This window comes from Malania oleifera, chromosome 10, assembly GCF_029873635.1.
Source record: "Malania oleifera isolate guangnan ecotype guangnan chromosome 10, ASM2987363v1, whole genome shotgun sequence".
Taxonomy (NCBI): domain Eukaryota; kingdom Viridiplantae; phylum Streptophyta; class Magnoliopsida; order Santalales; family Ximeniaceae; genus Malania; species Malania oleifera.
In genome coordinates this window covers 78,166,207-78,238,295 of record NC_080426.1, presented here as the reverse complement: position 1 = coordinate 78,238,295, position 72,089 = coordinate 78,166,207, and the positions used below count along the sequence as shown (strand labels likewise).

The 72,089-nt window shown below is 37.3% G+C and overlaps 2 protein-coding genes across 2 annotated transcripts; one reads left to right on the top strand and one right to left on the bottom strand.

Annotated features, from left to right (window-relative positions):
• Positions 1 to 18,201: 18,201 nt before the first annotated feature.
• LOC131166412 (proteasome subunit beta type-1) lies at positions 18,202 to 43,023 on the top strand. Its single transcript, XM_058124938.1, has 7 exons — positions 18,202 to 18,480; positions 18,570 to 18,677; positions 19,878 to 19,959; positions 41,845 to 41,974; positions 42,058 to 42,200; positions 42,287 to 42,373; positions 42,614 to 43,023. The coding sequence occupies exons 1-7, from the start codon at positions 18,434 to 18,436 to the stop codon at positions 42,686 to 42,688; spliced, it is 672 nt and encodes a 223-aa protein (XP_057980921.1). The 5' UTR covers positions 18,202 to 18,433; the 3' UTR covers positions 42,689 to 43,023.
• On the bottom strand, positions 42,847 to 44,903 carry LOC131166410 (uncharacterized). The gene is made up of 7 exons (XM_058124937.1): positions 44,641 to 44,903; positions 44,485 to 44,541; positions 44,244 to 44,369; positions 43,886 to 43,964; positions 43,657 to 43,749; positions 43,359 to 43,472; positions 42,847 to 43,276 (listed from the first exon to the last, which is right to left on the bottom strand). The coding sequence occupies exons 1-7, from the start codon at positions 44,790 to 44,792 to the stop codon at positions 43,223 to 43,225; spliced, it is 675 nt and encodes a 224-aa protein (XP_057980920.1). The 5' UTR covers positions 44,793 to 44,903; the 3' UTR covers positions 42,847 to 43,222.
• Positions 44,904 to 72,089: the final 27,186 nt, after the last annotated feature.

Below are 72,089 nucleotides of genomic sequence, written 5' to 3'. Positions count from 1 at the left end.
GCTAACACGTCAGGCACTGCTCCAAAAACTGTGCAATATCCTTTCTCATACCACTCCACTAGAAGGACTCGCGCAAATCCCGATACATCTTCGTACTACCCAGATGTACCGTATAAAAATAACGATGCGCTTCCTCTAGAATCATCCTTCTGATCTCATCATCGTTTAGAACACACATCCTAGTCCCAAACCTCAACGCACCTTTGTCGGAGATGTTAAAATGCGAGCCAATCCCTGCTGCACTTTTTCCACAATCTCAGCTAACTCCGCATCACTAGCTTGCACGACTTTAATATGCTCAAACAAGGTCGGCTAGATCACCAAGCTAGCAATGAAAGCCTGATGATCACCAGACACTAACTCCACTCCAAGGCTTTCCAGATTCGGTCTAATATGACGCTGAGCTACAACTGCAGATACTGCTGCACGTTCTACTTCTGACTCAATGCATCAGCTACCATATTAGCCTTCCCCGGGTGATAACTAATCGTGCAATCATAGTCCTTGATCAACTCTAGCCACCGCCTCTGCCTAATATTCAACTCCTTCTGCATGAAAAAGTACCTGAGGCTTTTATGGTCAGTGAAAATCTCACACTGAACATCGTACAGGTAGTGTCGCCAAATCTTTAGGGTATAAACTACAGCACTCAATTCCAGATCATGCGTAGGGTAATTCTTCTTATATTCCTTCAGTTGCCGAGATGCATACGCTACTACCTTACCCTGCTGTATAAGCACACATCCCAAACCCTTCATAGACACGTCGCTATAAATTACAAACCCACCATCCCCTAAATGAATGGTCAAAACTGGAGTAGTAACCAGTCGGTGCTTCAACTCCTGAAAGCATTGCTCACAGTCATTGGTCCACTCAAACTAGAATCCCTTCCTGGTCAATCGAGTCAGAGGTCCAGACAGTTTAGAGAACCCCTCCACGAACCGATGATAGTAACCCGCAAATCCCAGAAAACTCCAAACCTCCTGCACACTCTTCGGTCTCGCCCAGTCGACTACAACTTCAATCTTGCTAGGATTAACTGAGCTACCGCCCTTAAACACCACATGGCCTAAGAACATGACCTAATTCAACCAAAATTCACACTTCTTTAGCTTGGCATACAACTTCCTTTCTCGTAGAACTTGTAGCACCAATGTCAGATAATTCTCATGCTCTTCTGAACTCCTCGAGTATATCAGAATGTGATCGATGAACACCACTACGAACTAATTCAAATACTCATAAAACACCCTATTCATCAGATCCATGAACACTACCGGCGCATTGGTCAACCTAAATGGCATAACCAAGAACTCATAGTGGCCATATCTGGTTTAGAAAGCAGTCTTCGCTACATCGTCAAACCTAACCCTCACCTGATGATACCTTGACCGTAGGTTGATTTTCGAAAAAACATGCGTTCCCTATTGCTGGTCAAAGAGATCATCTATACGAGGCAAAGGGTAACAGTTCTTCACCGTCACTTTGTTGATCTCACGGTGGCCAATGCATATACGCATCGACCCGTCCTTCTTCTTCACAAATACTAGAGCTCCCCAGGGCGAAAAACTCAGTCAAATAAAACCCTGGTCCATTAGTTCCTGCAACTGCTCCTTCAACTCTCGAAGTTTTGTTGGAGCCATTCGGTACAGAGCTTTATAGAATGGTGCCTTGCCGGGCAGCAACTCTAACGCAAACTCCACCTCACAATCCGAAGGTAAACCAGGTAAATCATCAGGAAACACATCCGGAAACTCGTTGACCACTCGAATATCCTCGAACCTCAACTCATCCTGTGGCGGTTCCTTCACACAAGCTAGGTACCCCTGACACTCGTCCAAAAGTAGCCTCCTCGCCTGTAACGTTGATAGAACCTGTGGCATCGAACGCACACACGATCCTATGAACTCGTACTCCTGCTCCCCAAGAGGTCTGAACACTACTACCTTCCTACGACAATCAATCACTACAAAACTAGAGAATAACCAATCCATCCCCAGTATGATGTCAAAACCATACATGTCGTATACTACACGGTTCGCTGGTAGCAGCCTCCCCTAAATCTCTACTGGGCAGTTCCCCAACAACTTACTACAAATCGTTACACTCCCAGTCGGCGTAGTCACAGATAACATTTCATTCATCAAACTAGTTTCAGCCCCACACAACTTCACAAAACTAGAAGATATGAATGGTGGTTCACCCCCGAATCAAATAAAACAACAGCTCTATTCGAAAGCAATAACATGGTACCTGTCACGACGTTCCCAGCGTGTTCCGCATCTGCTGGAGTCAGTGAATATACCCTCGCTGGAGCCGTGGTTGCCTGGTAGGTCCCCCGAGGCATCTAATTACTCCCATAATTCTGGCTCTATGCAGGCGTATCTTTCCTCGATGCCTAACAACTCCGTGACATGTGGCCCGACTTGCCACAGTTGTAGTAGTTACCCTAGAATGGCTAACACTCGCCATCGTGCCATTTATGGCACTTGGCGCACGGTGTGGAGGATGGATCCCACTGATAGCTCTGTCGCTCGGTGCTCTACCGATAACCAGAGCTATAGTTCTTTTTCTTCTTCCATTGTCCCTGCCAAGGACCATTCTGAGAACCAGAAGATACCGACCTCTTCCTCAAATCCTGCACCACCTCATCTCCCCGAAGGTCAGTCTAAACTATGGTGGCTTTATCCACCAAAATAGAGAACTCATGGATCTGCAGCATCCCCACAAGATGGTGGATGTCTTTCCTCAGACCCCTCTCGAACCTTTGAGCCTTCTCGTGTTCATTCGGAACCAAATATGATGCAAATCAAGATAACTCGATAATTCTAGCGACATACTTCTACACTGTCAAAGCTCCCTGCATCAGACCCGAGAACTCATCGGCCTTCGCATCCCGAGTGTAGAATGGAAAGTATCTCTCAAAAAATACCTCTTTAAAGTGGCCCCATGTCATACCAGATGGACCAACTCTTAGCCTCTCAAGCAGACTCACTGCCGTCCACCATCGCCCTGCCTCTCCAGTTAGTTGGAAGGTAGCATACAAGACCTTTTGCTTTTCAGTGCAGTGGAGGACTTCCAAAATCCTCTCGATCTTCTCGACCCAATCCTCTACCACTATCGGATCAGGTCAGCTCGTAAATGTCGGAGGGTGCATGTGTGTGAACCTCTCGATGGTACACCCCGCATCAGTAGGAGTGCTCTTGTGTCTCCTAACACTCCGCCCAATCTCTTAGATCACTTGTCTCGCCAAACCACGAGACACAGAAGGAGACTCATCGCTTGCCATCTCCACAGAGCCACTCTCCAAGTTATTATCCTTAGGTTCCATTCTAAAAACAGAATAAGAATCCGTTAGAATTCCTATATCATACACAGTTAACATATTCATAGACCTAATCATGTCAACTATTACTCTCACAAGTCTAAGCCTGCCCCATCACACCGACACGAATCCATCAATGGTTTGCCCTGCCTTTACTGGAATCATCATTGTAGGAAAAATATGAAATACTAGCAACAAATCCCAGTCTAGAAACAGAACAACCCCCGACCAACACTACCCATTTCCTATATCCTATACTATGGTATGTACACACAGCTAAGCCTTACCAAGTCTACAAGACCTAGTAACCTGGTTAGCTCTGATACCAAGTTGTCACACCTCGAACCCACAATATAGTAACCTAACCTGTCTTTGTATCAATTCAAACATACATGATATAAAGCAATAAGAGGGTCTGACCTCATGGGGTACATGGATGCCCTATACACATACACATATACATCCCTACTCATTAGTTACGCAGCGGAAAATACTTCATCTATCTATATAACATACCATACCAGAGTCTATACAAAGTTAGGATACACGAGCCCATACAATACTAAGGTATAAAATAATATAAATACCATCCATAATCTGGGTGTCTACAAAAACCATCACGAAAACCCGGTTACAAAATCTCGTACCTAATCAGGTACTAAAAGCAGTTAATGACACCCCCTGATGGACCTAAAAATATTGTACGTACATTCGGGGTGAGACACCTCTCAGTAAGGAAGAAAGCAGGTTATATCAGGGTGTGGCATACCAGTGTTCTTTTACGCAAAACATAACACTATACAATACGATACTATTCGAAAACATTTCCATACAGTTCCTATATTTTCACAAATGCATTCCAGTACATACGATACCAAAACATACGGTCAGTGTTGTCACACTAATACGCAACTATGCTATGAAACCCAAAGCTTCAAGCGATTACATTGCCAATACGATATAGCCCACAACAGTACGCAACTACCCCATGAATCTAAAGTTCCACAGCAATTACATTGCCAACACGCAACTACTCCATGAAACCTGAACTTCATAGTGATTACATTGCCAATACCATGTAGCTCACACCCCTCGATGACCAGCTAGGATACGTAGTGATATTTCACACCCTCAGATATAGAGCCAGACACTCTCGCCCACGATTTTCACACCGGTACATGGCGCAACGTACGGTAATTAGCTGTCACATAGCTGTTTCGGCGTACAGTAATAAGCCACCACTAGCCGATTTCATAAAATCTGGAATCATTTTGGAGCTCATACTCCTATACATATTAGCGTACGGTAATATGCCGCCACATAAGTGTTTTACAACATACCTGGAACAATTACATACAACCATACATACCACACTTATTTGGTTTACAGCAAATCATATCATTTTCCATTTCAAGTATACAGTTTATGCAAATATGGATAACAGCCATCTCGATAATACAATTTAAACAAAATGAACGATTTTCCAAACAAAGTAGAGATTATACGCGAAATCCCCAAATTTTCTTGAAAACTGTAACCCAAAAATCCCGTATTTTTACCCGATAGATTTCCCCAAATAAGTTACCAAAACATACATACGATTGTAGCCTACAAGCTTATCGATCCTGATTTCGAAAATAAACTAACATAAACTGAATCCCCTTACCTTAACCCGAATTCCAACAACAAACTCTATAGTCCCCAAAACTACGAACCGAGACTCTGAAACCTACAAACCACAGTACAATACATGCTTACAATCCGTATTATTGTGCATATTCTGAAATAGAAACGAAAATTGAGCCTTACCTCGATTTTTGCCCGAAACCCAAAAATCCTGAAATGAGATTTCGATCCACTATTCACAAAGAGAATCTTGCTTTGATCTCTGCAGTAACGTCAAATTTACGAATCAGACGATAAACGACGAAGAAATCAAGAGAGAGAGAGAGAGCTTCGATTTCTAGAGAGAGAGGGAGAGATTTTTAAACAAACTTAGCTAGGAAGCAACCCTTTTGGATATTTATAAGCTCTTGACTCATGTGGATTCGTCGACGAGACGGTGGCCTCGTCAACGAGCTGGATAATTCTAATTTTTCCGAACCTCTCGGCATTCTCTTGTCGACAAGCCTCTGAATTTCGTCGACGAGAATAGAAGAGACTTTGTTGACGAACCCTGGCCTCATCGACGAACTCTGTTCAATTTACCATTTTACCCTTCTTTTACATAATTAATCCATATATCACGGTTCGGGTTCTTACATCTACTCTCTGTGCTTATTGCTCTCTCTTTTTTTCTCCCCTGATTTCTCTCTAATGCTCTATTACCCCCTTTGCAGGTTTCTGTGAGACTCCCTATTTATGGGAAGTATTGGCAGTGTTTTTGGCACTCAAATGCCTTCAATAGAAAAAACAATTAGTTCCTTTATTCTCGGGTAGGGAATATTTGGCCATTCTGCAATTCTCTACGCACATGTTTTTATTTTGCATTTTTTTTTAATTTCATTTAATAACCAACTTGTTGATTTTCCCTTATTTTTCTTTTAGGTGAAAAAGGGATTTTGAAGATGTTTTGGAATATGCTGGGAGCTGCCTTTGAGGATATTGCTTGTATTTTATTTCCCGTTGTATTTCTTTGTCGTTCCTATATTTTTTTTTTTTTGTATTTCTTGTATGTATTTCTCTATATTTTACTTTGTATTTCCAGCATGTATTTCTCTGTAAATTGCTTTGTATTTTCCTGTATTTGCTGTAACAACCCCAAAAAAAATTATATGCATGGAAATGTAAAAAAAAAAATAATAAATTAAATTAAATTAAATTCAAATTCAAAATTTAAAAGTTAAATTAATTAATTTTAAATTTAAATAATAATTATTATTAATTAAATAATATAATAAGATATAATGTTATATATATATATATATATATATATATATATATATATTATGTTGCTGTTACTTCTTCAGGGAATTGTCTGAGAAATAGAGAGGCGTCTCTCTCTCATCTCTCTCCTCACGTCTCTCCTCGCCACTCTCATCTCCTTCGTTCTCTCTCCCTTTCTCCTCATTTTCTCGACTAATATTCAGCCGATCAAAAAATCGAAGATACCGTTGTTCCTATCTTCGCCACCGATATTTCTACCGGAACAGATTTGTCGTGGGAGCAACGTAGGCACCACTCTGGGGAAAGGTATACTCCCTCTCTTTTCTCAATTTCTCCTTGAATCTTCAGCTAAATCAACGATCGGGCACCACCATGGGGTCCTAGTCTCAATCGTCGTCATTTTGGCCAAAGCAAATTTATATCTGGGGGTCATAGGCACCACTCCAAAGCGAGTGTGAGATTTAGGGAATTAAGGAGATTGGTTGTTTTAGGAGGTTTAATTGTTATTTGAAATTTATGGGCTTAGGAAATGTTAAAATAATATTTTATTTAGGGTTGATTTGATTAAATTTGGATTATTGAATCAAGGTTCGGGTGAGCACCGCAGGCATTGTTTTGGGGTCCCTGTTGGCGTAGTTTCAGGAAATTAGGTAAGGGGATTAAGTTAAGTCAGTAATTTTATGGAAATTGAATCAATTTAATTGTTATGTTTATATATATATATATCCTTGGCTAATTGTGTGTGTGGGTGTAAGATAAGAATGATTTCATAAATGTGTTTATCTACTTAATGAACTGGTTATTTTCTGTACACTAAATGCATGCTGGTCACACACTAACATTAACTTAGTCTTTTCCTTACTGAGCTGTGCCTCACCCCTACTTTACAAACTATCTTTTTAGGAAATTTCGGGAAACGTTCTTAGCAGGTTAGAGGGGTTGAGACGATGATATAGTCTTTTGTATGTGGTGAGTGTAGTTTGAATTGGTTTTTGTATAAGTATAGTACATTGGTTTGTATTAAGGATTTTGAAACCATTTGTATATAAAGGTAGTATAGAACTCTGGTAATGGATTTTTGGAGATTGTATCTTTTATTTTCGCTGCATTTTATACGAAGAGTTTGGTATCAGGTACACAAACATCACTAAAGTAGCATCCCAGGCCCCATGTGGTGGGTCGGGGTGTTACAGGTGGTATCAGAGCCCAGGTTTGCTAGGTTTTGCTGACTTTGATGGTTGATAATTACTAGAGTATAGGTTGAGATAGGATAAGGATGAGAGTGGGTAGATTAGATTGAGTTTTTGTCTGGAAGCTTAGAGGCAGAGTTCCTTTGACGGTTTTCTATGTTTTTCCTGGAATGACGATTTCAGGGAAACCATGGTAAATCCATCGAACATTTTGTTTCTGGGTTGAGAGACTGGAGCTCAGAAATTTAGGTTAGGACATTAGGGGGGTCGAGTACGTGTGTGGAGTCAGCATTATGTTGGAAACTGATATCTTGTCGGTTTTGTGACAGAACTAGGGGAATGAATCTTTAAATTGAGAATTCATATGTATTAGTAGTTTCTTCATTTCATAATTGCTTTAATTATTATAAATGAGGAGTTTATAAGTCAATTTCTGTCCTATCTTCGGGATGGATTCTAGGGGAAATGACATCGTAGCTGGAGGGGGTAATCACGTGGATACTTCCAGTGAGGATGATGTCGATGCTTTGGCAATGCTACGAAGTATAGTGTGGCAAGTTAGGAAGGAGAACCAAAGGGACTCTAGAGACCAGGATCAGCCACTGGTTGGTCGGGGCTGCACTTTTCAGCAGTTTACCTAGACAAATCTATCGATTTTTGTAGGAGGAGCAAACTCGGTCGCAGCTGAAGATCGGGTTCAAGAAATAGAGAAACTACTAGGTGTGCTGGAGTGCACAGGGGAACTGAAGGTGCGGTTTGCCACCTTTAAATTGGTAGGGAAAGCAAAGAAGTGGTGAAGATCAGCAAAGATGATTGAGGAACAACGTCTAGGGCATACATATATTACCTAGAGCTGTTTTAGGGAGGTCTTCTTCGATAGATACTTCCCTACTGCCACCCGAGAGGCGAAGGCTCAGGAGTTCCTGCATTTGACCTAGGGACCCATAACTGTACAATAGTATGCATCCAGGTTTGTGGAGCTATCCCGTTTCGCTCCTTATATGGTCCCAGATGAGTCGAGGAAAGCTTAGATGTTCAAGAGAGGTCTGAGGCAGGGAATACGTGCATAGGTGGTGAAGTTGTTGACTTAGAGTTTCTCTGAACTGGTGGACAGGGTCATGGAAGTTGAGGCCAGTATTCAAAAGGAGGAGAGAGCCGCAAACTAGAATAAGAGGCTCTTGCCTCAGGGGTTTCAGACCAGCACTAGTCAAGGCTCATGGAGGCGACTTGGTAATTTCTCGGGATGGCGATAGGATACGGGATCTTAAGCCCGTCAGGGGAGTTTGCAGTGTCCTATCTATTCCAAATGCCATTAGAGGCATTAGGACAAGTGTAGGGAAGGACTAGTTGTCTACTATCGGTGCGGTGGGGCTGGACGTATGGCGCAAGACTGCTGTGCGACATTGAACTATCCACCTCCACGACATTAGTACCGATGAGGTAATCAAACACCATGAGGGGGTCACCAGAAGGGGAGTTGAGATTAGAGGATATCTCGGTAGTGAGGGATTTTCCTGATATATTCCCCGAGGATTTATTAGGACCACCTCCTAATCGTGAGGTAGATGTTACTATTGATCTAGTTCCAGGGACAACACTGATTTCCAAAGCGTCGTACGAAATGGTACCGACAAAATTAAAAGAGTTAAAGGAACAATTACAAGAATTATTAGATAAAGGTTTATTAGGCCCAACGTGTAACCCTGAGAAGCGCCGATATTGTTTGTGAAAAAGAAAGATGGGTCGATGAAAATGTGCATCGACTACATATTTTCCTATTTCCATAAGTTGGTCAAAATAGTGGGGGCAATTTAATCCTAAAATTAAGATGCCCATACGAATTTAAGATACTAAGTGGGCAACCATTGGACTCGTATGTTTTGTGGAAATTCTTTATTCCCTAGGGAATGATGTTATCACCATAACCTGGAAACAAACATGAGAATAAGATTTCATGGGCATCACATTGCCAAGTATTCCAAAGGATCCTGTAAACCAAATAACACCTAACAGAATCATCTTTAGCAACTTACCTAGAAGAAAAATCATATTCATGCTTGGAATTTTAGGAAACTGCTATCCAAAAGGAAAACCATACATGCTAGGAGCTAGAGCTTTATCTTTTTGCTCTATCCTATGCAAATCCTACTTGGCAATGGGACACTAATTTAATCGCTTAAGCATCAGCTCAGTTGGGATTTAATTCGTATACAGCTTAATGTGAAATCTTCTATGGTGATCTGTAGTTGATTATAGCTTTTGAAGCCATCTTCAAAATCTAGTCCTTCTACCGTTAGTAACTCTCTAGTACAAATAAATGCCACCCTTTCCTTCCTGGTTCATTTCACATAAGATTCATGCTGCCAGACAATGTTCGATCATTGATCATAGCTGATTAAACAACTTCATTAGTATTGTATTCTGTACCAAAAACCAAGACGTGTGTTTATTGCATATTTGTCCAGTCGCTGGAGTAAGATCAGGGTTGGCTTGAGTCAGTATACCAAGATTTAGACTTGCCATAATTACAATCCCTATTTTTCATTGAGGATATCTTCCAACTATATTTTGATATTCAACGTCTGCCAACATAGACTAGAAGTGGAATCTTAAAACTGTTGGAAACAAGAAAAATTTAAAAACCAATTTGGTAGGAAAACGATACTTTACCCTGATTTAAAAGTGTAAGCCTATACATTGGTTTGGCATTGAAAAGAAATTGGGTGATTAGAATTCCGGAGAATATTCAAGAATTCATATAATCTTTACTTAAATGAATTACAAAGTTATGATGAGAGTTTGAAGTGCCTTTTATACATTTGATCAGGGAGGCTAATGATTACACATCCTAGTTTGAGATGTCTTAGCAGGTATGATCCTTGATGAGTATGAGTCATCATTGCAAGTTCTCTGTTTAAAATGAGGCTAACTATTGGTGGTTATCTATTGATCATACACCTAGTTGATTGTTTCCGAAAGGAAGTAGTACTCGGAGATTCAAATGGAGTGAGGGTTTCCTTCAAACTAACAAGCTTTTATATTTGACATCTGGAGTGCTTGTGAAAGGATAGAATTTGGGCATATGTCTAGCGTTTGTAGCAACAATGAAAGAAATATACGAGTTAACGAATCCCAAACTTTTTTTTACCCATAGGTGATGAATTTTTAGATATTCTTTCTGGATGATTTATCATGGTTACCTCCTAGAAGAGATTGAATTTAATATTGATTGGGTACTAGAAATGGAGCTTATGTCAATGGTTTCATATAGAATGACTTTAACTGAATTAAGGCAACCTAGGGTGTAACTGGAAGAGTTTCTCGACAAGGAATTTATTCAACCTAGTATATCATCATAGGTTGCACCTGTGTTATTCACTAAGAAACATAATAGGATCTCTAGGTTATGCATTAATCATTGGAAGTTGAATCACATGACATTAAGAATTGGTATCAACTTCCAAGGGTTGGTGGATTATTTGATTAACTGGTAAATCTTAAAATTTTTGAAGAATGATTTGCAATTAAATTACCACTAATTAAGATTTGGAAATTACACATCTCAAAGATAGAATTGAGTACACAATAAGATCGCTATAAGTTTTTGGTGTTACCAATTGAAGTTACCGATGCACCTTGCATTTTCATAGATATAATGAATCAAGTTATTCAACCGTACTTGGATCAACTATATAGGGAAATACATATTTGTAACACCTCAACCCCCCACGTGGGTCCTGTGGTGCTACTTTAGTGACGTCTGTATACCCGATATGAAACTCATTGTATAATATGTAGCGGAAATAAAAGATACAATCTCCAAAAATCCATTACTAGAGTTCTATACTACCTTTATATACAAAAGGTTCCAAAATCCTTAATACAAACAAACGTACTATACTTATACAAAAACCAATTCAAATTACACTCACCACATACAAAAAACTATACCACCATCTTAGCCCCTCTAGCCTGCTAAGAACGTTTCCTGAAATTTCCTAAAAAGAAAGTTTGTAAAGTAGGGGTGAGGCACAGCTCAGTAAGGGAAAGACTACGTTAATGTCAGTGTGTGGCCAACATGCATTTAGTGTACAGAAAATAACTAGTTCATTAAGTAGATAAACACATTTATGAAATCATTCTTATCTTACACTCACACACACAATTAGCCAAGGATAGAGAAGATTACCCGCCCATACAAGTAGTTTCCGTTTGCTCTAGTACCATTACTGCTACCAGGGCACTCACCTTTCTCAGTAAGCCCTCAAAGTTATCTTATTAATCAACCGTATTCACATAAATTAACAGATATGCATATAAGACACTTCCTATGACAAATACGTCATTTACTTCCCCCATGGCACGGATTGTGCGGCTCGAAGGTTGGACTATTGTCCTGGGGGATCCACCCAGACAATAGTCATCTATACCCTCCGCTTACATACTCTACGGGTCTATGCACCTCCAACTGCTGGTCCGATTGCCCTCATCCAGGGGGGTACATTCACGTTATGTAGGCAAATCGGACAAGACCACCCTACACCTCTAAGCACAGGTGTGGGTGCACATAGCCACATAACAAATCCCTAGCAACGGTACCGTGCTGACAGTACACTAATCCCTAGGCTTCCTAAAGTATATCATGCAATTTAGATAATAGAAATCACTATTTAAGACATCAATTCACATATATTCCCTGTTATTCCAAAAACCCGGCCCCCTGCCACAAATACAATCTGACTCATACCCATCTAAACAAAACCCTGGCCCTCGGCCGTCATATCAAATCCTTGCATTATTCATAAGCATTTCCAGTATTTCACAAAAAATTTTAGTATTTCACAAACAGTTCAATATTTCAAAATCCCAAATCCAGATATACGATAATCCATACCAATTAAATCATCTGCCACACGATTTCCACATTTTAACATAACTATATAAACAAACAAGCTTTCCACCGTTCATTTTATTCAAAAATACCGTACCCTATATCCTAGGTTTGTAGAATCCATTTCAAACGGTTGGTTTTCAAAATAAACTTTAAATTCTTAAATAAATAAATATATGTATGTATATATATAAACATAACAATTAAATTGATTCAATTTTCATAAAATTACTGACTTAACTTAATCCTCGTACCTGATTTCCTGAAACTACGCCAGCAGGGATCCCAAAACGATGCCTGTGGCACTCACCCGAACTCTGATTCAATAATCCTAATTTAATCAAATCAATCCTAAATAAAATATTATTTTAACATTTCCTAAGCCCATAAATTTAAAATAACAATTAAACCTCCTAAAACAACCAATCTCCTTAATTCCCTAAATCTCACACTCGCTTTGGAGTGGTGCCTAAGACCCCCAAATTGAAAATTTGCTTTGGCCAAAATGACGACGATCAAGACTAGGACCCTATGGTGGTGCCCGATTGTTGATTTAGCTGAAGATTCAAGGAGAAATTGAGAAAAGAGAGGGAGTATACCTTTCCTCAGGAGTGGTGCCTACGTCGCTCCCACGACAAATTTGCTCTGGTAGAAATGTCGGTGGTGAAGATAGGAACCCAACGGTATCTTCAGTTTTTCGATCGACCGAATATTGGTCGAGAAAATGTGGAGAGAGGGAGAGAGAATGAAGGAGACGAGAGTGGCGAGGAGAGACGTGAGGAGAGAGACAAGAGAGAGACGCCTATCTATTTCTCAAACTATTCCCATAGGTGATGAATTTTTAGATATTCTTTTTGGATGATTTATCAGGGTTACCTCCAAGAAGAGATTGAATTTAATATTGATTTGGTACTAGAAATGGAGCCTATGTCAACAACTTCGTATAGAATGACGTTAACTGAACTAAGGCAACCTAGGGTGTAACTGGAAGAATTTCTTGACAAGGAATTTGTTTGACCTAGTATATCATCATAGGTTGCACCTGTGTTATTCACTAAGAAACATAATAAGATATTGAGGTTATGCATTAATCATTGGAAGTTGAATCACATTACATTAAGAATTGGTATCGACTTACAGGGGTTGGTGGATTATTTGATTAATTGGTAAATCCTAAAATTTTTGAAGAGTGATTTGCAATTAAATTACCACTAATTAAGATTCGGGAATTACACATCCCAAAGATAGAATTGAGTATGCAGTAAGATCGCTATAAGTTTCTGGTGTTACCAATTGGGGTTACCGATGCACCTTGCATTTTCATAGATATAATGAATCAAGTTATTCGACCATACTTTGATCAATTCATTATAACTTTTATGGATGATTTTTGGGATATTCAAAGACTCAAGAAGAGCATAAACAACATTTGTGGTTAATTTTACAAACATTATGAGAGCATTAGTTATATACTAAACAGGGAATGTGGGTTCTGGACAACAAATACGAAATTTTTGAGTCGTGTCATAAACAAATGATAAATATCTATTGATTCTTTTAAAATTATATCGATGTTAGATCTTGGAAGACCGGAGATGAAAATTGAAGTTGTTGAGTGATGGTGCTGAAGTAAGGCGTACTAGGACAGAGTGTATAATCTATCAATTTATGTTAGTTACCAGTTCTAATAGAATTATTTACAAGATTAACTCCAAACTTGTTAGGCTAATGATGGATTTTACTTGGAGTTGTATTCAACAAATTTCGATGATGAAATTTTTGTAAGGAGGGGAGAATGTAACGACTCTAAAAAAAAAATTATATGCATGGAAATGTAAAAAATAAAATAAAAATTAAATTTAAATTTAAATTTAAAATTTAAAAGTTAAATTAATTAATTTTGAATGTTCAATAATAATAATTATTAATTAAATAATAGAATAAGATATAATGTTATATATATATATATATATATATATATATATTATATGTTACTTTTACTTCCTCAGGGAATTGTCTGAGAGACAGAAAGGCGTCTCGCTCCTCACGTCTCTCCTCGCCACTCTCGTCTCCTTTGTTCTCTCTCCCTCTCTCCTCATTTTCTCGACCAATATTCGGCTGATTGAAAAACTGAAGATACCGTTGGGTTCCTATCTTCGCCACCGACATTTCTACCGGAACGAATTTTTCGTGGGAGTGACGTAGGCACCACTCTTGGGGAAAGGTATACTCCCTCTCTTTTCTCAATTTCTCCTTGAATCTTCAGCTAAATCGACGATCGGGCACCACCATGGGGTCCTAATTTCGATCGTCGTCATTTTGGCTGAAGCAAATTTTCAATTTGAGGGTCTTAGGCATCACTCCAAAGCAAGTGTGAGATTTAGGGAATTAAGGAGATTGGTTGTTTTAGGAGGTTTAATTGTTATTTGAAATTTATGGGCTTAGGAAATGTTAAAATAAATTTTTATTTAGGATTAATTTGATTAAATTAGAATTATCGAATCAGGGTTCGAGTGAGTGCCGCAGACATCGTTTTGGGATCCCTGCTGGCGTAGTTTCAAGAAATCAGGTAAGAGGATTAAGTTAAGTTAGTAATTTTATGGAAATTAAATCAATTTAATTGTTATATATATATATATATATATATATACATACATACATATATTTATTTATTTAAGAATTTAAAAGTTATTTTGAAAATCAACCGTTCGAAATGGATTCTACAAACCTAGGATATATGATATGATATTTTTGAATAAAATGAACGATGGAAAGCTTGTTTGTTTATATGGTTATATTAAAATGTGGAAATCGTGTGGCAGATGATTTAATTGGTATGAATTATCGTATATTTGGATTTGGGATTTTGAAATATTGAATTGTTTGTGAAATACTAAATTTTTTTGTGAAATACTGGAAATGCTTGTGAATAATGTAGGGATTTGGTATGACGGCCGAGGGTCGGGGTTTTGTTTAAATGGCTATGAGTCGGATTGTATTTGTGGCAAGGGGCCAAATATTTGGAATAACAGGGAATATATGTGAATTGATGTCTTAAATGGTGATTTCTATTATCTAAATTGCATGATATGCTTTAGGAAACCTAGGGATCAGTGTATTGTGAGCGCGGTACCGTTGCTAGAGATTTGTTATGTGGCCATGTGCGCCCACATCTGTGCTCAGAGGTGTAGGATGGCCTTGTCCGATTTGCCTACGTGAGGTGAATGTACCCCCTTGGGTGAGGGCAATTGGACCAGCAGTTGGAAGTGCATAGACCCACAGAGTATGTTAGCAGATGGTACAAATGACTATTGTCTAGGTGGATCCGCCAGGACAATAGTCCAGCCTTCGACCCGCAGAACCCGTGCCATGGGGGAAGTAAATGGTGTGTTTGTCACAGGAAGTGTCTTATATGTATATCTGTTAATTTATGTGAATACGGTTAATTAATAAGATAACTTTGATGGCTTATTGAGAAAGATGAGTGCCCTGGTAGCAGTAATGGTATTAGAGCAAAGAGAAACTACTTGTATGGGCGAGTAATCTTCTCTATCCTTGGCTAATTGTGTGTGTGAGTGTAAGATAAGAATGATTTCATAAATGTGTTTATCTACTTAATAAACTGGTTATTTTCTGTACGCTAAATGTTTGCTGGTCACACACTGACATTAACTTAGTCTTTCCCTTACTGAGCTGTGCCTACCCCTACTTTACAAACTATCTTTTCAGGAAATTTCGGGAAACGTGCTTAGCAGGCTAGAGGGGCTGAGACGGTGGTATAGTTTTTTGTATGTGGTGAGTGTAGTTTGAATTGGTTTTTGTATAAGTATAGTACGTTGGTTTGTATTAAGGATTTTGGAACCTTTTGTATATAAAGGTAATATAGAACTCTGGTAATGGATTTTTGGGGATTGTATCTTTTATTTCCGCTGCATTTTATACGATGAGTTTGGTATCAGGTACATAGACGTCACTAAACTAGCACCCCGGGCCCCACGTGGCGGGTCGAGGTGTTACAAATCTCTATTTCCCTATATTTGTTCATTTTTTCATTATTTCCTTTGTAATTTTAGCATTACTTATTGTGTGTTTTTCAACTTCTCGCCATTGTATTTTTATACAACCCCCCTGTATTTCACCTTGTGCACGTGTCCCCTATTTAATAAAATGTGTTATTTTATGAATGTTTGGGCCATCACTTCTTGTATGAAATTTAATGGACTTTTCCCAATTAAAGAACTTTGCCCATGCACAATTTTTTTACCATTTAAATTCCAGCATTAGGTTTTGAAATCAACGACATCTGTTTGCCATCTTATCAAGAGTTTTAGACCCTTTAGTTAATTAACCCAATTTTGCCCAGGTAAGGATGATATGATTTTGAAAAAAACTTGGTTGAGTACACTCAGGAACATCAATTGCGACTCGATTATCTTAGGAATTTGGGGGCAGTCCATTGGATTCATGGTCTAAAATTACCTGGTAAAAATTAGGGTGTCTACAGAGATGATATCTATGCTACACAAGCAGATTAAAATGGTAAAATAAGGAAAATACCAAAGTGACAATGGGCCAAAGCGACACCAACAGGATCTTGCGGTAGTCTCTGACATTGGTGACCCATAACAGGAGCATGTCGGCCAGAATCACCATAGGTGGCGTATTAAGTCGATAGAGAAGCCACTCGAATGGGGGCTTCCATCTTCTTCAAAACGACATCGATGAAGGTGACGAAGTCAGGGCGCAAACGAACTCGGAGGGGACAACGTTAGGGTTGGAGTACAAGTGAATGTTGGGGGGTTTGTCGTTGACGCTAATGAAGTCGAGCCACTCTTTGGTGAGGACGAAGGTGATGAGAATGTTAAGGGATGTGCAAGAAGCTAGTGAATGCAAAATCAACAGATTTGGAAAGACTGGAAATGTTATTTAAATAAAACTATTGACGACATTGTTTCTATGTTGAGGTTGTGAGAGTAGGCCTTGTTTTGGTTGAACCAGCGTTTAAATAGCGTTATTCTTGCATTGGTCCATGCAACGAGAGAGGAAAAAAAAAGGAGATGAGTTTTAACCTAGGTCTTAAATTTTGATTTCGACTCATATTTCAAAGTTCCAAAAGTACGGAAATTTCGATGAAAATTTCGATTTGAAAAAATAATGGAAATCAGTAGTAAAACATGTAATTCTTTGTGAAATGGTTAACAAACATAATAATGTAAGTTTTAGGACTAAGATATTACAAGTTAAATACATCTATGTTGTGTATGAGGTGGAAAAATTGTAATATAGTATGTGTATTAAACATATTTGTAAGATAACGTACAACTAATGAAATTCCTAAGTCATTTAGATATTATTTATTATACAACTAATGATAATTTAGAAATAATTGGTTAAATAAAATGCTCTATAAGTTTTTTTTTTGCATATAATTTTAAAAGCATTTGCAAGAATATTTTGTTTCGATAAAAATAAATAAATAAATTAAGAGAGAAATTTCACTTCATTCTTAAATCTCTTATTTGAATTTCAAGGAAATTTCATTGTATAGTCAAAGTTTTGACAAATTTCGCTAAGATTTTGAGATTTTTGATAAATTTTGGGTTGATTTGTTGAGATTTCGATGGAAATTACGTAAGACGGAAATTGACTGTTATTTCGATTATGAAAGTAACGAAAATCGAAAATTTTGATTGAAATTTCAATAATTTCGTAGAAATTTAAGAACATGGTTTTAACCAAGCAAAAAACGCGGAATCAAATCAGCGTTTTTTGACCGCCATGTGTTAGTTGATGGGGCTCATCCAAATTAAAAAATACTGATTTTTCTAGTATTTTTTGTTTAATAAACATTGGACTATCCGTGTTTTTTGGACGCATAAATTTGAGGGGGGAAAAAAAAAAAGTTCAGTTGAAACTTTTTTAAAATAATTTTTATTAAAATAATATTAAAATTAGAAAAAATTCTCAAACCAACTCCCCGGATCCCTAAACTTGAGCAAAAAGAAAGCCGAAGCTCGTAATAAGACCAAACGGGAAGCCCAAACCGTCTCCATTTTCGTTCTCTTAATCGCCCTAGCGCTCCCCCCCCCCCCCCCCCCCCTCTCGCTCTCTCTCTCTCTCTCTCTCTCTCTCTCTCTCTCCATGGCCAAGCAACAAGCTAACTGGTCTCCTTACGACAACAATGGAGGGTACTCTCTCTCTTTCTCTCTCTATGTTCGTGTGCATGCGTGTGCGATTTGAAGTTCTGTTGATGCCGTGCTTCTGCTATTATGTGCAGATCTTGTGTTGCGATCGCTGGGGCTGATTATTGTGTAATAGCAGCTGATACTCGAATGTCCACTGGTTACAGTATACTCACCAGAGAGTACTCCAAAATTTGCAAACTGTACGCCATTCTAACATCGGATTTCCTATTTCCTCCATTTTGTGATTGCCATCGAACTTGCTCTCCGGCTTTTATTCCAGTTGGCGTGTTGACCAAGCTATCTTATTGGGCGATTTTAGCAGTTTCTTTCTAGCAGTAATTGATTCTTGCATGGTTCTTAAGCATGGTCCTGAAAGTTGTTCAAATTAAAATGCTCAATTTATATTCAACAGGCACTGCGAAAAGAGTTGTTAATATGGATGTATCTAAATTAGATAACTTCAATATTTCAAAAATTTGAAAGTTTTTTAGGCTGCTCTATTTTATTCTTATTCAGTTTTAATATTCCACTCTCAACATTCTCAGTCTTTTGCCCCCAAGGGTGGCTCAGGTGACTAGAGTTCAAGTCTTGGGGGATACGAATTTCCATTTGAGATAATACGGGGTGGAGCGAGGGATTATTGTGGTGGTTATCCATAGCTCCTCGTTTCAAAAAAACAAAAAAACAAAAAAAATAATGTTAAGAATTTTGATAAATACTTCAGTGAAATCTATCTGTATGCTTAGATAATTAAAATATTTAGCTGGTCAAGGTTTGGCAATGGCACCAAAATTTGCGTGAATTAGTTTCTCCACTCGTAGCTCGAATCTTGTTGGCTTAGAAAAAGAAACTATTCATCTAAATTAGCTGTGGCATGCAAGTTGGAGTGTACACTCACCTTAATTTCTTTTGCATTGATTTATTGCTATATAGAAGTTAGATAAACATTATCTCGTTAGAGAAAAACAATTTTTACCCAACTGGCCAACTACCTTTCCACATGGGAACATGTTGTAGCTTTACTAACGCACAAAAAATAATCCTGTGTATCTCTGTAGCATTAAAGAGTATGTGGCGGCACCTTTATTGCATTCCAATTATTTGACTCTATTGATGTAAGATTTTGCCTTTATATATACAGTGGCATTGATAAAATGGCACAAATATAAGTTTTAGTTGTATCTAAATTGTCATATTGCAATCTTTATTAGAAATATGGAATTGTTGGGATTTTTATTTTATGTGGATAAGTGAATTGTTGTGATTTTTTTCCTTTTCCATAGGGGAATACCATGAACTTGATGTGAAGGTTCCAATATTGTATGGATAACATATGTTTTTAATGAGTTTTTGTGTAAGATGGCCTTATGTATTTCATGTTTATTTTTCTTTCTTTGTAGAGCGGACAAATGTGTAATGGCTTCTTCTGGTTTTCAAGCTGACGTGAGAGCCTTACAGAAGCTCTTGGCAGCCAAACATTTGGTGAGATTTAATATTTTTAACTGAACACTTATTCTGATATAGATTTCTCTCCAATAACTTTGACTCATTCTAAGTATTATAATTGATAAAATCTTATGTACTTATATATCTTAGGACTTACTCTGTTCATTGCTCTGAAGTATTGTTTTGTTGATTGATACTGAAAATGTCCCATATAATTTATGAGGAATCTGTTTCAAAGTACATTTTATTTGCACTCTGAACAATTACCTCTGTTTATAAAAAACGATGAAGTTAGAATGAATACCTAGGTATTGGTATGAAAAGGAGCAAGGAGCTTTGAAAATGAAAAGGGCGACTTCTATGAAGCATGGATAGAGAGACAATACGACAGGCACACAAAAAATCCTATTAATATAGGACACGACAATTATATATTATATTTATATTGAAAAATATTTTATGTATGATAGTTATTAGGTTTTTAGCAATTATATATCTGTACAAATTGAAAAAATCCAATACAAATGTATGTACTCTTCCTCTTTCTTTTCCATCCACAGAAATTCTCAACATATTACTTCTTGTCTAACAGTAGCCAAATCTGTTATAATTGTAACAAAACTAATATTGCGTGCAGTTTTTTTCCCTCATCTTTCATGAATAAAATAATAAAAGTGATGCTTCAGTATTTCATTATTGCTTTTAAATTGCTTTGAGGGAGCATCAAATAAGTGTTCAAGGAGTGTCTAAGAAGATTGATGTACAAGATTTCCTGTGGTATTACAAATGTGAACACCTTCTAAAAGGTCTTCCTGGTGAGAGAAAAAATCTAGAGGAAGATTTTTAAGGATTGCGAATAGAGAGTATTCTGATTTTCTCTTGGAAAGAAGAAATAGAGCATTCTAACACTGTCAAAGTGGAACTCGAGGATGGTTTGGTTTCAAAGATGCTGTGGCAATGAACAAGTAATATTTGGCCTTATCCTGCATGGAAGAATTGAAGTGAGCATAGAAATGAATTGAGTAGTTTGATGGATTTTGGAAGTGACAACTAAATTAAATCAAGAGATGAAAGCATATTTAATTTGCTTGTAAAAGCTCATCTTCAAGCATATGGCAGAATAAAGAATGCCAACCTTGAGTTTGCCCATCCAGCCGGTTATTAATACTCAAGAAAATTTGTTCATTGTCTGCTACGTAAAGGAGGCCAATTTAGGCTTTTGGAAAGTTCTAATTTGGTAATGCTGTTAAATCATTTTGGGAAGATTATAGAGGTGTAGGGTGGGTTAGTATTATTATAATAATATATAATTTTTTGTGGATAATGGAGGCTGGAGAGGTCCGACCTAAGTTGATCAGCTACCTCTGACACTTGTAACGAATCAACCCCGGTCCACAGCTGTCCTCTTAGACACAAGTTTGATCATGTGAGGAATCGAACCCAAGACATCTGAGTTGACTACTTGCCTTAGAGCTTGCCCTTATTGTTGGGCTGTCTCGTGAGGGTTTCTAGGGTGGGATTGTTATTGATTTTCCTATGCTGTTTTATAAGAGATATTTTTGGTAATATGTTGCAATTTTTTCTATTGTATTAAAGTCAAAAGGACAATTCTTATTTTCACTTGGGATTCAGTTAGTCTAGTTAACTGAAAGGATGCCTAGTTGAAATTTGAGCATGGACGAGATGGCTGGTCTGATTGGAGCCAACCACTCTGGGTGACCCTTGAAACCCGGAAATGAAGAGGACCAATATAGAATCAGGTGACCTGCTATGAATTCGTAGGAATTGGAGCAAACAGGGGTCAGATTTGGGTTGATCTGGTGAGGTTTTTTTTTTTTTTTTTGGTTTTAATTTTAAGGGAAACCAAATCTAAGGAACCAAAGGCCCAAACGCTAACCTAAATATCCTCCTCTAACGGCTTAGCAGCATCCTCATTTGGCAGCAGTGCAAATATCGACCATCCTCCTCCTCTAGGGGCAGCATACCATCCACCATCCCCCTCATGGTGCAGCAGCCTCTTCCTCTAGTGGTCGATGGCACAGAAAGGTAAAGCCCTAAGCAACCTCCTCCTCTGGGTATTTATTCAATACCCTCCGGCTTGACTCGCTTCCAAAAAATCTTATCATTTGAGTCATTCATTCTGAGAATGGAAACTGCTTTGCCATTAGAAATAGTTTGATGATTTACTTAATGCACTTCTATGAAGAAGTGTGAAATGAGATTATGCATAATTGCATATGAAACTTTAAATTTTTTTTAGATTGAATGGATTAATTTTACACATTTATGTTTTAATGATCAATATAAAATGTGTGTGTGTGTGTGTGTCACTGACCATTGGGTTGACCCACACGGTCCCACACTAACCTGTTGGCCTCTCCAAGTTTTAAAATCATGAATTTGAGGGGCTGTTTGATATCGTTGTCAAGAATTATGTAAACAAAAAGCGCAAAAGACACTAACCTTCCCCGAGGTTTGGCAAAAATACACTGACCTTCCTTGAGGTTTCAAGAATTCCAAGGACCTCCCTTGAGTTTCAAGAATTGTAGGGACATCCCCTGAGGTTAGCTAAAAAGGCACGAACCTCTTTTGAGGGGAGATTTTGTGTATTTTTTGGCAAACTTTAGGGGAGTTCTGTGGTATTTTTGAAACCTCAGGGGAGGCCCTGTCTTTTTGCCAAATCTCAGGGGAAGTGAGTGTCTTGCCCAAACAAAAACCATGAATGGAACAGCCTCACTATAAGCCAAGGAGAGCACTATAAGCCCAAAGAGAAGCCAAGTATTGATTCTAGCCCCAATAAACCCGACTGATAATCTCCTCAATGAAGCTCCAAAACAGCTTCAAGAGCACAACTCCTCATCCTTATATCATCCTTACTTTTCCCAAAACCTGCAAAAGAAATAGACAAAAGATCTTCAACTGAAAATGAACCAGCCATAATTATCCAAAACACCCCAAAACCACGAGTTCTAAGCAAAAGAAAATGAATAGACATGCGAGAGACATCCTTTAAACTATTGCCACACATGACATACATGTCTAGTGACAGAGCTTTAGAAAGTGTCCTACTCTGCAGCAGATCATTGGTGTTCACTCTATTAAGGACCACCAACCAAACAAAAGCCTTAATCTGAAAAAGGAACTTTAGCTTCCTTAACACCCCTATATAGAGGAAAAATTGAATTATCTTTAGTAAGATGAGAAAAGAAAGATTTACAGGAGTATTCCCCTGAAGAATCCAAGGACCAAACTCTACCATCACACCTATCATAATTCTTTTATTTATTTTGTTTTATTTTAATTTATTTTTTGTATAGGACACTTCTATTGGCAATATAGAAATTCTCTAGTCAAATGAGTAAAGAAGATAACTCCATTTCTGTATCATTCAAATTTCTTCTAAAGTGAGAATCCCCCTAAAAAAAAATCCCTCTTGGAAAGAAGAGAAGAGGAAATCACATAATTATAACGGGAAGATAGGTGATATATTCTAAGAGATAAAACTAAACCCCCTGCCCCCCACCCCCCTAAAAAAAGAAAAAGGAAAAAACACCCCCCAAGAATCTTCCCAAAATCTAATACAGTTACCTCTTCCCAATTGGAATTTTGTGAATGGAAGGAAAGAAGGATAAACTTGAGAAATGAACCTCCAAGGACTCAGATTAATTTCTAACAATCCAATTAGCATCCCACCCATTATTATGTAAAGCTTCCTTATTTACTTTTTGTTACTATGTGCCAAAGAGAATTCACCTTTGAGGGGAAACCTCCACAATCATTTAGTGAAAGGGGAGGTTTTCTTAGACACCACAATACTGAGACCCAACCCTCCTTCTTTAGACCTACGGACCACCTCCCACTAAACCAAATGATCTTTCCTCTCCCCAACACCTTCATAACCTCTCTAACTTATGTGCTACCCTTTTAGAATCCTAAAAAGAGATAGAAAATGCAGTGGAATAGTAGAAAGTTTGTTTTGAGTGAGTAATTCTACCATCCAAACACCACCAGACCTCAAAAGGCTAATGAGCGTGGATTACCTTCGAACGGAACTCCTAAATAGACTAAAAGGCCACTCCAAAATCTCATGCCCAGCTAGGGAATGCCATCTAAGGAAAAACAAGCTCCTTCCGACCCGTTCAATGGATGCTCTAAATAAGAGTAATTCTACTGCCCAAGGAAAACAAAGCTCCTTTCTACCCATCCAACTGCTTAGCTACCTTAGATACCACTGGATCCTAAAAGGCTGACCAGCTAGGCTTGCCTTACCTCCCAATGGATCTCCTCAATAAACCAAAGGCCACTCCAAAATCCCACAGCCAGCTAGGGAGTAAACAAAGCTCCTTTCCACCCGTCCGATATCTGTTCTGAATGAGAGTAACTTCTACTGCCCAAGGACAGACACCACTGGATCCCAAAAGGTTGATGAGTGAGGCTCACCTTCCAATAGAACTTCTAAATATACCAGAGGCCACTCCGGTACCCTACACCCAACTAGGGAAGTCAAGTCCAAAACCCCTCTTAGGACTAACATTAGTTGGACCAATACCATTCTTCCCCAAATTGATTCTAAGATCGGAGACTCAAAAATCTGTAGGATAGTGACGATGTTAATAAAAAGTCCTGATGATCATCTTAAAAAATAATGGTATCATTTGCAAGTTTTAAAATGAGACAAACAACAATCTACACCTTACCCCCCGCCCCCCCCAAACAAAAGAAAACATTAACAGCCTTATATATTCTTCTACTCACCACATTGACCACACAAACCGAGATAATGGATCCCCTAGCCTCTTCTCTTTCCTTTGTTTTTTGAGTCCCTCAAATAATTTCCTTGTTGACTTCCAGATTATATCTCACTGATTCTGCGTCATTTCAACTCTGTTTTGCTTCAGGCAAGAAATAGAAACAGTACCTTCCAACCCATTCTCAATTTTACCGATCCATTTTGAAATAAATTACCTTGCTCCTTATGATTTGAAATTGCCCAAACCTCCAAACAGTGGAAAACCCCACCCTTCTGCTTCTTTAGTTCCTTACCCACTAACTTACTTTAAGCCCAAACTTTTATTACTTTTTTCAAGCCCATCCCGCCCTTTCTCATCTTGGATTGTATGATTATTTCTCTTGGTCTTATTTTTACTCCCTAAACTTATGTTTTGCAATCCAAGAACTATTCCTATTCCAATTGGGCTCAACATTGGAAGGCTCAGATCTATTAAAATTTGAATTTCTACCATATTCTCCCATATCAATGATCTTCCCCTTAAAATCCGAACTAATCCCCTGGAATTTCTCCACTGCATCACAATTACTTGCTCCAATAGAAGTCTCCCCAGGGATCTTGAACTCATTTGTCAGAAATTGGTACAGAGCATCAGTATAAGATAGATGCTGAAAAACCAACCTTGTTCAGTGAGGGTAATAATTTTTTTGCATTTGTTCTAAATTAATGAAATAAAATACATCAACTAATAATATGATATACTCCATTATTAACATACAATAAAATAAACAAGCCCTAGTATTTTATTACTTCAAAGTAATGAAATATAATAAATTTATATCAGTAAGTTATATTGTATAATCTAACCCTTTAAATTACTATATATATATATATATATATATATATATATATTTTATTGCAAAGAAGTATATTTAAAATTACTATTTTTTTTATTGCAAAATAAAAAAAATTTTAATAGAGAAAGAATATGTGATTCAGGAGAATAGGGAATTCTCCAAAAAAAAAGGAAAGAGAACAAACAAAAGACTTTAGTAGAAAAACAAAAAAATTAAATACAAAACAGCAAACCAATCACACTGAACATCTTCAAGACATAATCCCTCAAAACAACCAGTAGTGGCCGCCCTTAAAGAAGCCAAAAACTGAATCTTGTCCCAAACAAAAATCCAAGAAGTATTTTTCCCCTTAAAAATGTTATTTTTCCTTCCATCCAAACATCACACAACACAGAAAACAGACCACATCTCCATAGAGCATCCGTGTCTTTGCTCCTTCCGAACCCCAGAAAAGAAATAGCCAGCATATCCTCCACAGGCTCCGCACAAACCCAACTTTCCCCAAATCCTCCAAGAGAGAGAACAATGCGAAAACAAAAGAGGCAGTTTCAGAACTATCAAAACAAAGAATATCACACACTTCCAGAAATAATGCCTTAGAAGGTCTCCTACTCTGCAGCATATTGTTAGTATTGACTCTATTAAACCAACCAAATAAAAGCTTAAGAGATAACTTTGGCCTTCCCAAAATCATATGAAAGAAAGAAAATGACATATTCTCTTGGGTCAAGAACTCAAAGAAAGAACTGCAAGAAAATTACTGAAGACTCCAGATCCCACTTCCTCTTATCCTCCTTATTGGAAGAACAACAACCCTCCAATAAAACCAACAAAGAGCAAACCCCTCCACCTCTCTATCATTCAAAGATCTACAGAAAAGAAAATCCCATGAAAAATTGTCCCTACTAGCAAGGGGAAAAAAAAGAGAAGAAATAGGATTGTTATGTAATGAAGAAGGATGATACAAATGAGGAAACAACATGAAAAGTATTGAATCCTACACCCAAGGGTCTTCCAGAAAACGCCTACCTTAAATTTGGTATTAGAAAATGTATAGTGTCGATAAAGCTGAAATATAAATCTCCTGGGACTCTAACAAGAAGATCTAAAACCTACATTAGTTTTCCATCCATTTCCTTGTATGCCAAATTTAATTTCATTACTTCAGGCCAAAGTGGGTTCTCTAAAAGAAACCTCCATAACCATTTACTCATTAAGGCACTGTTTTCAGACGCTAAATTCCCAAGAATCAACCCCCCCACCCTTCTCTTTCTTCCTTTTTAGACCTATAGACCCCTCCTATCTAGCCGAATGATCTTTCTTCTCCCCCATCCTAGACCAAAGAAAGTCTCATGATTCTCTCAATGGTCCTAGCCACCCCAGTAATAACTTTAAAAAGAGAAAAAGTAAAGAGGAATACTAGAAAGACAAGACTGAATAAGAGTTACCATACCACCTTCAGAAAAACAGAGAGCACCCATCCATCATGATGCTCAGACACATTCTCTACCAAAGGAACTAAAAAGCCCACAAACCTAGGATTACTACCGACAGGACCCCTAAATATGACAAAATCCAGTCAAGGATATCACACCCGGCTAAAGAAGCCAACTCCATAGGTTAATACCTACAATTCCACTTTTCCCTAAATTCATTTTTATCAGAAATGCACTCAAAAAGTTGCAAAATGGTGAGCACATTTAAAAACAACTCCCTATGATCCTCTAAAAAGAATATAGTATCATCGATAAATTGAAGATAAGAAACTTTGACCATGTCATGCTCACTCCAATACCCCTCATAGACCCTCAACCTTTCTATGTATCAATCTAGTCAAACAGTCAACAACCAAGACAGACAAAAATGGGGACAGAGGGCTCCTTGCTTAATACTGCTTAAAGCTGTAAACCACAACTTAGGCTCCCCATTGATAATAATAGAAAATGAAGTATTAGAAAAACAATTCCTCATCCAAGACTCGATCATAAGCTTTTCAAAATCCACTTTGAACACTACACTCCTCCCTTTATCCCTTCTAACATTCTCTTCAATCCTCATTAGCCCCTAAAATTGCATCCACAGTCTGCCTACTTCCGCCAAAAGCATTTTGAACTTGAGAGATTGTACTTCCTATAACTAAACTCAGCCTATTGGCTAGCACCTTAGCAATAATCTTATACACACTAGTAACTAGACTAATATGCCAAAATCCAGCAACATGCAAAGATTTACTCTTTTTAGTCACCACAGTGACGAAATTAGGATTAATACTGCTCAAAACACCATTAAAAAAGAGCTCCTTAACAATCTTTATTAAACCTACTTTGGCCACATCTCAACAATCTTGGAAGAAAGCCATGTTAAAGCCATCTAGACCTAGTGCCATATCCCTATCCATCTCAAACACAACCTGTCTAACCTCACATTCCTCAAAAGGTCCGTCCAACCAAGTTTCAGATTCAAAGAAATTGTATTCCACTTTGAACCCTCAATTGTTGCCCTATCGCCAACCTCAAAGAAAAGATTCGCAAAAGTTCTATTCTCACAGTTGTGAATTAGGATCAATAATAACCTCTCCCTCCCACACCTCCAACTCCCTAATGACACTCCTCCTTTTATGATAAGCCAAGTGTAAAAGAATTTAGAATTACAATCACCCTCACTTAGCCACTTGTACTTAGCCTCTCATCTCCAACTCCCCACTTCCCTAAAAATAACCTCAACTCATTAATTAAACCCATCCCCTTAACCTCATCAACCATCAAAAGCATCGTTTCCTCTTCCCTGTTCAACAAATTGAAATCCCACAAAACTCTATTTTTCTTAATTCTATTGTCTCCAAAAATCTCTACATTCCACCTCTTCGACACAACCTGAAGTCTTTCAAGATTTCTCATGAACCTAAAACCCTCCCAACCCCCATGAAACCTCTTCATTCCAAGAATTTCTCACCAAAGATAGAAAAGACATTTGATCTAGCCACATATTTTCTAACCTAAATGGTGTTGGACCCACCTAACCTTTCTATTAAAGGGAAATGATCATACACAGGCCTGGAAAAAGCCAATTGAGAAAGATTTGAAAATTCCTCTTACTTCTCAAACGACAAGCAACAGATGTCTTCCCACCGAATTACCGAGAAAATAAGGCATTATCCATTTGAAAATCTTGTAACCCACACTCCCTAAAAAGGCTATCGAAATTACTTATGATCGAAGTAAAACATCCTCCCCTTTTCTTCTCTCTAGGGAACTTAACAATATTAAAAATGCCCTCCCCCCTCCTCCAACTAACTAGCTAGATTACCAAAATCCAAAAACTGCATGAAGCTCTTCCCAAGAAAATGATCTAAGTGCTGGACTAGAGGGACCATACATAGATGAAACCAGTGTCGGATCCAAGACCTTGGTTAGTAGGGGTTGAGACTCACAGATAATGTATTTTTTTTTTTATTTCTTTTCATTTTATATATATATATATATATATTTTTTTGCAATTATTCATTTATAATCATAAGTTACTATAAAAATTTTTGTTCATCACAAGAAATTTTGACAAGTGGCATAGAGTCCCATAATTTGTTAGAATAGTTGACTTTTATTTTTATTAGTATTATAATGAATTTTTTTATAATTTTTAAAACTTGATATACATTGTTGGCCCACAACTTAACAACTTAAGCTTTTAGGTAAAGTGGTAATCTGGGATGGTATCAGAGCTAGTTAGTAGGAGGTCTTGAGCTCTAGTCTCATTGCCTGTGTTTATTTAAAAATTATTATATTCCGTATAGTGGGTGTTATTTATCGTTTGTTTATCTCTCCACATGCTGTCAGGCTGCATGTGCGGGGGAGTGTTAAAGCTTGATATACATTGTTGACCCACAACCTAACTGCCTAAACTTTAGGTAAAGTGGCCCTAAACTTGTGATTCCAAAAGAACTTGTTCTTTTATGCCTATTTTCATATGTAATACTAGACGTATAAATCCTTTTGTCCATTGAGTGGGCTAAAGCCCACATTCAAAGACATGTGGATCCACCACAGATGAAACCAACCATTGGTCTCTACCTCTAATATTTGACAAAACTAACATGGAAAAGAAACCTCTAAGCTGTCAACCTTACCAATAGCACGAGAATTCCAAATAATCAAATCCACATGAAGCACCTTGGGAAGGAATAAAATCCCACCCCTAACACCTCCCCTCCTATAATTTATTTAATCATAAAATTACTATATTATAATCATACTATTTATCATTAAAAAAATCAACTTGAATAAGTGTTCAAGAGAAAAACTAGAAAATAAAAGATAGTTGAAGTTGACAACTAAAATTAATAAAATGACAATTGATGCACAATTAAATAAAAAAGCAGGCAACTTATTGGGAAATTGCAAGATGGGATCTTTCCCCATTAATTATCTTGGGCTCCCTCTCAAAGCCAAATTCAAAGATTGAGTTTGGGACCCCATTATTGGAAAATTCATAAAAAGATTGGCAAGATGAAAAAGGAATTTCTTGTCTAAAGCTGGCAGACTCATGCTTATTGGAAGTACCTTGATAAACCTTCCCATATATTTCATGTCTCGTTTTCCTTTTCCAGCTTTAGTTGCGTGGAGGCTTGAAGGAATTCAAAGGAGGTTCTTATGGGGGAGTGTGGGTGCAAAGTTCAAATTCCACCTTGTCAAATGGGCCATGATCAAACAACCCACTGCACGAGAGGTTTTGGGGCTGAAATCCCTTCACTTTCAATGAAGCACTTCTCGAGTAATGTTTGTTGAGATTTATGAAAGAGAAAAACCATCTTTGGCAGGGTATCATTGCTTCCAAATATGAATTAGAGCATAATGAATGGATTACTCAAGTTGACAGAGGACCGCATGGTGTATGTCACGGTCCGACTATTTTCACACCCTTGTGAAGGGCCGTGCGGCGCTAGCTAAAACACTCTTGTTTAACAAGCGAGCCTATCGTTTACCAACATTCATCCACGAAACACTTTCATTGACATTCATTCAAATAGCAGCGGAAACAGTAATCAATTCATGAAAGCCGTGGCAAGCAAGCAGTAAACATTGATGCAAACGTAATTCATTAACAACACCTTCGTTGACATGGTGTGTTTAACGAGGGAGGCAAGTAGGCTAAACACGTTGACAATGGCTAGTGAGTTTTACAATGACTGATGAACACTCACCCTCCCCTAAAGAGGTTTTTATGTAACTATCATCCTGACACTAGGAAACATCAAAGTGACCGAGGAGTCATACTGCCTTATTTAGCATACAAAGACTCTACTAGCAGAAAATAACCCTACAAGTATTTACATGATGGAAACTCATCCCAAGTACACGAGATAAGCAGTCACAGGCAAGCATAATGCCCTGAACAAGCTTAGCTCGTGACATTCTTCCCCACTTATGCGGTCGACGTCCTCGTAGACTTTGGTGGTAGGTACAACGGTTGACTATCTTCCGCAGAAATCCAGCTGATTTCTTTGTCATCAAGGCATTTCCACTTTACTAGGAACTTCTGCTGCTTCTTCCTTAAGGATATGAACTTTCTTTCTGCAAGGATCTCTTCAACGTCATGTCTATCAAGTTGCACTGTCTTCAACTCTGCTCTATTGGACTGACTTTTGCTCAGGTCATTGGTGTTGGCGTTGAACGGCTTGAGGTAGCTGACATGAAACTGCGGTCTTCTCCCCTGATCTACCCACTTCTTCATCTGTTTAGAAGCTTTCTCCAGATAGGCTCGGGCAAACTCTACATTCTGTCTCCATTCTCTAGTGAAGATGTATGCCCTGGGACTCTTTCGTCTGAACGGCTCGCCCACTGTGTGAGGTAACAGCGGTCGCTGGCCTGTAACAAGCTCAAAAGTGCTCTTGTTGGTTGTTGAGCTCCTTGGGGCTTTGCCACAGAACGGAGCCACATCAAGTAGTTGCACGCCATTCTTCTGGTTGTCGTTGACAAAATGGCACAAGTATTCATTTAGAAGCTCTCCGAATCTCTTCATCTATCCGTTTGTCTATTGGTGATGACTCGAAGAGATGTCAAGATGTGACCTGAATATTCTGAAAAATTCTATCAAGAAGTTGTCGGTGAACATTAAATCTCGGTCACAAATAATAACTTGGGGAACACCCCAATGTTTCACAACAGTTACAAGGAACAATTGTGTCATCTCCTCTGCCGAACAGTACTTTGTTGCGGCCATGAAAGTACCATACTTCTTCCGCTCCCCCTTGTCTTCTTGGCAAGTGAGACAAGTTTTGGTATAATCAACCACATCATCCTGTGTGTGCGGTCAACAATACCTCCACAGTAGTCCTGTCATTGGAGTCATTCTCCGCGAATACCCCTCAATGAACTTCCTGCAGTATCTAATAAGGCCAAGAAAGGACTGCAACTCCTTCACCGTCGTGGGGATCTTTCGTTCTTGAATCATCCTTACCTTCTCTATTCCCCTCCGGATACGACCTTGTTCAATCACATGACCAAGGAATTTGTTGCTTCGCTGAGCGAATGAGAAATTCTCCTTCTTCACATTCAGACTGTTTCCCTTTAGCATGTCGAACACCTTTCGTAGATGCTCTTCATGTTTCCTCTGAAACAACACCGATGCTCCCAACAGTGTTTTGGAAGGGCGAACACGTCCTGCTTCCAATTCATCAAGTTGTTTCCCCAACTCTACTATTTCTCGAGGCGCAATCCAACATGACCCTTTAGCAGGTGGTTTCACTCCTGATAACAACTCGATCTCATGCTCCACAGTCCGTCGTGAAGGCATATTGTGAGGCAGCTTATCCGGAAACACCTCCTTATCCTCATCCAACACCGCTTGGATGGTAGTAGGCTCCAGCTCTTGGCCTACTTTGTCTACCACCGCCGTGGCTAGACGTGTCTGCTTACCCTGACCCAATCCATCATTGAGTTGTATGGCTGAAAGGGACTTCCCGTCGTCTCCTTTCGTTGCAACGACTTGCACCATGCACGAGTGATCTCTCATCAGACCCAGGGAACCACCCGAAGGCATCAACACTGCCCTCGTCCCCCTTAGGAACTCCATTCCTAGAATGACTGGAAATTCATCCAATGGCACCGCTGTGAAATTCGCATGACCTTCCCACTGTCCAAGTTTTACAGTCACTTGCTTGGCTACTCCTAGAGTAGGCTAGGTTATAGAGTTAACTGCTTTCATGCGTCCTGTATCCTTTTCTAAGGATAAATTGAGTCTCCATGCTTCCAATTGCGAAACAAAATTATGAGTAGCATTGTATCCACCATAGCGCGAGTACTCTTCCCATTTATCCTCAAGTCCGCACTGAACCCACCCTTGAGGCATGATCCTCTTCCTCCTCGCTTTCCACCCCTTTTCCCGAAGTAGAAGCTTGTAAGGCATTGAGTACTCTCTTGTGTTGACACTCACTCATTTTGTGAGATCCACCACACAAGTAGCACGAAATTTTACTCTTCCCCTTTCCATTGGGTGTGTTGAACCCTTGAGACGACGAAGCTTCCTTCGAGGTTGATGATTTAGAGTCGGCTCCTCCACTCTTGGGTTTGCCGTTCTTGAAAGACTTTCCACCGTTTTCCTCTCCGCCAAACCGTTTAGACGAAGCGGTATCATCACTAGTGTAGTCAGTCAAGCGTTCTGCAGCCGCTTGTATAGTTGACAAGTCTTGATTTCTTTGCTTATGAAGTTCAGTTCTTGCCCACGATTTCATCCCCTCAAGAAGATAGAACAACTTGTCCTTCTCCGACATATCCCGAATATCCAACATTAAAGCAAAAAATTGTTTCACATATTCCCTGATCGACCCCGTATGCTTGAGATCTCTCAGTTTTCTCCTTGCATTATACTCAACATTTTCAGGAAAGAATTGGGCCTTAAGTTCTCTCTTCAAGTCTACCCAACTATCGATTACACAGCTTTCATTTTCAATTTTTCTGTACTTGGTATGCCACCACAGTTTAGCGTCACCAACCAAGTACATGGTCATAGTATCCACCTTTGCCTTTTCTGAGGCCATCCTCACAGCGGGAAAGTAATGCTCCACATCACACAAGAAGTTCTTCAACTCCTTGGCATCTCGGTCACCCCCATACGTCTTGGGTTCTGATACCTTGGTCTTGCTAACTCCCGGAGTGTTGGAGTTCCCCATAGCAAGAACCATCAGATTCACCTTTGCATCCAGATCAGCCATACGCGACTGCAAAGTTTTAACCGTGTGGCGAAAGTCCTCTGACATGTCGCCTGTCAAACCTGCTTGATGTTTTTGTGATCCCATCACTTCATCAACAAGTTCTCTCATTTGGGCCACCCCCGCGGCCATAGTGTTGGTTGTTGTCTCAACCTGTGCTTCTAGCACGTAGATCCTCTCAGCATTGTGTGGTGCCATGGTCACTTACCAAAGCTTTCCAAATCCAACAACGAAGGCAATCGAATTCACGTAGCAACTCAACCTTGGGCTTTAACCAAGTGTCACCGACTTGGCTCTGATACCAAATGTCACGGTCCGACTATTTTCACACCCTTGTGAAGGGCCGTGCGGCGCTAGCTAAAACACTCTTGCTTAACTAGCCAGCCTATCATTTACCAACATTCATCCACGAATGACATTCATTCAAATAGCAGCGAAAACAGTAATCAATTCATGAATGTCATGGCAAGCAAGCAGTAAACATTGAAGCAAACATAATTCATTAACAACACCTCCGTTGACATGGTGTGTTTAGCCAGGGAGGCAAGTAGGCTAAACACGTTGACAATGGCTAGTGAGTTTTACAATGACTGATGAACACTCACCCTCCCCTAAAGAGGTTTTTATGTAATTATCATCCTGGCACCAAGAAACATCAAAGTGACTAAGGAGTCATACTGCCTTATTTGGCATACAAAGACTCTACTAGCAGAAAATAACCCTACACTAGTATTTACATGATGGAAACCCATCCCAAGCACATGAGATAAGCGGTCACAGGAAAGCATAATGCCCTGAACAAGCTTAGCTCGTGACATGTAGGGGTGTGGAAGTTTATTAGGAAAGGATGGGATGACTTCTTCCATTTTATCATATTTCAAGTGGGGTATGAGGACAACATACTTTTGGCGTGATGTGTGGCATGACTGGGAGGTCCTAAGTGCTTTATTTCTTGCTAACTACAACTTGGTTGCGATAAGGAAGCTCTCATCAACCATCACCTTCAAATTTTAGAGCAGGGGATCTTTTGGGACATTCCTTTTTTTTGAAACATGGAATGTTGTGGAATCCAGTATCTCATTAATTTTTATAGCCTTCTCTACGACTTTCAATTCCAAAACATGCCCAATTAACCAAAGTGGGCCATTGACAAAAACACAGTCTTCTCTGTAAAATCCTTCTGTAGGAAGCTCTCACCAAAAAATCCATTTCCATCCTTTCATAAACGAATCAAAGATTGTTCTTTTTCCCCTGTAATTCTCATGTATGTGAATAGTGTTGAGTCATTGGGTAAAATGGAAGACCTAAACTCAATGTTAGGTCTTTCCCTCTATTTATAGTATATGTGAGTACAATAGGAAAGACCATAATACCTTTACTAACTCATACTTATCACTAACAAAACTCTTAACACAATAATAATAATGCTAAAAGGCTAAATAACCATTAACACTCCCCCTCTAGTCGGAGCATATATATCATACTCCTAGCTTGTTACAAATGAATTTCACACAAGCACCTCCCAAGGCTTTAGTGAACTAATCAGTAGGCTGAAATTCATACTTCACATGAGTGGTCATAATAAGCTTCTGTACAAGTTTCTCTCGAATAAAGTGGTAATCAACTTAAATGTGTTTTGTCCGCTCATGGAAGACAAGGTTGGAGGCAATATGAATAGCAACTCAATTATCACATATCAACTCCATAGGTTGAGAATGTGGAAAACCCAGTTCTTTCAACATGTTCTTCAGCCAAACAAGTTCACATGTAGTGTGCGCCATAGCCTTATATTTTGACTCAGCACTCGACCCGACAACCATAGTTTGTTTCTTACTTTTTCAAGACACCAAATTACCACCAACAATGATACAATACCCGGTTGTGGATCTTCGATTGGAAGGTGATCCGACCCAATCTGCATCTGTATATCCCTGAATATGAGTGTGACCTCGATCCTAATATAAAAGACCTTTCCTTGATTCACCTTTGAGAAATCTCAAAATTCGAATTATTGCCTCCCAGCTACTTGTTCTCGGGGAATCGAGAAATTGACTCACAACACTTGTTGCGAAGGATATATCTGGTTGAGTGACTATGGGATAATTCAACTTTCCAACAAGTCTCCGGTACCAACCTGGGTTAGGCAACAAATCACCCATATCTAGCATTAACTTAACTATTGGGATCCATGGGTGTATCAACAGGTTTGGATCCCAATAGCCCCGTCTCGTCTAAAAGATCAAAAACATACTTTCTCTGTGACAAAATAGTTCTTATACGAGATCTCGATACTTCTCTACCCAAGAAGTACTTCAATAGTCCCAAGTCTTTGGTCTAAAACTTACTCTACAGAAAAAGCTTTAGGTCCTGGATGTCATGATCATCATCACCAGTGATCACAATGTCATCCACATATACAATAAGCAAAATACTAGTCTATGGAGTATGATGATAAAATACAGAGTGATCTACTGCACACTGATGAAGGCCAAACTCAAGTACTACAACATTAAAACAGCCAAACCATGATCTTGGAGATTGTTTTGATCCATACAATGACTTCTTGAGCCAACATACTAAGCTTGACGCCCCTTGAGCAACAAACCCAAGGGGTTGCTCCATATATACCTCCTCATGAAGATCACCATGTAGGAAAACATTCTTCACATCTAATTGATGTAGAGGCCAATACAACTAGTGGTTAAAGAAATGAACAAATGTACTAAGGCAAGTTTAACAATCGGGGAGAATGTGTCTGAATAATCCAAACCATACACCTGAGTATATCCCTTAGCAACAAGGCGGGCCTTCAGACGAACCATAGAACCATCAGGATTGGCTTTCACATTTTACACCCACCGACAACGAAACACAAACTTATCAGGAGGAAGAGGTACCAAATCCCAAGTATCATTATCATGTAGTGCATGCATCAATTCAACCATTGCCATCCTCCACTCAAAATGGGATAGGGCTTCATAAGTAGATCTTGGAAGAGCAACAGAAGACAAAGCACTAACAAAACAATAATAAGAGGGTGACAATAAATCATAACAAATTAGAGATTGGATGTCGGGTACAAGTTTATTTACCTTTTCGAACAATTTTTGGAGGATCAACATTATGAAAAATAAGATCATTTGATGAGGGAACTAGAGGCACGGTAGTAGAAGCTGGAGGAGGCACTTCCCCCTTGAGTCGCCGTGTGTATACCTGCAAATTGGGATGATTCAAGCAATGAGAAGGACTCCGGATCAAGATATAGGAGGATTGGGCACAGATACTAGGTTTTGGAAGGCAAGGCAGAGGAAGGGACTCATCAAGGTTGACAGAACTCAAGGAATCATAGTAGGATGGTGTATACTCAAAAAAGGTGACATCAGCAGAGACAAAGAATCGATGTAAAGTAGGACTATAACATTTATATCCCTTTTGAGTATAAGAATAGCCCAAAAAAAAATATTTGATAGCACGAGGATCCAACTTATCCATTCCTGGAGATAACTAATGGATAAAGGACTCAACCAAATATACGAGGAGGAAGGGAGAACAAAGGAGCCTTAGGAAAGATAACTAAATATGGGATTTTACCATCAAAGACGGATGATGACATTTTATTGATGAGGGAGCAAGTTGTGAGCACAACATCACTCCAAAAGACTTTGGGGACATTTATTTGATATAATAGGGTACGAGTGACTTCAAGAATATGTCCGTTTTTCCGCTCTGCAACTCCATTTTGTTGTGGAGTGTGGGCATAGGAGGACTGATGGATCATACCAGAGTTAGTCGTACAAGTACTTGATTGGGTATTGAAGTACTCCTTAGCATTATCACTACGAAGTATCATGATTGGCATATCAAATTGAGTCTTTATTTGGGAATAGAAAGCACAAAAGATATCAAACAACTTGGAACAATCTTTCATTAAATATGACCAAGTCATCGTAGAGTAGTCATCAACAAATGTAACAAAGTACTGAAACCCCCAATTTGATGTCTAGGACCCCAAATATTAGAATGGACAAGCATGGAGGACTAACCACCCATTTGTCGACCTGGGGAGCAAAGGGAACACGATGATGCTTGCCCAATTGACAGGACTCACACTCAAGATTAGACACAGAACTCAATGTAGGAACTTCTTGTTTCAACTTGTCCAAGGACAGATGACCAAGGTGACAATGGATTTGAAGTGGTGTAGCTATGACTGTACTGCCACTGGCCCAAGTAGGTCATCAATGACCATTACTAACACTGAACAACGACTAACAAACTACCATGAGTGCATTGCCACAAATACATGCCCAACAACTTGATATTTTGGTATATGGAAGGAATTAGAATAGTGAATCAAAAAATACAGCAAATCCCACTGTTTCAGACCCAATAAATTCAATAACAATTGATAAACAGCTTCACGAAGCATCAAACAACCATTTCTTGGGTGCCGCAATGCCACGGAAGAGGTGAACAACTCACTGATGGAGATAGCACACAGCCTCACAACTGAACATATGAATGCTGCCACAGCTCCAAAAAAAAAAACTCACAAAGAAGCCTTCACAAGCCTTGAACAAACATTAATGGAATGCCGCGAGTGCATAGTTAGAAAGGTTGAATTTTTGAGCAAATGACTGATCCAACAGCTTGATAATGTAGTCTAGAGAAGGAATCATAGCATGGCAGAGGAAAAAAAAAAGAAGAAAAAGGTGGCCAGAAATTCACTCATGTGCCAGTGCGTGGGGTCAGCCCTGCTGGCATTTGGCTGGCGCGTGGGGGCGTGTGGGTGCCTCTCTGGTGATGGGGTTTTGTGGGGTGAGTCATTGGGGGAGGGGGTTCTGTTTATGGTTGTATGGTTGGTTTTGTGAAATAATATGGGATGGAGGTGAATCTAGGTAGGACAGCCACGGGAATAGGGTTTAGTTGGATCACACTTTGATACCATGTTGAGTAATTGGGTAAAATGGAAGACCTAAACTCAATGATAGGTCTCTCCCTCTATTTATAGTATATGTAAGTACAATTGAAATGACCATAATACCCTTACTAACTCTCACTGATTACTAACAAAACTCTTAACACATAATGATTATAATGCTAAAAGACTAAATAACCATTAACAAATAGGAATCCATTCTAGGAAACGAACCACAGCAATCTCCCTTGGACTCACATTTGGAAAATGGCTGCCCCTACAAAGGTAGCTTTTCTTGCTTGGGAGGCAACACATAGTAAGATCTTAACCCTGGACAATTTGCAAAAAAGGAGGGTGCCATTCTCAATAGATGTTCCCTTTCCATTGCTGATGCAGAATCAGTTGAACATATTTTCCTTCATTGACCTGGACAAGGAGTCTTTAGAGTATGGCCCTAACCATGATCAGACAAAGGTGGGCTACTGCCAGCTTGGTGGGAGGGAAACTCTGGGCATGGAAAGGGATTCGGGCAACCAAGGAGAAGAGAAAGGCTTTGTCTCTCATCCCTCTTGCAAGTTTTGGATGTGCTTGGAAAGGAGGAAACAGGAGAGCATTCAAAAACTCTCACACCGCTTCATACTAGTAAAGAGCGGTGGATTATTGTGGTTTCCAGCTGGCATAGTAGGATTGTAGTGAACGCCCATAATGTAATTTTAAATTTTTGTGACATTCTGCAGGAGGGATGACTCTGTAATCTGGGTTGGGATCCCCTTGATGCCCTTTTAATAAAGTCCTTTTATTGTTCAGGTTAAAAAAAAAAAAGGAGCATACATGACACGATTTCCTAATTAGAAAAATAAGGTTCCACATAAAAAATGGCGGGGATGGCTTGTTTATGGAACCAAGGTGTGCATGGAAGTCAGTTGAAAGGAGAATTAACGTACTTGAAAATTGAAAATTTTAGGAGTCGGGAGACCAAAATTTTGGGTAATATTGCCTGAATGTGAGCTCAATGGATATTTATGTCGACTGTTGAAAAGTTGTGAAAATCTTATTGAGGCAAAATAGTACAAGTACTATGAGAGTGGATTTTGATAGGATTTGGAATGTTGCATTTCTTTATGCTTGTATTTTCACTATGTCTAATAAGGATTTATTAGATCTCTGAGATCAATATTGTCAAAGGCAAGTCAATTGCTTGTCTAAAGCATTCAATTGAGGTGGTCGAAGGTGCCTTTTGGGTCCAGCATCTGTCTTTACTTAGTTGGGCACGAGAGATGTGTCTCATGTTGGCTTGCAAGCTACTCAAGCTTGACTTGCTTTGTAGCATGACTCAACTGAACTTCATTTGAGTTTGAATCTAGTTTAAGCTTTTCAAGTAGTTTGATGAGTCAATTTCCTTCCGTGGTATGAGTTATCACCCCTTGATCAGTTATACTACCCCAAACAGCTGACTGCATTTTCCAACTGAAATAGAATATTACTACTGAAATTGCATTGTACAACCATAATTAGCCCTAAGAAGACATGGGCCCATGCAGATACTTGACATGTCCCCATCCTTCTAGGTCAATCACAAGGGACACAACAACGAAGATTTGCTTTATCCAATATCAAGAAGTTCGAGTTTATGATACCACTGCCAAGCCTATTCAAAGTTAATCAAGCCTATTTTGTTTGATTATTTTTTATATTGTGCAAGTGATGTATTTTACATTATATATATATATATATTTGTATATTTTATTCATGTATTAATATTATTTTATAGCCAGTTTGACCTTAATCAAGCTGAGCTTAAGTTCTAGGAACTTGCAATTGAGAGCTTGAATCCAGCAATTATAAGATTGAGTTGAATTCTAAGTTCAAAATATTTTTAGTTGAGTCAAGATTGACTATCTCACCTGTGTTAACTCAACTCAATTCGAGTACAACCCCACTAGAGCCTTGCATCATGAGACATTGAGGAATTTGTTTTGCTAAAGTTTAGAGTTTCACTGTTTTTTTGTTAAAATGCCTAGTAGAACTGACAGCTGTATAAGAGTGCCTACACAAGCATCTTTCTCTCTCCTCTGCATGTGCAGGTGAGCAATTATCCCATTTTTTTTTTCAAAATCTGTCATTGCTACCTTTTTTTTTGGCTCTGCCTGTTTGCACATGCATTTCATTTATGGAATTTTATTGTTGTAAGCTGATGTTTGCTTGTATATGTGGAAATTAGCAACTTGTTTTGCTCTGGTAGGTGCCCTTTTGCTGTGTGTCTCAGGTGATATAGTGTATCCCAGTACCTTGATGGCACTTATCACCTTTGACTGTACTTAGTAAGATTCTTGACCAATTATTTTGGTAAGTATATTGCTAGTTTTTACAATATTTTTGCTCTTTTGATCAGAGGTAAAAAGTTCTTTTGTATAATATTTCTAGGATTGTAAAACAATATGTGAACTGTAGGTTTTGCATCCTGATTGTATTGTGGGATGCATAATAGGTATGCAATGTACACACAAGACATGGAGATTCGTGACATGCTATAATTTTATTATATTTTGTTAACTAAGAGTAACCGTGCTCCATTTTGCCTTTAATGTGAGTATTATGCCTTCCATCTAAGAATGTTTCCTTGTGGCTTTTTTTTTTTTTGGTTTCTTGGTTTATTGGAGGATGCCTCATCATCCTTATTATACTTTACTTTTTCTTCTTATTATGATATAATTCTTTGTTCATCTAAAAAGCCATGACATTCTGTTTGGGAGCATGATTTTCAGGCCTTAATTTGGATTTGTGTGAGTTTGAATGAAACATAGTATGAAGTTGTGTTGAGTTTCTTCAAAATCCACATGAGTCCAGGCCTAAGGCCCAAAATCCATGCTCCCAAACACTACATAGTGTTTTGTAATTTCTTTACTGCTTATTTATCTGTTATTGTGACTCTATTCATGAAGTTAGTTTAATCAGAAAATATCAATTAGATTGCACATCTGAAAAACAAAACTGAAGTGCAAGATATTATATTTTCTTTTTTCCTTATAAAATGGAAAAATCTTCTGTTTTTTATGGCTGGCTGACACAGCATGCAAAGAAAAGTTACTTTTGCATCCTGTAGGGGGAATGATTTGAACCAATTTCTCTATCTAGAAAAAAAAAAAGGGGGGGGGGGGGGTTTTAAATCAGCGCATGAGCCACCAGAATTTATGCAGCACCATTTTTAATGCAGACCTATCAGCATCAACACAACAAGCAGATGAGCTGCCCTGCAATGGCTCAACTACTTTCAAACACCCTCTACTACAAACGCTTCTTCCCGTACTATTCTTTCAATGTTTTGGGTGGCCTTGATAACGAAGGTAAGGTGAATGAACATTCAAAATCCAGTTTAGGCTCTCTGCCTCTGGTCATTAAAACTTTTTTCCTCCCCTAATTGTTTTAGGGAAGGGTTCTGTCTTCACATATGATGCTGTTGGGTCGTATGAGAGGGTTGGATACAGCTCCCAAGGGTCTGGTTCCACACTGATCACGCCCTTTTTGGACAACCAACTGAAGTCCCCCAGCCCCCTCCTATTACCTGCTAAGGTGTGAGATCTTGACTTAAGACTCCTTGTTGAAGCTTTTACTTGCATCATTTTATGTCCTTATTTTCGGTGCAATGGTCAATTCAGGATGCTGTCACACCACTTTCTGAACGAGAAGCAGTTGATTTGGTGAAAACTGTTTTTGCTTCTGCAACCGAGAGGGATATATATACTGTAAGTTCATTTTCCTCATCTAAAAAAACTGTGCAATCTAGTTGAAACTGTATCTATTTTTTGCCTTCTTGGACAGCTCTACCTGTCTTTTGGGCCTCCGTAAATTATTGGTCGTGTGTACATGGACCAAACTTGATCACTGTTAATAAGATGAAGCATTAAATGGGAAGTTCTGATAAAAAAAAGTATGTTGGACCATGTTCATCAACGTGTTTCTGAATTTGTCGTGGATGTTTACAGGGGGACAAGCTAGAAATAGTCATCCTGAATGCAGATGGCATTCATCGTGAATACATGGAACTCCGAAAGGACTAATCCTTCTTCCAAGGTGACAACTTCTCTTGCTGAAAGACACTGATGGGTTGCATGGGATACCCTCAGAAGATGCTGGTAGATGTCGTTTTGTTCTCAGAATTTGGTTTAGCATTTCAATGGTCGGATATGGACAACTGCATTTCATACTAAGTTAAAAATGTTGAAACTGCAGCACCTTGTATTTCTGTATTCAGACATGATAATGTTTTAGTTTTGCATTTGACAATATTTTATACTTGAAAAGTATGACATTGATGTGGTCAGGAAGCTGATATGGACAATGGTTCCTGTTTTCAACTTTCAGCTTTTCCAGTAAAAAGCTTAATACATTTGCATAAGGTGGTGTTTGGGATAGCAGACCCATATCGAATTCTGCTTGTCCATATGGTGGGGAATGCACTAATGAATTCTCCCGTTTCCGGTGAACAAACATACGGGGTAGTAAAGAGTAAATTCTTGAAAAGCTGGGGGGATTTTCAGCCCTTTCCAATCTGAAAGCAATCCCCAAATCAATAAAATCTTCTCCAGTGTTCCTCAAAAGCTGCCTTCGGAGGCCCATCCTTTCTTCTCCAACTCTAACCTCAGTGCCTGTTATGAATGTGCAAGTATGATCATGAGAGATAAAACATAAAACGTACAAAATCCAAAACTGTTGCAGGGCAGATTTTACCTTAATTCTCTTCCTATTCACATCAAAATCATAGTCTCCCAGACGGGACGCGGACCGGTACTCTACAATTGATTTCTTGCCTGGCGGGAACCAAAACTCCACATCATCCACAAGCTGCATAAAACACGCATGAAATCAGTATTCAGATGTGGCTTTATAATGGTTGTGGTTCTATTTCATTTTAAATTCACAGAATTGAAGCTTTGAATTGTGAATGACACAACTGATGTAATTATTTTGTCGGAATTCATTCAATTTCAAATTTAACACTTGAAATAGGATAGGATTAGCCACCTACCCCCAGGATGGGACTCTGGTACTCCACATGAACATAATCATCTTTCTTCTCTACTATACGTGGGGTAAACTTGTCCGGCTTGGATGATTTTATCTGCAAGGCAACTTGTAATAACTAGAGTTTAATTATCGATTTATAATTTGCTGGGAGGACTGTGAATACCCAAAAAAAAAAAATCTACTCTCCCCAACATACTTTGAGAGAGAAGAGACCGTAAACAAGAAATTACCACTTGAAGAAGCTCCTCCATTGCCTCTTCTCTGCTGACAGGCTTTTTCCTCCTGCGCCCTTCTTCAGGATTATAGTTCCTAGTTAAAAAAGAAAAAAAAAAGAGGAAAGAAAAGATAAGCCAATGCCTCACTGGCTCGCTGCCCGCAGCTGAAACAAGAGCAGGAACTACTTCCACCAATTCCACATTTTTCTTATTGCAGTAATTGACAGCCTCAGTCCATATATATTTTCCTTGGATGAGTGCTCAAAGTCGTTGGAGCTTTATATTTGAAGTTGTCAGTATAAAATTAACACAATTTTATAGCGATTTTTTAAAAAAAAAAAAAATTTAATTTGAAGGTCTGAGACGGTGTTACCAAGGAGGAGCATAGTGGGTAAGATCACTGAAATTCTCAGAAGTGGATATACAGTTGTTGGTGGCGGGGCAAAGTGCCAAGCCAGGTGTGCCTTTCTGCACGCCAAGGTAGTCTGGCTTTTTCCCACTGCATCAGCCCAACACATCCATCAGATTTCACCATCCCTTAAATAAATTAAAAAAAACAGAGCAAGAGCTAGGCTAGCTAACTAGAGAGAGAGAGAGAGAGAGAGAGTACAGACCCCAAGTTAAAGATCGTACCCACCACTGCAATTTCGCTGCACTTCAATATTATTTCCCTTCAACAACACATCATACAAAAACAAATTAAAGGGCTTTCCTTGTTTTTTCATAAGCACACTGCTTCTAAAGCTGTAGCGAGAGAGAGAGAGAGATACCTCCGACCCATTTTTTGATCATGTGGGAAATGAATGATGGTCTGCGGGGAATTGTGGGAGGCGAGAATGCGAGGAAGGTGATGAGCATTGCACCTTTGTTTGTACTTCTTCATCACGGAACAGTAGGTGCTTGTTGACGCTATTGAACCCATCCCCCTTCCCCTTTGCAAGATTGCAACCTCTCTCGCTGCAATTGCTGCGTCTCCTTTTCTTGCGGCTGCGGGGTTATATCTTTAGTCTTCACAACACGTCGTCGTTCAGATAACTTATTCTTCTTCTAATTTTTGCTTTTCACCACACAAAGCTAGTTTCATTTCGCATATCCTCCGCGCGTGGACACCTACGTGCTTAAAATTGACTATCTTTACATTCTAACTTTACTTCTAAATAGGAAAAAAGGTCGTGGGAATGAGTTTTTGGATACCGTCAGCTCCGGCACGTCTAGGTTAATGTGACGGACATGTCGAGATTGACCCCACTAAATTTGGATCTCATATGTCTGAATTGGACACCATGGTACTTAAAATAAACTAAATTTACTATGTTTATTTTTTAACTTTACTTTTAAGTGGGAAAAAAGGTTCCAAGAAGGAGTTTTTGGGTACTGTTAGCTCTGATATGTCCAGGTCATTGTGACGGACGTGTCGAGACTGACCACACTCAGTTTGAATCTCGTATGCTTGAATTGGACACTTGAGTGCTTCAAATCAACTAAGTTTACTAAGTTTGCCTCTAAACACATAATTTTCAATTGGGAAGAGTTTTTGAGTACCATCAGCTCCAGCACGTCCAGCTTAATGTGACAGATGTGCTGAGACTAACCCTACTTGGTTTGGACCTCGTATGCCCAAATTGGATACCTGAATGCTTAAAATGAGCTAAGTTTACTATGTTTGTATTTTAACTTTACTTCTAAGTGGGGAAAAAAGTCTCGGGGAGGAGTTTTTTTGCATAGTCAGCTCCGGCATGTCCAAGTCAATGTGACGAAGATATCGGGACTGACCCCACTCTGTTTGAACCTCGTATGCCCGAATTGGACACTTGCTTTAAATCAACTAAGTTTACTAAGTTCACCTCTAAACATATAATTTTCAATTGGGGAGGAGTTTTTGGGCAGCATCAGTTCCAACACGTCCAACTCAATGTGACGGACGTGTCGGGTGACCCCACTCGGTTTGGACCTTGTTATCCGAATTGGACGCCTGAGTGCTTAAAATGAACTAAGTTTACTATATTTATATTCTAATTTACTTCTAAGTGGGGAAAAAGGTCCCGGGGAGGAGTTTTTGAGTACCATCAGCTCTGACACGTTTAGGTCAATGTGACGGACGTGTCGGGACTAACCCCACTCAGTTTGGACATCGTATATCCGAATTGAACACTTGGGTGCTTCAAATCAATTAAGTTTATTAAGTTCGCCTCTATGCACATGATTTTCAATCAAGGAGGAATTTTTTGACACTGTCAGCTCCGGCACATCGAGCTCAATATCATTGATGTGTTGGGATTGACCCCATTCAGTTTGGACCTCGTATGCCTGAATTGGACACCTGAATGTTAAAATCCACTGAGTACTTAGGGTTATGTGAAAGTGAGTCAAGGTAACTATCAAGTTACATACCTTTGAAATAAATCTACTCGAGCAACTTGACGAGTCTGACCAGTTTGAGTTTCATAATACTCCTTACATATGTACCTTACATACGTAATTGACCTTAAATGAGTTTCTATAATTTTATTAGTTAATATATTATATATTTTATGCACATATTTAATGTATTATACATATATTTATTATTTTATAGTTAAATCGAGGTTAATCAAGTTAAGTTCGAGTTTTAAGAAAATCTACCAAGATAGCATGCTCAATCATATTTTCCACTCAAATTTTGTCATCTTCAAAGATAATGCCTAAAACTAAAAGCCACAAGGCATAAAAATGATGTTTTCAAACTGTTCATGCCCAAATTTTAAAATTGAAATTAGAATAATACAAACCAATTTCATGTCGTTTGTTCATAAGAATACAATTCTCAAATAAATCATAATGATAACATTTAGAAAACAACTCAAGTTAGAATGATAGAGCATATACTTCATCTACTCTAGTGATCATCAAGAGGAGGAGCCATCTGCATCATCTCAACGACTTTGGCGCAGTAGTTGTTCCATCTCCGCTTTTCAGTTCTTTAAGATTGCCAACTCCGCTCCCCAAGTAGACACTTGTTGTTTTGACTCTTGGTTCTCCGCTTCCCATGTGGATACCTATTCTTTTAACTGCTAGTTCTCCCTTTCCACCGTCTGCAGCATGACAGTCATCTCCTCCACTCGAGACTCGGAGGCTCGATGCGCTCAGTCAATCTCAGCACGAGAAGCTGCACTCGAAGATGATGTTGGGGCTACGTATCCACTCCCAAGACCATTCAACCAACCTCACGCTTGTTCCATCTCCACTTTCCTGTTCCATTCATGGTCATGGTTGCTAACAGCAAAATGAATGGTTCAATTTTTCCTTTTTTGTTTTTTTCTCAAACCAACAAACAAATTTTTGAGTGCTCTTACATTATAGTTCATACTCCATTGTCTTATGTTGATCAATAATATTATTTACTGCTTGAAAAAGTATAAATTATTATTTTAAACAATTTTATTGTAAATAATATTAAGAAACAATAAATACTTTGCAATGACATAAGTGTCTTTCAACTTGAATCTTACCTAGTATTGATCGATACCATTTGAGGGTATCGTAATGGACTAAAGTCTTAAATTAGGTGTCTTGGCCAAATTTCACACAATATTGACTACAAGACTTCTTCGTTGGTTAGTGCAATTAAAGGTGATGTGCTCAAACCATGCTTTATAGGTTCTTTCTACCCATTGAACCTCATTTATAAGATCTCTAATCACAGAAGTTGGGTTTCTCCCACTGGTGGCTCCTTGCAAGCTATCTCAACTTCACTTGGAGAATCATTTATGCCTCTTTTAGACTATTGTAAACAGTACTAGAAATTGCTTAAAATTGTACCAATACTTCAATTTGAATGTTTAAAATTCGACATCCTATAGTTTTAAGTATTATACATTATGTACTTCAAAATACAATAAATTATGCAAAAGCATGTTTAAATAAAACATATTTTAAAATCCATCATATAATTTCAAAATCATAAGTTATGGAGTTCATAAATTTAGTTAGTATATTTCATATTTATAAAATTTTCTTTTAGAAAACCCCCCATATGTCCTAGATTACATAATACGAACATCACAAAATATAGTGATTTACAAAGCATATTTTAAAAAAGAATACAAGCATATCCATTCTTTTTCAAACAATTACATTCCAATAACATTGAATTATAATTAACTTGCTACAAATAACATTCTTATAAGACAATAACATAGCAGAATAGACAACAATGGTTGAGAACACACAAACACTACATTAGCTCAGGTACACCCAGGGTTTGCAAGAAGAATAAGAAGAAGAAGAAGCATCTGGGAGCAGCACTTGGCGGCAGTGGCAACAGTGGGAGGACCCAACAACAGTTGCAGCGGCGGCAACAGTGGGAGGAGCCAACGACCACGACAGCAATGGCGGTGGCAGCAGGAGCAGGGAAGAACGGCGGCAGGGGGTCAGGTCAAGTACACCCAGGGTTTGCAGAAGAAGAAGAAGAAGAAGCAGCAGCACTCGGCGGCAGTGGGAGGATCCAATGACCACGGCAGCAATGGGAAAAGCCAAGGATAGCAGCGGCTGCAAAAAGAAAGAGGGAAGAATGGTGGGGTGGTGGGAGCAGAGAAGAACAACGGTAGGGGGGTTAGCTCAAGTACACCTAGGGTTTGCAGAAGAGGGATCACCTAGGAGCAGCACTCAGCGGTAGTGGCAGCAATGGGAGGACCCAACAACCACGGCGTCAGCAGCGGCGGTGGTGGAAAAAGCCAAGGACAGCAGCGGCGACAAGAAGAAAAAAGGGAAAAATGGCGGGGTGGTGGGAGCTAGGAAGAATGCAGGCAGGGGGTGGAAGGAGTGTTCAACGCGCAGTTGGAAGGAGGAGGAAAGAGGAGAGAACGAATGCAGGAAAGTTGGGGGGAAATCCGCATGGGGTTAGGGTTTTGACATTTTAGAGTATTAGTGACGGTTCCTCTAAATAGTCACTAATGGTTAAATAAATTTTTTTTTATATTTTTTTTAATGAAAAAAACACTATTAGTGATGGTTTCAAATTGTCACTAAAAGAGACGTATTAGTGACGATTCTCATAATCTGTCACTAATAATAGACTATTAGTGATAGTTTCTCTAAATCGCCACTAATATTGTGCCTAAATTTTTCGTATTGAGAGAGAGAGAGAGAGAGAGAGAGAGAGAGAGAGAGAGAGAGAGAGAGAGAGAGAGAGAGAGAGAGAGAGAGAGAGGGTGTGTGGGTATTCATGGAACAACAATTCTCCGCTCTTAGAAGTTGCACATATGTACTTTGAATGATGATTAATTCTATTCAAATTTTGCGAAAATACAAGTGAAAGTGTGTGCTTCTACTAAATTGATTCAGAGGGTGTGTTAAAAAATTGAATGGAGATAAACCTTTTATATTCTGCTTGAATCATACCACCATGAATGGCACCCCTTTAGGGATCTTTAATTGACATTTAAAGGTCAAGAGGATAGTTTCTTCTCGATAAGATTGCGCAGAGATGAGGCCTCTGTACTTGGTAACCTCTTGACCTTTTTCCCTGTCAACAAATGCATTATTAGTGACAATTTATGAGAACTGTCAGTAGCTAATATAAGACTATTAGTGACAGTCTTTCTTTTCAAGCATTCTACTTAAAGACATACTCTTCTCATTGGATTTTTTCTTCAACTCATCCAGATTGTCATTTGTGGTGTCAGGCAGACTAGTTAGGTTTGCCACAACATTATTTTCTATCTTGTTTTGCTTACTGGACAATATCTTCATGAGCAACCCACCCATGAATAGATATTTGAACCAAGTTGTTTCTTTCGTGCATCCCATTCTTTTTTACTGTGATGAGTAGCTTTAGAAGATCGATCTGTCAAACTCGATCTATTGCATTTAAAAACCAGTCCAATCATTGCAGAACTTCACCACAACTCCACTAGTCTGTACACGGTTATTTCGAAAATGTATGAACTTCAAGAGGTTTAAATTTAGAGAATCTTTTCAACCAATATTCACTATCAATGACAAAATGTTCATTTTTTCTTCTACTGTGTTAAGAACAATCACAATCCATGGCCAGACATATATATCATTCCGCTCTGGAGTTTGAGATATGGGTGTTGGTTCAATAGGGCGAGGTGTTTGGTCTGACTCATCAACTAGGTTAGTTTCCAGGTATTTTGCCAAGGTAAGGTCATTTTTATGTTTGCGTTCACTCATTGCACTTGTTGGCCATTTTCGTTTCTCCACTAGAAGTCTTTGTGAATCAGTCTTTGCAAATGATTTTTGGCCACTGAATTTGAAGCAAACTGCCTAAGTAATTAGAAAAACTGTCACTAATAGTCTTTACCTTTCTCCATGTCAACAAATGCATTTTTAGTAATGGTTTATAAGAACTGTATTTAGCTAATATAAGACTATTAGTGATGATATTTCTCTTCAAGCATTTTACTTGAGGACATGCTTTTCTCGTTGTATTTTATCTTCAGCTCATCTAGATTCTCATTTGTATGTGGTGTCAAGCACACTAGCTTAGCCACAACATTATTTCTATCCTGTTTTGCTTACTAGACAATATTAACAACTGTTTTTATTTGTCCACTGCTACGAAGATAACCTCCTAGCCTATTGGCCCTGCTGAATTGTAATATCTTCACGAGCAACCCATCCATGCATAGATATTTGAACAAAGCCCGTTGTTTCTTTTTCGTGCACCCCATTCCTTTTTACTATGATGAGTAGCTTCAGAAAATCTCTCAAACTCTATTGTATTTTAAAAAAACCAGTCCAATCATTGCAGAACTTCATTACATACAGCTTCGCTGGTCTGTATACAGTAATTCAAAAAGGTATAAACTTCAAGAGGTTTAAATTTAGAGAATCTTTTCAACCTATATTCACTATCAATGACAGTTCTTCCATCTTTTTCATCCACTATGTTAAGAACAATCCCAGTCCATGGCCAAACATATTTATACTACCAAATTAATAAATGTAAGAAAGAGAAATTAAAAGTAACAAAAAAAGAAATAGAGAGAATAAAGGGGTTACATATAAAATAGTTTGACCACACAATATCAAAATATCATATTGTCGAAAATATCATATCATTTCCCTAAAATGCAAAATGCATTTCCAATGCTGTGCGACTGTGCCATAATGCGTTTTTGATTTTTGGGATTTTCTGAAGTTGACGATATAGGTATATATTCTACGAGACGTAGGTTGTAGTCAAGTACTTCTCCCTCTTCCTCCCAAATCTCAGCCCAACCCCCATGGCGGATTCTCTTAGCTATGCTTGCTTCCTCAATCCATGGGTTCTTCATCACTAGAAGCTTGCTCTTGAGCTCAAATACCTCATCTGGTCTCTCTTTCTCTCTCTCTCTCTATATCTCTCTCTCTCTCTCTCTCTCTCTCTCTCTCTCTCTTTGAAACTCTAATTGCTTCTGATTTTAGAAGGTGCCTCTGATGTTGATACGATGTTTTTTGTTGATTTTGCATACGGCTTAAATTTGTTCACTTGACCAATGCTAGCTAGTTCCCTTTGTAATCACATATTCTGCAAGTTCGTTCTTCCTCCTTATTTTTTCGATTCAAATGTTCATGTACATATTATTGTGTTTTATTATTTTTGTGTTTTGATTTATTTTCTATTTTTTTCCCTCGGATCTGTTCACGCAGCACTTGCTTACCCAAATCGAACGAGTTTGATTCCAATTGCCCTCTCTGTAAAGTGCATTCTACCGATCAAGTTGAAGTTGCTGACATTTGCGTTTTACTTCTCTTCCCAAAACAATGTTGGGTTTTTCCTATTTTACACTTTCGGTTCTCTCGGTTCTTTTTTAACATGTTCAAATGCCACAACATTATTTCTATCTTGTTTTGCTTCCTGGACAATATAAGCAACTATTTTTATCTATCCATTGCTTCAAAAATAGAGTCTGACTGGCTGACCCTTCCATATTGTAATCATCTTCACGAGCAACCCTCCCATGCATAGATATTTGAACAAAGCGCGCTGTTCTTTTTCGTGCATCCCATTCCATTTTACTGTGATGAACGACTTCAAAAGATCTCTCAAACTCAAACTCTATTGCAAATAAAAAATCAGTCTAATCATTGTAGAACTTCACCACAGATACAAGACTAATAGAAGACTATTAGTGATGGTTTATAAAAATTGTCGCTAATAATATACTATTAGTGATAGTTTAGAAAAATCGTTGCTAATAATAGGCTCTTAGTAACGGTTCTTGAAAATGTCACTAATATTGTTGACCTTTTTCTTAGTCAACAAATGCATTATTAGTAATGGTTTGTAGAATTGTTACTAATACAAGACTATTAGTGACGATTTATGAGAACCATTACTAATAATAGACTATTAGTAATGGTTTTCGAGAATCATCACTAATATTGTTGACCTTTTTGCCAGTCAACAAATGCATTATTAGTGACTGTTCTACAAATTATTACTAATACAATACCATTAGTGACGGTTCAATAAAACCATCGCTAATAATAGGCTATTAGTAATTGTTGGAACTAGTGTGATCCCAAGAGGGGGTGAATTGGGTTTTAAAAACTTTTCAACCAATTAAGCATTTCACCATTTCACTACAAATCATATCTCATTCATAATGCAAATGTGTATGTAAAATAATTGAACTGTGAGTGTAGGCATACACGTGTGTAGCATATCTCATTTAAAATAAAGGTGTGCATGCAAATAATATAACAGTAAATAAATAAACATGCACATACTAAATTTAAAGTGCAGTAATTTAAATGAGATAGGGAGAGAACGACACAAGATATTTGTTATCAAGGTTCGGCCAAACCAACTTACATCCCCGCCTTGGACATACCCCCCAAGGATTACCCTAACACTGCTCATTTAAACGGGTGGAACAGAAGCCGTTTACATCCTCTCCTTACGGGGTGAGGAAAACCCTAATTCAATTTTTAGGTTGAACCGAACCAGTCTCACTTATGGGGCTGAAACTCTTCTATTCAATTTTTGGGCTGAACCGAACCGATCTCACTTATGGGTTTGAGACTCCCCAGTTCTATTTACGGGCTGAACCAAATCGGTACATTAAAATCATTTTTGTACAAAATAATGCTTCTGAAAATACAAGCTAAGATGTACACATTTAAGCTCAAATAAATGCACTCTCTAATATGATATGAAATGTGTTCAGTAGAGTAAGAGTGTGTTTCTCAAGATATTTTTGAAATCTTTGAACATAATATGTATGATGAAGACTTCAAAGATTTAAACCTTAAACCAAATATTTCTCCAAAAAGTATTTTCAATAAGACATAGGAGAATCTAGGGTTTTAGTTTCAAAAACTTTGCACAAAATAAAAATATATGCATTTGAAGATCTATGTGCAAATCAAAGCAAGTAAAAGTCCAAATAAAATATTCTCTTGTAAAAATGATTTACAATAATAAACGAAAGAGAGTTTTGGAGAGTAAAAGATTTGCCCCAAGAAATAGTTTTTGCATTAAAAATTAGTTGGGGGAACTTTGATTAACAAAATAATTTGAGAGGATTTTGGGAGTTAATCAAAGTTACTAATCTTGGCTTATAAAGGGGTATATGTAGAGTCAAGGAATTTTTTGACCGTTGGCGATACGCTGGGTATTATAAGAAAAGTTTAATTAAATTTTAAACTCGTTTTAGCATTTAAAAATACCCTAACCCAAGAGTTTCGATCGACTAAGCCATAGGTTCGATCGTCTGAACAAACACAAGCAATTTTGAACTTTTGGTGCCTGAAAAATGGTTCTGGAGGCTGAACTAGGCGATTTTAAAATGACCAAGATTCGGTCACCTGTCCTTAAGTTCGGTCTGCTGAATTTGCATGTTCGGTCACCCAAGGGTATTTTGAACGTAAACATTCGGGCGCTCGAGTTGGTGGAAAAGGACAGGGTACAAGTTCGAATGACCGAAGATGCTATGGTCATTTGAGTTTGGTTGCTCGAAGTCTGGTCAACTATTTGACCAGTCAATAGTTTGGTCGACCGAGGCAATTTGACTTGCCTGGTTCGGTCACCCGAAACCCTTTCAATTTTCAACCCAAGTTATATTTTAACCTTGTTATTTTCCTTAAGTGAAGTGCGGGGCCCTAGGGTCTCTTTAAGGTTTAGGCATTTTAATTTACCTTAAAAAAACCTGGCATCGGATGACCTTCAGTCGATTGAAGTCAGCCCTAAGGTCCGTCTACAGTTCTGTCTGAGCACAAAGACATATCATACAGGATGTATGCAGTTATTACAGACCAACATATAAAAACTTAAATGCATTATACAAATAAAATCGAAAGGTCTTCTTCTTGATCTTCTTTACTCTTTAATTTTCATGGAAAACCCCTAATCATATGAGCTTTATGTGTCTTTGGCTTCCATTCTCAGTCCCTTTATATGTGTGTTAAATTATAACATGTTCAACCATTAGAAACACACATAAGTAACTTGCGGTTTGTCATTATCAAAACTAAGGATTAGACTCAAAAAGCCAACAGCAACAGTTCTTGAAAACCGTCACTAATATTGTTGACCTTTTCCCCAGTCAATAAATGCATTATTAGTGACGGTTCTACAAACTGTTACTAATACAAGACTATTAGTGATGGTTTATTAGAACCGTTACTAATAATATACTATTAGTGATGGTTTCTGAGAACCATCACTAATATTGTTGATCTTCTCCCAGTCAACAATTTGTTATTACCTTCTCCCAGTCAACAATTCGTTATTAGTGACGGTTCTATAAATCGTTACTAATACAAGACTATTAGTGACAGTTTTTTTTTATACCGTTACTAATAATGAACTATTAGTGACAGTTTGTGAACCGTCACTAATAAGGGCTATTAGTGATGATTTCAAAACGTCACTAATACCTCAAAAACATCGTTAATATTTTATCATGATATTTTGAGCACGAAAAGTGGTTTCCCGCGATAGTTTGAGCGGGGAAACTAGTTTTAGAGACAAAAGTATTAGTGACAGTTTGAATTTCATCACTAAAAGTGCCCCCAGTTTTTTTGTGGTGCATTTATGTAAAAGTATTTCTTTAAAAAGTAATAAAATTAATAAGTACTAAATATAAGTGCGAAAAAATATAAATATTATCGATAATAAGTACTTATAAAATATATATTGTTTGCCTATCAACTTTTATGACATATTTGATACTGACTCTTTTTTAAAAATAGTTATTATATTTTTTCCATTAATTTTTTTATATACTTATTATGTAACTTTAGTACAAACTATAGCAATTGAAATCATATATGCATTGCATCTCTTGAAAATACATTTCACTTGAAATTATATAATTTATATTCTAATGTAGCACAAATTGCATGAAAGTTTAATAAATATTACGCACGATTACGTTCAATGAAAATTTAATCAGTAATCTCATCTCTCAAATTTTTCATTGGTTGTGCTTGTGCTGCATCAAATATACCATACTTAGATATACTTGAATTGCTTGTTGTGTGACCTTCCAAAGGGACATTTTCATCCTCGTACACTTCAAACAAGTCATCATGATGTGTGCATCTAAATAGAATTATGCAATGTCATACAAGAAACTATGATAAACATATTTTATCATGTTGAAAAAGGAGATATGTTTCTCAATATCTCAAACCTCTTCTTCAAAATCCCAAAACATCACTCAATAACATTTCTTAATGATGAATGATGAAAACTAAAAAGTTTCTTTTTCCCTTGTGGTCTATCGCCTCTCTTGAAATCTAGTAAATGATATCTATTTTCCTTGTGGGATCCATTTACCCATAAGTATTGGGATATTCAACATCAACCACATATATTTTCTTGTCAATTGAAAGGTAAAATATATTATGCAACACTCAAGTGTGTACCAGCAACCCAGATTTGTAGCTTCTACTAAGACATTAATAGTAATACCTTATGGAGGATAGAGAAAGTTTAGTTCAGTCGTTCTATGAAAATGACTTACTATTCTCACGTCATTAGCACTTGCTTCCCATCCAACATTCACATAGGTGATTAGCATATCAAATGAGTTTGCAACCATAAAATTTTGTGCACAAATTGATTTATGCTCATGATATGAAGCTTGTTTATTTGCTCCCACAAATGCATTGATGTGTGTTCCATCAATTGCACCCTATAACAAAATCAATTACAAAGTTTAGTCATTTTTTTATGTGATCAATAATAACAACAACTTTTTTACAAGAAGTGTATGTTTAATTACCACACCTTAAAGAAAGGCCAATACTTCTCATAATTCTTTATTTTACAAGAAGTCTCCCATGTGGTTTGATAATCTCAATAGAAAATTAAGATAATGCCATTAAAACCATGTTGAAGTGATGACTTATTGCTTTAGTCAAACGTTGAAATCTATTACATGCCAAATGGTAGTCAGCTGCATGTGCAACAATATACCCAAAAAAAAATGCTTAATTGTTCTACAACAATCACATCCCTTTCGTTCGACAATAAATTCCTTTCCTTTTCTGTCTTTCTAAATCCAGAAGCACATGTATTTCCATATGAAAAAGTTATTTGCAAGTAATAGGACCATTCAATACTTCAAGCATAAACAAATGACCTGATAATATCGATGTCCTCATAAGCATTCTTATAGGACGCAAATTACTTTGGTTTCGTAGTTCTAGCATGCAACGACATAAAGTAATTTATTTTTTATACTCTTCTTCGTATCTACACACAATACACACATACCATGGATTATACAAATAGGCACATGTTAATATAAAGAACAAATTAAAGTATAATAAATAAAATGGGCATAGGTTAACGTACAACACTAGTGAAAGTAGAATAAATAATATGGGCATAGGTTAACATACATAACCAATTAAAGTAGAGTAAATAATATGGGGACAGGTTAACATAAAGTACATTCATTCTATGACTGAATGTTCACTATGTCTAATATCATTCAATGCAAAATAAAAAGGTTCATAGATGAAAATAGACACACATAACATAGTTCTGTGCATTAAACAGTACAACATAGCAATTGCAAAATCATGCAGCTACTTCGATATATTAATCTCTCTAATCAGCTATTGATAGCAAAGACCATCATTAGGCATTAATAGAAAATTTTCCCTTTTCCCCTTTTTCTCAAACAATTCAATTGAATCTAAATAAAAAAAATGATTCTTGAGAGATAAATGTTGACATGGTATTTAACATTTCAATGCATTTTTGTATTGAAAATTTATCCTTTAGGGGAGGTGGAAACCTTGATTCTATGTCCCCGCTACTAATTTATTTGCATATCACATGAATCAACCTTTCATTCTTTTTAACCAAAGAATCCTTTTGACGAGCTTTCTACTCAACCCCCACTTCTTACTTGATGTCCCTCCCCAAATGAACTATGTTCACCTGAGAGATGTTGCTATTGGGTTGGATCAAAAGGTGGATGATCACTATCTCCTGATCCCTCCTCTATGACAAGTTGGTTAATCCCTTCATATGAATTACCAAAATTTGGTAATGTACCCATTGAAGGAAACCAACTATTCACCCCTGTTGCATATATACCACAATAAATTTTTCGTAGCTGGTCTAAATATTATGGAGGCCTATTGCATAAGTACTTACACTGTAGATGGGCCTATAATTAAGGTAGATATGCCTAAGCATAAGTTATAATACAACAAGTTTTATCATGACAAGATAAGAAGCTTACCTGAACAAATAAAAGCCACCTTTCATCATCAACATTAAGCTCTCCTATATTAGGATTACCAATAACACCAATTTCTTTCTCAAGTGATTCCCAACACTTGAAGAGAGCTTCGGCACTGTAAAAATGGTTTTTTATTAGTTTGTGAAGATATGATACACCTTCTTTATTGTTCCAAGATGATTTTCTTTATTTGACTAATGTGGTTGAGAATTAATTGTGTATATTGGCCCTAGAGTCGAGTCTAAAGGGGGCTGAATAGATTTTTTTGTGTATTTTCTTTTTTTCTCTACAAAATATGAAATCTTGGCAAGATACAAATGATTATATCACAATATATACAAAATAAATTGTGCACAAGATATAAATTAAGGAGAATAGGGAAGAAAAGCTTGACTAACAATATTAACGTGGTTTAGCTCCTTGCCTACGTCCACGCTTTGAGACACACTCAAGGATTCTCAATCCACTATCACAATCTCCTTCATCGGCAGAGAAGTCTTTACACTATAAGGTAACAAATCCCTTTACGCTCACGCAGAGCATTTCCAAGGGAACAAATCCCTTAACGCTTGCCTAGAGCCTTCACATGGGAACAAATCCCTTTTGCTCACACATAGCCTTCACATGGGAACCAATCCCTATTGCTCACACAGAGACTTTACAAGGGAACAAATCCCTTAACACTTGGTTCATAAAGAACCCTTACAAGATGAAAATGATTTACAAAAACAATACTCCTTGAATGAGCTAATATCTAATACAATAAAAAACAATTCATAATCTCTCAAGAAATGAATCAAAACAAGATGAGCAAGAGAGGTATTGAGCACAAAAATGATGAATTAAAATGTAGTGTGCTTGAAAATGATAATCATTACATGTTAATCACTAAGATCAATCATTAAACAAGTCTTTGGCCTTGTATTTATAGGTAAATTGAACTGCTAGCCGTTTTATGGTCGTTGGCTTTATAGAATGATTAAAGACTTTGAAAATTAGCCATTTATAGCGGTTGGGTTTAGAATCTCGATGCAAACCGTCAACGGATTCCCCAAATCGTTGACAATTTCCCCCAAACCGTCAACGGTTTGCTCAAACCATGGATGGTTTCATTCATGCCAAAATTCATTAAACTCTCTACCTAAAACAGTCAATGTACGTGGACCAAACCATTGACGGTTTGCCTTGTTTCTTCATTAACTTGATTTTTAGGTACTTAAATGAAGTTTTAACCCAACCGATACCAAGTATATAAAAGATTACAACACTAAGATGATTTAAAACTGGTCTCATATTAAAATACATTTGAGTATAGGATAATTTTATTAAACTCTGTGTTTTGTCTTTATAACCCATGAGTATTAAACTTAAGACTTAGTGAAATCCTATATGCTCTTATGAACTAGTATGCACATGCAATTTGCTCAACTCTTGCTCAATAAACATGCGTGAAACAATACTGCAAGAGTTACAACAGTGTTGACTCTTTTAGTTCGATCCTTGTTTTGATGCTCACAAAGCACAAGGTTATTATGTGTGTTTTTAAGTGCTTGAGCAGGTGTACATTTCAGCACACACATAAAGGACAGAAAATGGAAGCCATGAAGGACTTAAAGACCATCTCATCTTGGCATATTCCATAAAGACGAAAGAGCAAAAGAAAAGAAGACATGTTATTTATTATTGTAAATTACATTTAGGTTTTTGGTCTGTAATAAGGCATGCTCTGCATGATGTGGTTGAAAGCTCAAATGACCATAGACAGACCTTAGGGGAACCCAAACTTTAATATAAAAAATCATTTTCATAAAAGCTAAAATTATACAAGGGTTTTGAAATAGCTTTAAGGTCAAAATCTGGGCTAATCTTAGGTTTTAAATGACCTCAGTCGACCGACCCTCTCTTATTCAAATTGGCTCAGTCGATCGACCATGCCTTAGGCCTAAAGTCAAAGTTTGACAAGGCTCAGCTAACCAATCATTTTTGAATTAAGTTTCCACAGTCGATTGACCTTAGAACTTGGCCCTTTTGCATTCCTCACTCGACCGACACTTTTAGAACAAAATGGCCCCAGTTGACCGACACTGTTCACTCCGTTGACCGACTCATATGGACAGCCGACCAAGCTAACGAAGGATCCAGAATCGCTGTTGGTCAGCCGACCAGCAAATTTCTCAGTCAACCGAGCCCCTAAGAAATTTGAATTTTTGGCTTAGGTCATCCGATCGACGAAGTCGTCAGTCAACTGACCTTCTCGGGTTGCCTAATTTTTCAGCGCTAAAACATTTTAAATTTTAATAAAACAAATTTAAAAAACCCTCTGTGTCCCTAAACGGTCATATTTTTAGAAAATCTATATATACCTCTTTCATTAGCACAATTAGCAAAATGATTAGCCCAAAGATCCTCTAAAATATTTTGTGCTTTATTGACTCATACTCTCTTATACTTATTTCTTGTAAAATATTTTTGCAAGAAAGCATTTGGTTTCTCCTTGTTTGGGCATTTAGTTTACATAAAAGGCATTTTACTCTCACTTAAGCATTCATTTTGAAAGCCAATTTGAGAGTAAGCTTAGAGTTTCTCCTAACTATTTCCTTGATAAATATCTTTGGGGAGAAGTTGTCTTTATAACTTGTGAATCTTTGCACATTTTTTGCAAGATTCAAAAGCTCATATTATATTTATTGCGAAAATATTTTTGAGCATAAATCCTATTTCTCCAAACACTTTTCATTGCTAAATCTTTGTGGGAGAAGATATTTGTGAAATTTAGATCTTTGAAGTTCTTATTGCATATTTCACCTCACATCAAAGATGAGTTTTGAAAAATCTTCTTGAAAGCAAAACCCTAGGTTCTCCTACACTTTTCATTGAAAAATATTTTGGAGAAATGTTTATTAGGGTTTGAATCTTTGAGTAATCATATACATTTTCATTCAAAGATTGCAAAATTATATTAAGAAAAAACCCACTTTACTGAGCCTAAACTTATATCATACGAGAGTGCATCTAAAGCTTTATTGTTGTATACATTTGCTTATTTTGAGAAGCATTTATTTTGTACAAATATTTTATATCCTTGTATTCTAGGCGTGGCTAGAAGAGGAAGTCACTTTCCTATAAGGTGTGCCGATTTGGCTCTAACCCGGTTAGGTGCGCTAGGAGGTACACCATCCTGTAAAGTGTGTACAACTTGGTTTCACCCAAAAAGTGAAACGAGATGCCTCCACCTCGTATGGAGAACTAGTCGTGGATCAACCCTATAATTGAGCTGAGGTAACTCCGCCTCATAAGTAGTACTGGTTGTGGCTCAGCCTCATAACTGAGCTGAGGAGTCTCCGTCCCGTAAGGAGAGTAGTAAACGGTGATGCTCCACCCGGTTAAGTGAGCAAATAGTGGAATCCTCTTGCTGGTTAGCTTAAGGCAGGGACATAAGTTAGATTGGCCGAACCTCGATAAAAATAATTGTGTTATTCTCTTCCCTATACTCTTTACTTTCCAGAACTTGCATGTCTATATTTAAACTGATGTCTATGATTTAAATATTCGCATATCTCAATATATGGGGAATTGGTAATGTAGAGACCCGAAAAATATAATAATAAAAAAAATTAGGAAAAGGAGGATTTTTGGGTTGGTGAAGAGAAAATAGGCGCCGATTTCTTGAGTGCCGGAGAAAATCGGCAATGGTTTTCTCTGCACTGTCAATTATAAGGGGATCCTGCGAGCTACATTTGTTAAACAAAATTAAATTTCTCTCTCTCTCTCTCTCTCTCTCTCTCTCTCTCTCTCTCTCTCTCTCTCTCTCTATCCCAAACCCTACAGTCCTCTCATCCTTTCTCTTCAATTTCGACTTCATTTCAGCCCGGATCAACAATCAAGAACCGCCACAAGGATCTAGGGAGGATTCTCTTCAACTTAATCGGAACAGAATCGCGAGTTGGGGTTCTGAGACACCACTCCAAAACTGAGGTAAGGATGTTAAATATTAGTTTTAATGGTTAAATTGGAGTATTTTGAGGCCTAGGGATTACTAAATGATAATATTTTGGAGGTTGAGTTGATTAGTTCAGGGAAAGGTGAATTTCAGGCTTTTGAGCTGCGAACGCCATGGAGCGTAGGATTTAGGGTGTTGTGGACCTTTCAGTAAGTCAGGTAAGGGGAATAAATTATAACATGTATTTTGAGTACTACTGGTTGAGTTAATACGTGAAAATATGAATATGTTATTTTGCCTAAAATTATTATGATATGAATATCAGATAAAAATTGTGTGGCATATGAGTAATACTGAATTGTGATGTTTTGAAATGTGAGGCATGATTATTGAAATGTTTTTATGATAAATGGGGAAATATAAGAATATGATATGTTTTATGTTGAAATGTGGAAATTTGCAAAATAATATATATATATATATATATATATTATAAGAATTAAATATGAATTGAAAAGATGGGAAGAAACAGAAAATGAGAAGAATACTGAAATGTGATATATACCATTATGAGATAAGATATGAATACTGAATGTAAATATGGCAATGAAAATGTGGAAATGCGAATATGAAAATATGAATATTGCAATGTGAATACTACAATGTGAAATGTGAATATTGAAATATGAATGTGAAAATGTGTATAGTGCAATGAGAATTCTGTAATGTGAATACTGGAATGTGAATATGGAAATGTGAAAATTGCAATGAGAATACTGCAATGTGAATACTGAAATGAGCATATGAAAATGTGAATATTGCAATGTGAATGCTACGATATGAATATTGAAATGTGAATGTGAAATGTGAATGAGGAAATATGGAAATGAAAACCCTAATGGACGATTGTTGATATTGAGCACGGTACTGTTGCTAGTGAAATGTTAGTGCAACCACACGGTCTCGTGATGAGTGTTGTGTAGGCAGTCGATTGAGCCATTGAGTTGGGTAGTTTTGCCCCCTAGTTCCGGACCAGGGTTATGGCAGGCCAATCGTACTACAAACGCATTGATGGATTTCCCATTTTGATCTAATTGGGTAGGCCAACCGCGATTCGATCTAGCCTTCGGGCCACACAACCTCGACTATGGGGGGAAGCATGGCATGGAGAATATCTTCAAGGCAACATAACCTCGACCATAGGGTGAAACATGGCATGGAAAGAATATCCTCAGGGCAACCATGAGTTATAGATGTAGATGTATTGGTACTAAGGACACTCATGTGCAAGATGATGAAATGAAACTGAAAGTGAAAAGAAAAAGCATGAGTTTAATAACATAAATAAATAAGGTGAAGTAAAACTCTCCACCTGAGGGCTTACGGAGTAAGGTGAGTGCCCTAATAAGTATCAGTTGTTGTCGTACCCAAATTAATCGAGCAGGGTTACAAACGATATCAGGGCAGAGGAGAGCTAAATGTGTGATACCCCGTGAAAGAAAGGCTTAAAAAGGATTTGATGTTACTACCCATATCAACAAGATGCACCTTTCTTTTCAGGAGCCTTCCCATAAGAATTCCATGGTTAAATGTGCTTGGCTTGGACTAATCTTGGGATGGGTGACCTTCTGGGAAGTTTTCTTAAGAAGTGTGTGAGTGAGGACAAAACACACTGAAAAGGACACATGTTGGTCTGTGGGGTCAGTCATTAGTCCAATAAGGCACCCCCCTTTATTTTTTGGTCTAGGTGGAAGAGGAGAGACGCAGTGTTTCCTGACAGACCCAAGTTGGGGCATTACAAAATGGTATCAGAACAATTACCTAACCGGAAGTGTGATGAGATTCACATCGCTTGAATTTGGAAATGTGGGTTTGCAACAAGGACGTTGCGTTATGTAAGTAGGGGAGAATGTGATACCTCGTGAAAGAAAGGCTTAAAAAGGATTTGATGTTACAACTCATATAATAAGGTGCACCTTTCTTTTCGGGAGCCTTCCCATAAGAACTTCACGGTTAAGCGTCCTTGGCTTAGAGTAATCTTGGAATGGGTGACCTTCTAGGAAGTTTTCTCATGAAGTGTGTGAGTGAGGACAAACACACTGAAAAGGACACGTGTTGGTCTGTGGGACCAGTCATTAGTCCGATAAGGTCCGCCCCCTATTGTCTTATCCAGGTGGAGGAGGAGAGACGTAGTGCTCCCTAGCAGACCCAGGTTGAGGCGTTACAACATGTATGGGCGTGTAATCTCCTCTATCCTCGGGAACTGTTGCTGATAAACTTGGGATGCATGTGAATGGATTGAAAAGGAAATTAAAGCTTATAAAAGCTTGTGTTTTGTACCTATATGATTTTTAGAATAATTGGTGTATTTTCTGAGATGGTATTATCACTAAAATGTATATTTATATTATGATATAATGAAACTCATACTGAACCGTACTATAAATAATTTATTTCATCTTACTGAGATGTGTCTCACCCAAATATCTAAATATTTCAGGGAACCGAGAAAGACCAGGTGATAGAGCTCCGAGATAGAGGGGAGTTGGTACCCTGATAGCCAAGGTGAGTGTTTGACCTAGGGATGTATGTTTTCCCCTAGGGTTTTGGTTGATTCATAGGGATATGTTATGTATGTATATATGAGTATGAATGTTTAGTACACTGGTTATTTGTATTCTAGTCGATTTGTATTTATTGACTTCCGCTGATAGGGTTGTTTATTTAAGTTTGACTGATTACTCGGTATCCCACTTTGGGTCGGGTTATGTTTAAATGGTACCAGAGTTTTTGAAGTGGGTGATGTTTGATTTATATTTTTTATTTATTGGAGGAAAGAAAAAGGTATGAAAATTGGGGCATCATAGGTAATTACTTAGACAGACCCTAGGTTGCATTATATTGATTGTGAATTTTGAAATTAGGGAAAAAGTGACCTAGAATTTTTAAATATCCAATTCATCCCCCCTTCTTGGGAATACACCATTCATATCAATTGTAATTGAAGCCTCAATGCAAAAAGCTTAACCACTTATGTTAAAGAATGCAATTGCTCAATTTGGTGTATCCCTATTTGTTAAGGGACAATCATGGACTAGGGGCCTTCAGTATTTAGCGATGTTAATTACACCCTGTGGAAACAAAGAATGAGCATATATATAAAATCAATTGATTGGAGGGCCTAACAAGTAACTGTTAAAGGATGTTGTATGCAAATGAATGAAAATGATACTAGGTTAATGCATGCAAACTCAAATTCCATGGATATGTTATATCGTGCATTAGATTCTAATGTTTCTCTTGAGATCATGACATCTAAATGTGCGAGAGATATTTGGGAAGAGTTCGATAAGAGGTATGAAGTGCCTAAGGAGAAGGAACCTGCCACTCTAGAAGCTCCAAACTCAAATGATCAAGTAGTAGCAAATCATAGGCAAGTAGCTTTAGCAAATGAAGAATATATGACTCTATCTCTATTCACGATTTCTGTGATGATTCTTATGTTATAAAATGTGATGAATCATTTAATGCCTCTTGCGAAAATTCTGCTAAATCTTATGATAATTTTGTTAATGATACATACAATGATTCTAGTGATAAATATTGTAATAAATCTGATTATGAATCATGTAGTGTATCTAATACTAAAATTATGCCATCTTATGAGAATCCTAAAAAAAAATTTATTAATGCTCATAAAATTATAGTTAGGATGTCTAAGCAGAAAATATTTTTTGAAAAATGAGAGTAAAAGGTTGGCAAAGCAATTAGAAGAATTAAAAAGATATCACGTCATCCTAGAAAATAAAAAGATAAAGAAGGTATTAAAAATTACTTGCTTAAAAAAGGAAAAGGAAGATTATCCTGGTATAATATCCAAGGGTGCGAGTGAAAAGAATAAATCAAAAGAATCCTTAGGAGTTAAAAAGAAAAATTCTTTTCAAAAAGGATTCAGGTTCCTTGTATAAATTCCATAGTCATGCCTCATCGAGCAAACATAGAATTAGTAAGCACATTCTTTCACGTATATACAAAACTTGCTTATGCTGTAAAATGAAAAGGCACATTCGATATAATTATCCATATAGAGGTGCCAGAGGCTTAGATAAGAAAATGTTATGGGTTATCATGAAGGCAAACCGCGTAAGACAAGAGGAAGGACGGGTTCCAATAGGAAATGCATAATTATTTAATCCTTCCTTAGCTCTCAGGTTTAGGGGGTGGTGATGACTAAAAGGCTTAGGAAGTGGTTCGAGCTTAAAATGTAAAAACTTAGTATATGTATCCACTATACACTAGTTTGTATACTAGGATTCTTGGAAAATCAAGTCAATACGAAAATTCAAGTAATATATTCGATCCAATCTCTTAACGCATTTATATCATAATGATTGGGTAAAATATGAAAATATTGGCTATAACATGCTGCTTTGAACTGAAAAGGAATAAGTCAATATTTGCATAAACGGGACGTCAGTCTCTACATGACTTGTGTCATTTCTCTAAATTGGTCTAAGTAAAGGTTAAGGGCTTAACTTTCTAAATTTTTCTGAAACCTTATTGTTTAGAGATGAAAACCATATATCATAAATTGATTAGAATCTCATATGCATGCTAGAATAAATCCACTTCCAAATGGACAAGGCATCTTTGCTAGGCAAATAATTCTTAATGCTTAATTCATGCCTAAAATGAAAATCTTAAGTTAAGCATCTCTCGTCCATAGCACAAAGTTGAGCTTTAGGGATCCATCTCATACTATATAACATTTAACCGTAAACTCATTTTTGAGCATGAAAGCCTTGATCAAAATCTAGTCATCACTCTGGTTGTAAGCACTGTTTTTCATAAATTCCATATCTTATAGTGCTTATCAAAAGACATCCTTCTAGTAATCAAAATTAGAGGCATCTACTAAGGGACTTAAGTTTATTGTTAAAATCAAAATATTCCCTTTGAGCTTAAAATATAAAAATCCTCTAATCTTGGTTCACCATCTCCTCCATAGGAATTCTTTACCAACCACGATCACATTCGGTAAAGTCTCATCCTATTCCTTGGTTTGTATCTCTACCCTAAATCATGATCACATAAAAAGGATATCTTCCAATAAGAGTAAGTTAGAAATAACCAAAGAGCAACATTCACAAATTCATATTCTCCAAAAATGCTTTTTGCCTAAGCAGTTGGACATATCCACTTCCACGAAAATATTTTGAATCATGTCCACTCATAATGAATACTTTTTTGAACTTGATAGTAATTTAATTGTTAGGAGTATTTATCCAAACTCGCTTTGTAAGCTCTCAAACTTTAAGTCAAATCATTTAGAACTTTATATCCTTAATATGGTAATGAATGGCAAAGGTGGTTGCATTAGGTTTCAATCAAGATGGATGCATAAATTTCAAGGAGACCTATGCACAGTTAAAATTGTAAGCCATTCGATCTTGTGCCTCTCACATGTTAAAACTTAAAAAAAAAAAAAAGGCAAAGTAGGCTTATGACCCTGAAGAAATATTCATTGTGACTTTTTGGTCCTCTAAGCCTAGGTATTCAAGCCAAGTATAAATCATTGAAAATCTAAGGCATTTGGCTAAAAAATTGAAAAGAATGAAAAAGGCATAAAATGAGTAGAACACATAACTCAAGGGGAGCAATATCTTCATAGTTCTATAAATTAAATACTCTCATTTCATATTTTATGCTCATATGTCTTTACGTGAATAGCATTGCAGATTACTATCCATAATGTACTAAATGAGTAAATGTCTTTGATGGATGGTTTATTTTTGCATGAACTGTTGATTGAACTATTGGATTGCATACTATGTGCATGGAATGCCAACTGCATGGTTGATGGAGTGTTGTGTATTGCATGCTAGTAGTCAGTTTAGGTTGTTGTATGCTTGGAATGGATTATTTGTTATAAACAACCAAGTGTTTGAAGCCTATATATTTAAGAAATGTCCTATTTACCGACGGCATGCTGCCAAATTTTCGTTAGATTTTTCCCAAAATAATCGAAGTACATAAACTACATGCATGGTAAAATATTTTTGAAAGAATGAGTGAAAGCTAAACAAATATAAAACTTCATCCTTACATAATCGTCGCATATTTAAGAGGACTGAGCTCCATCCCTAGAGAAAGAGCATAAATAACTCATATGCATCATGCTTACCTTTTTGAATATTGAGGCTCTTCTTAAGAACCCTAAATATCATATCATGCTCTTAAAGCTTTATGAATATATATATATATATCTGAGAAGAAATATTAAGGCATTTCTAATGCTCATAACCTTGAGAACAATCCATATATATATATATATATATATATGGATTGTTCTCAAGGTTATGAGCATTAGAAATGCCTTAATATTTCTTCTCTAATGCATCTGTAGTCTATAAGAAGACTATATCCAGTATAGTTGCTTTAAAAGGAGTGCTTGTTCTGTTTGGTATACTTACTAGAATTAATCCTTAATTAGTATAAGCAGCTCATTTCATCTAAGCAAAGGATTCAAATTGAAAGAGGGAGCATCTAAAAATGAATTTCGATCTTGTTGTGCTCACCCATTCTTATGCCTAGATATGTATTGAATTCATTGTGGAATGTGCTAAAATGCAATGACTTCATTGAAAATATTAATGTAAAATATATTATTTAGCCACAATCAATTGTGTAACTATATGATCTTGTTTTAACTTACCATATCCTTAGGATTTATATAGCTGTATTTTTCTGGTCATATTTTGTTGTGCTTAAATGACTACCAGAAAAATTAAGCTTGCATGATCTTTAAAGGTTCTTTTTCAGCAAGCATCATCCCCAATAATCTTTGATGTCATCAAATAGGGAAAATATTTTTTATGGCAAGAAAAACTTTCAAAACTCAAATTCTTAGAAATACTTTCAAAACTAAAATTCTTTATAACTTGCCTCATTGTTTATATATATATATATATATTTCTTTATGCATAACTGGCTCATTGATTATATACGAAGATGTATGCGAACTGTTTGACTAAATTTATGCTCAAACCTACACCTGCTATCATATATAGTATGCTTTAAACTCATATTTTTACAGGTCTTATGTAGTGATTTAATTGAAATGGTTTGCGAATATTTTCAGTTTGACCTTGTTTAACATGTCATCATAATTACATATTATTAACTTTGGTGCAATCCCAAGAGGGGGGTGAATTGGAGATTAAAAAATTTCCTCCTAGGTTACACTAATCCAACAGCAGTATTACACAACCTAGGGGCAGTCTAAGTATGTATGAAATTGCAGATATGATGTATTAAACAAATTTCTCAATACATGCATCGAAATTTCAGTATTTCCCAACCAGATACAATACCATGTCAATCAGATATGCAGTATATTCACTAGGGAAATTTAATCAAGTACAAAACAGAATATAATGTACGAAATATAAGAGTGACACTTAATATGATATCGGGGTTCAGCCAATACTGCCTACGTCCTCGCTTTGGCTCCCAAGCATAAGGATTCCTCACTTCACGAGTAGAGCGGCACCGTATACAACACCTTACCAACATGATGCACCTAACTTTCCTAACCGGGTCAAAGCCAATATAGGACTTTTCACAGGACAAGTCTCCCTCTTTCGAATACATGTCGAGTATACAATTAATCAGCTCAAATTTTGATGTACAAATAAAGTGCTATTATACAAGCAGATATGTACCACAATATAGTACAGATAAATGTGCACACAAATGATAGAATTTATGCTTGGTGCCAATAAAGTATGCTAACACTCAATTTTATGTAAATATACAATCAAGTCCTAGAATGTATTTTCAAACAATCTTTGAAACAAAGTATCAATATTAATCAATCATCACAAGTTTCAAAGAGTTCCAACTAGAGTATTCAAAATATCTCAAAGATAATCTTCTCAAAATAATAGCTCAAGAGATATTTGAAAAGTATGCTTGTGAAAAATATTTTGCACAATCAAAAACCACAAGTTTGAAGAGTTTTGCAACAAAGATGCAAAGATTCACTAGCTACAAAGGTTTTCCCACACAAAGATTTATTATTTAAAATCGGGGCAAAAACTTTATGATCAACTCTCAATCCGAAAATCAAATATATACACAATGAGAGTTTCCTAGCAAAGATAATAATGTATAGCCACTTAAAGAACTCCCAAAAGGAATGATTTAGCAAAGGAATAGTAGTATGTGAGGCTATAGGTTTTGCATTTTGAAAAAACTCACTCAAAAATACACAGAGTATTTTTGCTAATCAAAGTGCTAAATAGCTCCTAATCTGAGCAAATGAACCCATATATATAGGTAAGGGAAAAATTATAACCACTGGGGACACATACGAAATTATTGAATTTGTTTTTAAATAATTTAAGAAAATTAACCTTGTTTTATCCCAATTAATCGAGGTAAAATTTTGGCCAACTTGAGAGTTTCAGTCGGCCGAGCCATAGGTTCGGTTGCCCGAACAAACACATGAGAAAAACTTATTTTTAAAGTTCAGATGCCTGATCAAGGGTTCGATCTTCTAACCAAGGTGATTTTCCAATCTGTCCGAGGTTCGGTAGTTTGGTCTCAGGTTCGGTCTGCCAAAATTACACATTCAGTTGCCTGGGGGTATTTTGAACTTGAAGTTCAGGTGCCCGAGTTGATGAAAAAGGTTAGGGTTTGAGTTCGGTCGACTGTGGATTAGTTCATTCTAAGTTCGGTTGCCCGAAGGTAGGTCAACTTTTTGACCAATCAATAGTTCGGTCGACCGAGGCAATTTGACTTGCCTGGTTTGGTCGCCCAAAACCCTTATGATTTTAAGCCTAAGTTTCATTCTTTAATTTAAATTTACCCCTAATGACATGTAAGTGTAGTGGGGTCCTGTGCACTAAGTTTGTAGGAACCTAAAGTCAATCTAGGACAACCTGAGCATATAGTCCTATCATACATGATGCAGTTATTACAGACCATATTATGTTATTACATACCAAAAAATGAATGCAAATACAATAGAAAACAGCTTTTCATTCTTTCGATTCTTCAGTTGCCATAAATGAAGCTTAATCTTCATAGTCTGTATGGCTTGTTTGAGTTTCTACCACTAATGCATGCTAAGGATGAACCTGTTCAAGAAGCTCAGTGCACAGGTGAGAAACATTTGTTTTATCATAAGCAAAATGAGAACAGACTCATAGAGTCAACATTCTCCCCCTTTTGATGATGACAAAAGAAATTTGCAAAAGTGGGCAAAGCCAAACAAACTCCCCTAGGTATATGCATAGAGTTTAAATTTGAAGTATAGGCATATGACAAATGAAGACCAACTAACACAAATTATGCATTTAATTCTTAGTTGTCAATAAAGCTCAATTTTGATATGTATTTAGATGTATTTAGCTTTCCCAATTTTGCATTAGACATTTCTTCCCCTTTTTGACATCAGCAAGAAGGGGCTAAAGTAGGAAAGTAAACACAAGACATAGTCAATTGAGTGAATGATTTAATTTTGGGAAGAACATTTTTAGAAATTTCGGCAGCATGCCATTTGAAAATAGAGTGTTTCCCAAAAATTAAACCAAAGACCTAATTGATTCTAAGTATGCACATCATTCAAATCAATCATGCAAGATATTCACTATGGTCCAAGACAATTCATGATGTAATTCAAATGCATAATATTCATGATCAAGTTAGAACCAACATCTCAAAATATACAAAAGAGCATGAATAAAGTAAAATAAAATAAAATACAGAGTCGAAGTATTTTTAATTAAGTTGCTACCCCTTTCAATTTGAATGCAGGCCAAAATGAGATGAACTACATATACTAGCCAAGAACAAATTTTCCAAGTAGTATAAGCTGTTATTTTTAGATTCCTTGGACCAACTATACTGAATGTTTATATATTTATCACCTGATTAGTATAGTCAACCCAAAAGGTCACAAATGCATCATAAATAGATATTAAGGCATACTGTAGCACATAACCAAGAACAATTCATATCTAAATATAAAGCCATAAAAGCTGGATATGATGTTCAGGGTTACAAAAGAGCCTCAATATACAAGAAAAAAATCCTTGAGATGCATGCTTTTTCTAAGTATGGATCTTAGCTCCCCTATGTATATTTTCATGCATGCCATTTCTGATCAATGATGAGATTCTTTTGATTCACTCATCCTTTCAATTTTTCATATTCATTAAATCATTGTCAATTTGGTACATGGTTTTGTTTTAGGAAAATTTTATGAAATTTTGGCAGCACGCCATCTGTAAATAGGACATTTCCCATATAAACATACACCAAAAACCTGATAGATTCAAGCAGTCACGACAAAATAATTTGCATCATGCAGATATCATCCAGTTCAAGCATGCAAGAAGCTATAAACACTACCATCATGCAATACTCAATACATTGCGTCCACCATGCAGGAGGCTTTCAACACAAGCATGCTTTCAGTAGACAAGAGCATGAATCCATATATAATAAAACTATCCAACAAATATATATATATATATATATATATATATCATCAGCGTCATCATCATCATCTAAA

What these genes read in the sequence shown, in the direction of transcription:
- LOC131166410 (XM_058124937.1), bottom strand. Translation starts at nt 44,792, where the DNA reads ATGGGTTCAATAGCGTCAACAAGCACCTACTGTTCCGTGATGAAGAAG. An exon ending in TGGAGGAGCTTCTTCAAGTG is followed by an intron (nt 43,750 to 43,885) that starts GTAATTTCTTGT and finishes GTTGCCTTGCAG; the next exon opens with ATAAAATCATCCAAGCCGGA. An exon ending in ACCAGAGTCCCATCCTGGGG is followed by an intron (nt 43,473 to 43,656) that starts GTAGGTGGCTAA and finishes TGTTTTATGCAG; the next exon opens with CTTGTGGATGATGTGGAGTT.
- LOC131166412 (XM_058124938.1), top strand. Translation starts at nt 18,434, where the DNA reads ATGGCCAAGCAACAAGCTAACTGGTCTCCTTACGACAACAATGGAGG. An exon ending in CCTTACGACAACAATGGAGG is followed by an intron (nt 18,481 to 18,569) that starts GTACTCTCTCTC and finishes TATTATGTGCAG; the next exon opens with ATCTTGTGTTGCGATCGCTG. An exon ending in TACTCCAAAATTTGCAAACT is followed by an intron (nt 18,678 to 19,877) that starts GTACGCCATTCT and finishes CTTTCTTTGTAG; the next exon opens with AGCGGACAAATGTGTAATGG.